The 72,089-nt window shown below is 41.8% G+C and overlaps 3 protein-coding genes across 3 annotated transcripts; 2 read left to right on the top strand and 1 right to left on the bottom strand.

Moving 5' to 3' along the window:
- Positions 1-12,239: 12,239 nt before the first annotated feature.
- On the top strand, positions 12,240-26,142 carry LOC137255416 (sodium- and chloride-dependent glycine transporter 2-like). The gene is made up of 13 exons (XM_067792859.1): positions 12,240-12,462; positions 12,802-12,933; positions 14,064-14,331; positions 15,772-15,904; positions 16,565-16,699; positions 17,975-18,078; positions 19,254-19,378; positions 20,816-20,928; positions 22,121-22,252; positions 23,085-23,184; positions 25,097-25,197; positions 25,374-25,547; positions 26,017-26,142. Exons 1-13 carry the CDS (start codon positions 12,261-12,263, stop codon positions 26,140-26,142), a joined length of 1,845 nt encoding a protein of 614 aa, XP_067648960.1. The 5' UTR covers positions 12,240-12,260.
- A 7,519-nt stretch (positions 26,143-33,661) lies between these two features.
- LOC137255415 (sodium- and chloride-dependent glycine transporter 1-like) lies at positions 33,662-45,883 on the top strand. Its single transcript, XM_067792858.1, has 14 exons — positions 33,662-33,797; positions 34,759-34,959; positions 36,231-36,362; positions 38,265-38,535; positions 38,933-39,065; positions 39,574-39,708; positions 40,231-40,334; positions 40,808-40,932; positions 41,632-41,744; positions 42,068-42,199; positions 43,586-43,685; positions 44,059-44,159; positions 44,940-45,113; positions 45,749-45,883. Exons 1-14 carry the CDS (start codon positions 33,662-33,664, stop codon positions 45,881-45,883), a joined length of 1,992 nt encoding a protein of 663 aa, XP_067648959.1.
- A 4,466-nt stretch (positions 45,884-50,349) lies between these two features.
- Positions 50,350-66,053, bottom strand: LOC137256367 (uncharacterized). Its single transcript, XM_067794198.1, has 14 exons — positions 65,915-66,053; positions 65,407-65,573; positions 65,158-65,263; positions 64,674-64,759; positions 64,011-64,172; positions 62,411-62,504; positions 61,196-61,274; positions 59,974-60,098; positions 59,094-59,332; positions 58,776-58,833; positions 54,335-54,549; positions 53,348-53,435; positions 52,579-52,693; positions 50,350-50,566 (listed from the first exon to the last, which is right to left on the bottom strand). The coding sequence occupies exons 1-14, from the start codon at positions 66,051-66,053 to the stop codon at positions 50,350-50,352; spliced, it is 1,890 nt and encodes a 629-aa protein (XP_067650299.1).
- Between the last annotated feature and the right edge of the window lie 6,036 nt (positions 66,054-72,089).

Genomic DNA, 72,089 nt, shown 5'->3' with positions numbered 1-72,089 from the left:
ATCAGAACTCGACGTCCTCTACGTGGAATGGCACTGGCCTAGGAACATCGTCGATGTAGGTTACAGTGAGCAAGGACTGTACGTCCATGGCTGGTACGAAATTGGCAGCGAGTGGTTTTCACAGACGAAAATCGGTTCACCATGTTCCATGATGATGGCCGGGTGCGAGTATTCCGTCGAAGGGGAGAAAGACCAGCACCGAACTGCGTCTAACGTAGGTAGCACTTGTGGGATCACCTGAATCGTCAAGAGAAAATACGACCACGATGCCCCAGTGAACCGACAGGAACTTGCAGACGCTCTCTGAATCGTCAGGTGAAAATACGACCACGACTCCCAGTGAACCGACAGGAACTTGCAGACGCTTTCTGAATCGTCAGGTGAAAATACGACCACGACTCCCCAGTGAACCGACAGGAACTTGCAGACGCTTTCTGAATCGTCAAGTGAAAATACGACCACGACCCCCCCAATGAACCGACAGGAACTTGCAGACGCTTTCTGAATCGTCAGGTGAAAATACGACCACGACTCCCAGTGAACCGACAGGAACCTGCAGACGCTCTCTGAATCGTCAAGTGAAAATACGACCACGACTCCCAGTGAACCGACAGGAACTTGCAGACGCTTTCTGAATCGTCAGGTGAAAATACGGCCACGACCCCCCAGTGAACCGACAGGAACTTGCAGACGCTTTCTGAATCGTCAGGTGAAAATACGGCCACGACTCCCAGTGAACCGACAGGAACTTGCAGACGCTTTCTGAATCGTCAGGTGAAAATACGACCACGACTCCCCAGTGAACCGACAGGAACTTGCAGACGCTTTCTGAATCGTCAAGTGAAAATACGACCACGACTCCCAGTGAACCGACAAGAACTTGCAGGCGCTTTCTGAATCGTCAGGTGAAAATACGACCACGACTCCCAGTGAACCGACAGGAACTTGCAGACGCTTTCTGAATCGTCAAGTGAAAATACGACCACGACCCCCTAGTGAACCGACAGGAACTTGCAGACGCTTTCTGAATCGTCAGGTGAAAATACGACCACGACTCCCAGTGAACCGACAAGAACCTGCAGACGCTCTCTGAATCGTCAGGTGAAAATACGACCACGACTCCCAGTGAACCGACAGGAACTTGCAGACGCTTTCTGAATCGTCAGGTGAAAATACGGCCACGACCCCCCAGTGAACCGACAGGAACTTGCAGACGCTTTCTGAATCGTCAGGTGAAAATACGGCCACGACTCCCAGTGAACCGACAGGAACTTGCAGACGCTTTCTGAATCGTCAAGTGAAAATACGGCCACGACCCCCCAGTGAACCGACAGGAACTTGCAGACGCTTTCTGAATCGTCAGGTGAAAATACGACCACGACTCCCAGTGAACCGACAGGAACTTGCAGACGCTTTCTGAATCGTCAAGTGAAAATACGACCACGACTCCCAGTGAACCGACAGGAACTTGCAGACGCTTTCTGAATCGTCAAGTGAAAATACGACCATGACTCCCAGTGAACCGACAGGAACTTGCAGGCGCTTTCTGAATCGTCAGGTGAAAATACGACCACGACTCCCAGTGAACCGACAGGAACCTGCAGACGCTCTCTGAATCGTCAGGTGAAAATACGACCACGACTCCCAGTGAACCGACAGGAACTTGCAGACGCTTTGTGAATCGTCAAGTGAAAATACGACCACGACTCCCAGTGAACCGACAGGAACTTGCAGACGCTTTCTGAATCGTCAAGTTAAAAAATACAACCACGACTCCCAGTGAACCGACAGGAACTTGCAGACGCTCTCTGAATCGTCAGGTGAAAATACGACCACGACTCCCAGTGAACCGACAGGAACTTGCAGACGCTTTCTGAATCGTCAGGTGAAAATACGGCCACGACCCCCCAGTGAACCGACAGGAACTTGCAGACGCTTTCTGAATCGTCAGGTGAAAATACGACCACGACTCCCAGTGAACCGACAGGACCTTGCAGACGCTTTCTGAATCGTCAGGTGAAAATACAACCACGACTCCCAGTGAACCGACAGGAACTTGCAGACGCTTTCTGAATCGTCAAGTGAAAATACGACCATCACTCCCAGTGAACCGACAGGAACTTGCAGGCGCTTTCTGAATCGTCAGGTGAAAATACGACCACGACTCCCAGTCAACCGACAGGAACTTGCAGACGCTTTCTGAATCGTCAAGTGAAAATACGACCACGACCCCCTAGTGAACCGACAGGAACTTGCAGACGCTTTCTGAATCGTCAGGTGAAAATACGACCACGACTCCCAGTGAACCGACAGGAACCTGCAGACGCTCTCTGAATCGTCAGGTGAAAATACGACCACGACTCCCAGTGAACCGACAGGAACTTGCAGACGCTTTCTGAATCGTCAGGTGAAAATACGGCCACGACCCCCCAGTGAACCGACAGGAACTTGCAGACGCTTTCTGAATCGTCAGGTGAAAATACGGCCACGACTCCCAGTGAACCGACAGGAACTTGCAGACGCTTTCTGAATCGTCAGGTGAAAATACGACCACGACTCCCCAGTGAACCGACAGGAACTTGCAGACGCTTTCTGAATCGTCAAGTGAAAATACGACCACGACTCCCAGTGAACCGAGAGGAACCTGCAGACGCTCTCTGAATCGTCAGGTGAAAATACGACCACGACTCCCAGTGAACCGACAGGAACTTGCAGACGCTTTCTGAATCGTCAGGTGAAAATACGGCCACGACCCCCCAGTGAACCCACAGGAACTTGCAGACGCTTTCTGAATCGTCAGGTGAAAATACGGCCACGACTCCCAGTGAACCGACAGGAACTTGCAGACGCTTTCTGAATCATCAGGTGAAAATACGACCACGACTCCCCAGTGAACCGACAGGAACTTGCAGACGCTTTCTGAATCGTCAGGTGAAAATACGACCACGACTCCCAGTGAACCGACAGGAACTTGCAGACGCTTTCTGAATCGTCAAGTGAAAATACGGCCACGACCCCCCAGTGAACCGACAGGAACTTGCAGACGCTTTCTGAATCGTCAGGTGAAAATACGACCACGACTCCCAGTCAACCGACAGGAACTTGCAGACGCTTTGTGAATCGTCAAGTGAAAATACGACCACGACTCCCAGTGAACCGACAGGAACTTGCAGACGCTTTCTGAATCGTCAAGTGAAAATACGACCACGACTCCCAGTGAACCGACAGGAACTTGCAGACGCTCTCTGAATCGTCTGGTGAAAATACGACCACGACTCCCAGTGAACCGACAGGAACTTGCAGACGCTTTCTGAATTGTCAGGTGAAAATACGACCACGACTCCCAGTGAACCGACAGGAACTTGCAGACGCTTTCTGAATCGTCAAGTGAAAATACGACCACGACCCCCCCCAATGAACCGACAGGAACTTGCAGACGCTTTCTGAATCGTCAGGTGAAAATACGACCACGACTCCCAGTGAACCGACAGGAACCTGCAGACGCTCTCTGAATCGTCAGGTGAAAATACGACCACGACTCCCAGTGAACCGACAGGAACTTGCAGACGCTTTGTGAATCGTCAAGTGAAAATACGACCACGACTCCCAGTGAACCGACAGGAACTTGCAGACGCTTTCTGAATCGTCAAGTGAAAATATGACCACGACTCCCAGTGAACCGACAGGAACTTGCAGACGCTCTCTGAATCGTCAGGTGAAAATACGACCACGACTCCCAGTGAACCGACAGGAACCTGCAGACGCTCTCTGAATCGTCAGGTGAAAATACAACCACGACTCCCAGTGAACCGACAGGAACTTGCAGACGCTTTCTGAATCGTCAAGTGAAAATACGACCATGACTCCCAGTGAACCGACAGGAACTTGCAGGCGCTTTCTGAATCGTCAGGTGAAAATACGACCACGACTCCCAGTCAACCGACAGGAACTTGCAGACGCTTTCTGAATCGTCAAGTGAAAATACGACCACGACCCCCTAGTGAACCGACAGGAACTTGCAGACGCTTTCTGAATCGTCAGGTGAAAATACGACCACGACTCCCAGTGAACCGACAGGAACCTGCAGACGCTCTCTGAATCGTCAGGTGAAAATACGACCACGACTCCCAGTGAACCGACAGGAACTTGCAGACGCTTTCTGAATCGTCAGGTGAAAATACGGCCACGACCCCCCAGTGAACCGACAGGAACTTGCAGACGCTTTCTGAATCGTCAGGTGAAAATACGGCCACGACTCCCAGTGAACCGACAGGAACTTGCAGACGCTTTCTGAATCGTCAAGTGAAAATACGACCACGACTCCCAGTGAACCGACAGGAACTTGCAGACGCTTTCTGAATCGTCAAGTGAAAATACGGCCACGACCCCCCAGTGAACCGACAGGAACTTGCAGACGCTTTCTGAATCGTCAGGTGAAAATACGACCACGACTCCCAGTCAACCGACAGGAACTTGCAGACGCTTTGTGAATCGTCAAGTGAAAATACGACCACGACTCCCAGTGAACCGACAGGAACTTGCAGACGCTTTCTGAATCGTCAAGTGAAAATATGACCACGACTCCCAGTGAACCGACAGGAACTTGCAGACGCTCTCTGAATCGTCTGGTGAAAATACGACCACGACTCCCAGTGAACCGACAGGAACTTGCAGACGCTTTCTGAATCGTCAGGTGAAAATACGACCACGACTCCCAGTGAACCGACAGGAACTTGCAGACGCTTTCTGAATCGTCAAGTGAAAATACGACCACGACCCCCCCAATGAACCGACAGGAACTTGCAGACGCTTTCTGAATCGTCAGGTGAAAATACGACCACGACTCCCAGTGAACCGACAGGAACCTGCAGACGCTCTCTGAATCGTCAGGTGAAAATACGACCACGACTCCCAGTGAACCGACAGGAACTTGCAGACGCTCTCTGAATCGTCAGGTGAAAATACGGCCACGACCCCCCAGTGAACCGACAGGAACTTGCAGACGCTTTCTGAATCGTCAGGTGAAAATACGACCACGACTCCCAGTGAACCGACAGGAACTTGCAGACGCTTTCTGAATCGTCAGGTGAAAATACGACCACGACTCCCACTGAACCGACAGGAACTTGCAGACGCTTTCTGAATCGTCAAGTGAAAATACGGCCACGACTCCCCCAGTGAACCGACAGGAACTTGCAGACGCTTTCTGAATCGTCAGGTGAAAATACGACCACGACTCCCAGTGAACCGACAGGAACTTGCAGACGCTTTCTGAATCGTCAAGTGAAAATACGACCACGACTCCCAGTGAACCGACAGGAACTTGCAGACGCTTTCTGAATCGTCAAGTGAAAATACGGCCACGACCCCCCAGTGAACCGACAGGAACTTGCAGACGCTTTGTGAATCGTCAGGTGAAAATACGACCACGACTCCCAGTGAACCGACAGGAACTTGCAGACGCTTTCTGAATCGTCAGGTGAAAATACGACCACGACTCCCAGTGAACCGACAGGACCTTGCAGACGCTTTCTGAATCGTCAGGTGAAAATACAACCACGACTCCCAGTGAACCGACAGGAACTTGCAGACGCTTTCTGAATCGTCAAGTGAAAATACGACCACGACTCCCAGTGAACCGACAGGAACTTGCAGACGCTTTCTGAATCGTCAGGTGAAAATACGACCACGACTCCCAGTGAACCGACAGGAACTTGCAGACGCTTTGTGAATCGTCAAGTGAAAATACGACCACGACTCCCAGTGAACCGACAGGAACTTGCAGACGCTTTGTGAATCGTCAAGTGAAAATACGACCACGACTCCCAGTGAACCGACAGGAACTTGCAGACGCTTTCTGAATCGTCAAGTGAAAATACGACCACGACTCCCAGTGAACCGACAGGAACTTGCAGACGCTCTCTGAATCGTCAGGTGAAAATACGACCACGACTCCCAGTGAACCGACAGGAACCTGCAGACGCTCTCTGAATCGTCAGGTGAAAATACGACCACGACTCCCAGTGAACCGACAGGAACTTGCAGACGCTTTCTGAATCGTGAGGTGAAAATACGGCCACGACCCCCCAGTGAACCGACAGGAACTTGCAGACGCTTTCTGAATCGTCAGGTGAAAATACGACCACGACTCCCAGTCAACCGACAGGACCTTGCAGACGCTTTCTGAATCGTCAGGTGAAAATACAACCACGACTCCCAGTGAACCGACAGGAACTTGCAGACGCTTTCTGAATCGTCAAGTGAAAATACGACCATGACTCCCAGTGAACCGACAGGAACTTGCAGGTGCTTTCTGAATCGTCAGGTGAAAATACGACCACGACTCCCAGTCAACCGACAGGAACTTGCAGACGCTTTCTGAATCGTCAAGTGAAAATACGACCACGACCCCTAGTGAACCGACAGGAACTTGCAGACGCTTTCTGAATCGTCAGGTGAAAATACGACCACGACTCCCAGTGAACCGACAGGAACCTGCAGACGCTCTCTGAATCGTCAGGTGAAAATACGACCACGACTCCCAGTGAACCGACAGGAACTTGCAGACGCTTTCTGAATCGTCAGGTGAAAATACGGCCACGACCCCCCAGTGAACCGACAGGAACTTGCAGACGCTTTCTGAATCGTCAGGTGAAAATACGGCCACGACTCCCAGTGAACCGACAGGAACTTGCAGACGCTTTCTGAATCGTCAGGTGAAAATACGACCACGACTCCCCAGTGAACCGACAGGAACTTGCAGACGCTTTCTGAATCGTCAAGTGAAAATACGACCACGACTCCCAGTGAACCGACAGGAACTTGCAGACGCTTTCTGAATCGTCAAGTGAAAATACGGCCACGACCCCCCAGTGAACCGACAGGAACTTGCAGACGCTTTCTGAATCGTCAGGTGAAAATACGACCACGACTCCCAGTCAACCGACAGGAACTTGCAGACGCTTTGTGAATCGTCAAGTGAAAATACGACCACGACTCCCAGTGAACCGACAGGAACTTGCAGACGCTTTCTGAATCGTCAAGTGAAAATACGACCACGACTCCCAGTGAACCGACAGGAACTTGCAGACGCTCTCTGAATCGTCTGGTGAAAATACGACCACGACTCCCAGTCAACCGACAGGAACTTGCAGACGCTTTCTGAATCGTCAGGTGAAAATACGACCACGACTCCCAGTGAACCGACAGGAACTTGCAGACGCTTTCTGAATCGTCAAGTGAAAATACGACCACGACCCCCCCAATGAACCGACAGGAACTTGCAGACGCTTTCTGAATCGTCAGGTGAAAATACGACCACGACTCCCAGTGAACCGACAGGAACCTGCAGACGCTCTCTGAATCGTCAGGTGAAAATACGACCACGACTCCCAGTGAACCGACAGGAACTTGCAGACGCTTTCTGAATCGTCAGGTGAAAATACGGCCACGACCCCCCAGTGAACCGACAGGAACTTGCAGACGCTTTCTGAATCGTCAGGTGAAAATACGACCACGACTCCCAGTGAACCGACAGGAACTTGCAGACGCTTTCTGAATCGTCAGGTGAAAATACGACCACGACTCCCACTGAACCGACAGGAACTTGCAGACGCTTTCTGAATCGTCAAGTGAAAATACGGCCACGACTCCCCCAGTGAACCGACAGGAACTTGCAGACGCTTTCTGAATCGTCAAGTGAAAATACGACCACGACTCCCAGTGAACCGACAGGAACTTGCAGACGCTTTCTGAATCGTCAAGTGAAAATACGACCACGACTCCCAGTGAACCGACAGGAACTTGCAGACGCTTTCTGAATCGTCAAGTGAAAATACGACCACGACCCCCCAGTGAACCGACAGGAACTTGCAGACGCTTTGTGAATCGTCAGGTGAAAATACGACCACGACTCCCAGTGAACCGACAGGAACTTGCAGACGCTTTCTGAATCGTCAGGTGAAAATACGACCACGACTCCCAGTGAACCGACAGGACCTTGCAGACGCTTTCTGAATCGTCAGGTGAAAATACAACCACGACTCCCAGTGAACCGACAGGAACTTGCAGACGCTTTCTGAATCGTCAAGTGAAAATACGACCACGACTCCCAGTGAACCGACAGGAACTTGCAGACGCTTTGTGAATCGTCAAGTGAAAATACGGCCACGACCCCCTAGTGAACCGACAGGAACTTGCAGACGCTTTCTGAATCGTCAGGTGAAAATATGACCACGACCCCCAGTGAACCGACAGGAACTTGCAGACGTTTTCAGGAACGAGTTGAAAAGGATTCCGAATGATGTCATTTCGTCGACTGGCATCAATGAGGCTGCGAGTCTGGGCGCTTGTTGCTGATGGATGTGGTCACACTCGTTACTAAGGATGTATATGGGTGACCAGAGACTTGAAATGACTGAGCCATTCCATGACCGACTCATGTTGTACTTGTAAACTGTGCTATTCCTACCTCAGTCCATCAGATGACACGTCATCTGTGATGGGTTTCTCATAGACGCTGCTGGTGCATTGTCTCAAATTCTGGCTTCATTAAATATACTCTTACTGTAAAACACTGTATGTTTTCCTTTGAGTTTATCGATCATTAATAAGATTGTTCACATTCTTTTGTCCACTAGTTTACGTACATTGTAATTGAGCCGGATGATATGTTTGACTGCTATCCAAGTAACTGGTGCGTTGTGGTGCAAGGTTTGATTCCTGCATCTGGCGCCACTCTTTATCAGTGTTACGTTAATTGGATGTACAATTTATTGCATAATTCCATTGAAAACACACAACACACTGATTATTCCTGCATCTGGCGCCTGGCCATAACAGTTGCCTCAAATGGATGTGCAATTTATTGTTTCCTTCCACTGAAAACACACAACACACTGATTATTCCTCCCGTGGCACCTGTTTATATCAGTGTTAAGTTTATTGGATGTACAATTTATTGTCTTTTTCCACTGATTACACACAACACACTTGACAACGCTGTTTCAGATAAATACATCATGAATGTAAAACCATCTTTTTTTCCTTCTGAAGTATGCTCATATGTATGTATTGCAATATATCTATACTTTTGTTGCATTAATGTAATCGGGTTTTCGTTACAAATAAAGAAAGTGAATATGACATTTCTACACCAACTGCCGATTCTAAAGCAGCCTGTTCAGCTTCCGAAACTATTCAGTAGTCAGGCACAAGAGCAGGCACGATCAGTGACATTCGTGAGTCCGGAGCGCCGTGAGTTCACTAACATATATCACTGTGTGCGTGAATATAGTTTTACGCCACTCTCAGCAACATCCGTTATCACGCAGGGACAGGAGGAATTTGCTTTACATATTCCTGAGAAAAATATTACTAGCTGCTACTTCTTTGTCCCACTATGTAGCACCATGTTATTATCAGCCATGGGGTACATGTTTTTTAATATGCATGTATAAGCATAAAAAGAAGTGCATACGTGTATTTTTATTAATTTAATCTGCTAAATATTCAGTGAGAAAACACGTGTATTTATATATATGCCAGCGTCATTAAGTAAACTCCGCCAGTAGTGTTACTGTCTAGTCAATAATACATTGTGTGGTCAGCAGCGTCTCTGACTATAATGACTATATAGTCAGTTTGTTGACTTAATTATAGTTTCATGTTTCCACTTACTGCATAGGTCAGCAGTCTTACTGTCTACAACATTTCCAAAATATTTCGATTTAAATAGATTATATTTCCATTGATGGACTAAGAGTGAAATACAAATGAAAAAAAGGTTAAAAGTTTGTACCGACATTCAATGTCACAATGAACAACGTACAGGTTATTAACTGATAGGGGAATCGGGTATCACTGCTTACTGCTGACGAGTCAGTCTGTGATCGTCAGCTGTGAGCTGACTGTGCAAGCCAGCAGATTGTAAAATTGTAAAATGCAGAGTTTGTTTTTCAGTTGTTTTTTAAGTTCCTATTGAAAAGATGTCTGCAACTGAGAGAAAAATTACACATATTTTGACAAAGCATTATGAAGGAAATTCAAGAAGATTGTTTAACCGGGACCAGTGCAACAAAACCATTGAAGAACTTAAGAGCGCGGTATCCCCAGTCACAGGTAAGTGTAGAACGATGACCTGATGACGTGCAGAATGCCCGGATGGATGAGAACAGAAGCACAAGAAGGTCTGTATGTCTATACTTTGTACAGCTTCGAAAGAATTCTTCCGAATTGAGATGTCAGAGAAACTGCACAAGTCGTTGTCATAATTCCACTTCATGGTCCAATAACTAATCACCATTTATCCTCTCTTCAAGCTGTCATGTAACATGAATATGTAATCAAAATGTTCGTCATTGTATATGAGATGAGACAATAAATTTCAACTTTTTAATGTGTATTCTCATTATTTATGTATTAGGGAGTAATGCTACTGCCTACTATAAATTTCAGGCAGTATCCTTATTGACTCAGTCAATAAGCTTACTGCCTAACCTTAGACATCAATTTTCGTATTGACTGGGCAGTAAAGCCACTTATGGAGATTCCTTATTGACGCTAAAAGACATACCTCTTTAATCTGTATTTTCCTCAGTTTCTCGTCCCACTGATGACCTTGTCTTCCCTCTAACTAGTGTACTTCCTGCACTACTTATCAGACAATATATCACATAGGGATTCAATGGATTCAATGGTACTTAAAAAAAGGTCCGAAAAAGAAAAGATAAAAATGCTCTTTCTTTAGAGGATATGAATCCTACTGATCAATAAGAAAGCTCAAAATGTATGAAGTCAACCTTAGCGGACATGTTGTAAATACAGTGGACGTGCGGTATCAAAGGCACAATCGTCAAATATGTGGTTCATGCTATTCGTTCACAGTTTTTTTTTAAATTTGTGCATTTTTAATGATTTGATGACAATTGTAAGTCACGATATGGCTGCAAATACTACTCCTGTGTCAAGTCAGCATTCAAATTTGTTCATCTTCCTTTAATGCTTGCTCTTTGACCTGCTTAATGAATGTAAATTTGTCGCTCAAAGTTGGCTCATATTTCCAAGCACGCATGCAATAGAAAAATACTGAACCTTCGTGTGTTGCATACCCAATGCCATGGGCGTAGACAGGCTTGTGAAGTGCGAGTTCTTTCCGCAGGAGAATAGACTTAGTGTCGTGGCAGGGGAAAGACCTGGGACTTGACAGCTTAATGTTGCAACAGAGGTAAATAGCACAAAAAGATGTCCATTGTGTTTTTCTTTTACGATGCTCCTGGTCAAACACCTGGGTGACTATATTTGTAGGTATGTGTGTGACCTTTTACTGACCCCATGACGCTGATATCGATCAATCGAGAAGTAGGACTTCATTTCAGATGTTATAGACCCACATGACATCACATTATTAAGTGGGTTTCCAGCTGACCTAATGGACAGGCCCATCCTTATAAGTTCATGACACTCTTTAGTGCCGCCAAGTTATAAGTCATGTGATCATAGAATTGTACCTAAAACCTTAGACTAACATATTGACCAATAGTCTGCTTGCAGTGAAAACGTACCGACAAATTTCACTTTAAATATAAAAAGTAAATGAAATAAACAAAAATTAAGATTGCGAATCCTCATAATTTCACCTTGCCAATTCAGCATTTAAATATCAGAATTTTGTTCAACTGAGGATTAAAGTTGTTTAACAAACAATCATAGATATTCATTGGTTTGTATTACAAAGGGGTGATATAATTTCATATACACATCTAAAATTAGATATACCTTCTTCTTTAGACTTAGAGTAAGTGAGTTTCAGTTTGTAGTCACATCGGCAATATTTCAGTCATGTCGTGACAAAAACAGGTTTCAGTTTTATAATAAATATAAGAAAAATTATGAAACAATGTCAACAAAGTAAAATAAAACAACTAGACCATCACAGGTTGCATTTGAAAACTACCACTTAAATCAAAAACATAAGTATAGATGACAATGCAAAACGAAAACAGGCTACAGACTGCCGAAACATTACCATGGTACATTACCATACTAAAGACCACGGAACACTGATCATGACCAAGAATTTGTGTCAGAGTGAAGGTGGTTAAATCGATATTTTACAGACACTCTTTAATTAGCATTGCTACTCATCATCTGCATGAGTTTTACATGAAAATCAGGCTAAAAGGTGAGCAGGATATCGCTGTTATATAAAAGCACGCTTTCACACGTTTTACTAGATGGCTAGGCCTAGAAATGAGGAAACAATGGGCCCTTGCAATGATCCTGATATCATCGACGTCTACGAGATGACTGAGGTTAAATCTGAAAACGATGGTTGCAGTATAAATCAGCTCCAAAGAGTGAAGTGGAATTCCCGTCTGGGTTATCTTCTTTCGTTGGTTGGATGTTGTGTAGGATTTGGAAATTTGTGGAGGTTCCCATACATCTGCAACAGGAACGGTGGAGGTAAGCCCAATGAGTTTGTCCCTTTCTTTGTTTAACGATATCTCTGCAGCATGACCGAGGCCCCGTGACTATTTGAGTCCAGAAAATCCAAATCAGATGATGTATGCAGTGACTGATAAGATGCGCATCATACCATGACATGCAGAATCCAAATTTGACATACTGACCACCTGATACCGTCAGATGAAGCCAACGACATAATTGATTTGCATGACAAGTAAGGGGCCAATTCCAACTCAGATCCTTAAATGGAAGACGTCAGATGAATTTTGGTACAAATTGACTACGTGGTCTTATGAAAATTCTCGACACTAATTAATCCATCTGTTTCTTCAACAGGAGCTTTCCTCCTGCCGTTCTTACTCTGCCTCTTTGTGGTTGGATTCCCAATGTTCTTCTTGGAGGCAGCCCTCTCTCAGTTTTCAGGAATGGCAACTCCTCGTGTGTGGAGTTTTTGTCCTATATTGAAAGGTTGGCACATCCAGATCTCGAAACACATCCATACAACCAGCAGTCTAAAGATGAACGTACCTTCTATTTTTGTGTGTGAAGCAATTTAATAGTTAATAGATGAATATGACACGGGAATCTTAAATCTGAAAACAACCTTCCTCTGAAGTAACCCTCAGGGGTATAATTTTTAAAAATACTCACTGGATCTGATTTTCTCCATTACTATGTAGTTGGTATTCAACGAAGGATAGAAAGTCTTCATTACCTATGAGGTGATCGAGAGATGATCGCCTGGGGTTGATAAGAAGGTCTTGCATTCAATAGTCATCTAATCCATGGTATATTTTGAGAAGATATTACCTGCCTTATGTTTGGGGCTCATAGTCCCTCTTCATCATAATTATGGTTCTGTAATTATTTTTCTACTGATTTTATGACGTTTGTTTTTCCATGTAAATCTGAAATAGGGCGATTCGATTTCCTTGATTAGTTTATCTGTTGGGTCTGGCATGAATGGTTGAGTTTTATAATACAGTATTTCTTCGTAATGGAGCAATGACACGTAATGCGTTTTAGTTTGCCATTTAATTTCGACTATTTCCAATAGGTTGTGTGTAAAGGTGATGCCTAAAAGGGTGAAAGTTTTCTTTTCCAAGTCTAGCTTCCATTGTTTACATAATACTGCGTCTGTTGAACGTCGTGAGCCTGTCCAATATAGTTGTGTCTTACTCCTCTTTATTTTAAAACCTGGTGTGCTTGTACGCAGTAGAAAGTCTTACTGGAATTTTCAGTGAACAGGGTTTGATATGCTTGCATAAACAATATAGTTGTGTCTTACTCCTCTTTATTTTAAGGCCTGGTGTGCTTGTACGCAGTAGAAAGTCTTACTGGAATTTTCAGTGAACACGGTTTGATATGCTTGCATAAACAATTCCTTACATCTCTTACTGCCTTACGATATGGTTGAAATATTGCCGATGTGACGTTAAATAGTAACTCACTCACTTACTGCTTGAAATTATAACTGGGTATTATTGGAACAATGATTACAAAATTTACAAAGTAGCTATATTATACTACGTTTAGTATTTGCAAACAGGGATGAAAGATGAATGCCATGACTGGATGTTATTATGATTTATATTTAGGCGTTGGCATCGGAACTCTTTTGACGTGCACTGTCTTCGTCCCAAACTACAATATCCTCCTGGCGTGGCCCATCTATTACATGGTGAAGTCCTGTTCCAGTGTTCTTCCATGGGCAACTTGTGGCAACAGCTGGAACACAGATCTGTGTGTGGAATCTGTGAAGATGAGCACCTTCAACAGGACACTTCAGGGCAATGCATCCAGCACTGAGGGAGAGATGTGGAAGAACGACACACTGGCTCACACAGCTGCTGAAGAGTTTTGGCAGTATGGTGACGTTTCGTAGATAACACGTAGTTTCAGTAAGATAATGTTTGAAAATGTAAATAAAAGTAACAAGTTCTTTCCACGTGCATAAAAATATGACATGCACTGTTGTCAAAAGATAAATTTTGAGAATGTAATGAGTGACTGAGTTAGTGAGTTTAGTTTTACACCGCACTCAGAAATATTCCAGCTATGTAGCGGCGGTCTGTAAGTTATCGAGTCTGGACCAGACTATCCAGTGATCTACAGCAGGAGCATCAATCTGCGAAATGGGGAACCGATGGCACGTGCCGACCAAGTCAGCGAGTCTGACCACCCGATGTCTTTTGTGGCAAACATGTAAATGAAAGCCACAAACCCGTTTCCACATCCGTAAAGATACAATGCACGGAGTGGCGATTAGATAATGTTTGAAAATGTAAATAAAAGCCACAAACCCCTTTTTCACATCCACACTGAAAGCTTTACTCAGGACGTGGATAGTGTAACCTTAAAGCTTGGCCGAACAATTTGTGAGGAAGAGGCTAGATGTATGATGCTCGTCCACATCTTGGTGATCAAAGTATGCCTTATTGTGCCTCAGGTTTTGTGAAATGTACACACCAAAGAATTGATTCGTTGGAATATCACTCGACTTGGAGGGGACGTTGATGTTCAAAAGTTTAAGTCATCCCTTTAGGCATACAGAGGGGGGTCTTTTTGTCATAGTGTGCCTTTATGCTCATTTCGAAAAATGAAACACTTGAAGCTGTCTCACTTGTATCCCTTATTCCGACGTTAGATGATTACAGTTCGCAGAAATATCTCTATGGATAATATGAAAACAGCACTCAAAGCTGACAATAAACTTCTTGGTCAGATTACCAAGTTGTTTTTTATTTTGACAACCTGCTCACAGAATCTCATGCATAGAAATAAACCCACAAGGAGGGGAGCCCAGCTGGTGGTCAAGGGGATACTTCACATCTAAGTGGTTTACCACCAAATCCTAATTAGATTTTGGACAGTGTACTTTAGCTATATGATATTATTAGGAATTTTCGGCAGCATAAGTAGACGTATTTTCGGTACCATATGCGATGAGGCAATTAGATGACATCCCAAAATAGCCACTGTTTGTGAATGATCGAGACGGAACCAGACAATCCCGTGACCAACAGCCTGAATATCAATCCAGGCAACTGAGACACGATGAAAAGTGTCAACCAAGGCAGTGAGCCTGACCACCCGATCCCGTTAGTCACCACTAAGGACAGTCTGGGTTACTGAAGATCAGTTCTAACTCGGATGTTTTCAGGTCTCCCCAGTTTGTCACTGATGTCTGGCCATGTTTCTGTCTTTGGTTATTCTTTGACAAGGCCGTGTGATCTTCTCAGGTCCCTGCGACACTAACATGTAAGCAAAACACTTGAAATGTAAAGACCAACACTTCTGTTGCAGGTACAACGCGCTAGGCATCTCCAGTGGCTTGGAGGAGGTGGGCTCGGTACAGTGGCACATGGTCGGCTGTCTCTTTGCTTCCTACATCATTGTCTGTCTCTGCATGGTGTCTGGAATAAAGTCAATAGAGAAAGTAGGTGTAATCTGGTTCTGTTTGCCTAGACGGATGCTTTTTGCAGATATGTGGACGCTCATGCTTTCCACCTTCGCGTGTGTGAGTGTTTGATGATATTTGTTGTGGCCATTAATCATATTTCTATCATTTATGTTTTTGCTGAAAATGTTAATTAATTGCAATTGCTGAAGATGTAGAAAGAACTGGACTTGGAGGAAAGTATTCTAAAAAGTGATGTACTAGGTGTACTAGTGTATGAAAACGATGTCTTTTATGTCCTTCAAAATCCGTTATAGGCATGCCATTTCACCTTGCAGTCACAGACACAGATGTGAAGTTAGCATGTGTGTCTAAATCTATAGACAATACAACATATAGCAAACTACAGAACTGAAGGTAAATCAAAATACCAGGGACCTTAGGGACTTACGGAACGTTTGTTCCCGGCATTTATCCAACAAGGATTTATACCATCACTTTACTCGTGGTGCTAATTATTTATAGGAGTGGTTGTATATAGGCTTTATTATGGCAGTAAATCGGATTGAATATGACAGTGAATGGGCTTGCTTGTGACACCATATAGACCTGCCTGAGTCAATTCCTTGGTCTCCACAACGTATGACATGTAACGCTGCTAAGGTGAGATTTGGATACTGAACGATTACTTCTTCAAAGGTTGTGTATGTGACAGCAGTAGTTCCATATATTCTTCTGGTCACCATCTTCGTACGTGTGCTGATGCTGCCAGGAGCTGGCGCTGGTCTGCTCTACTACCTGACACCAGACTTCAGTCGACTCCTCCACGCCCAGGTGTGTTCAGTCATTAGTTGTAATGATTACGAATGAGATATGACAAACGTGAGTGGGGTGCTGTGTCAAAAAAATGTACTTAATAAGTGGGTTATTGTTCGCTATATACAGCTGAATCTGCCGAATTCAGGCTCACTGTGTAATCCGGTCTACCCTACAATACTGACTACTATCTCGATAATATATAATTAAGGCATGCGGTATATGTTGAACTCTCTCAGTTACGAATTACACACTAAAATATCTGTCAGCTGCTGGCTAAAATTACATTCCCGACCAGGAACTAGCTATGAGAACAATGCCGACAATGAACTTGCTATGAGAACAATGCTTTGTAATCTGGAAGTAACTTACTAAAACATTGGCAACGACAATGAACTTGCTATGAGAACAATGCTTTGTAATCTGGAAGTAGCTTACTAAAACATAAGCCCCGACAATGAACTTGCAATGAGAACAATGCTTTGTATTCTTGAATTAGCTTACTAAAACATTGTCCTACAATCAACTAGGAATGGGAAAAATGATTTGTACTCTTGAAGTAGCTTACCAAAACATTGTCCTACAATCAACTTGGAATGAGAAAAATGATTTGTAATCGGTCGCAGCTGAGTAAAATATCCGTCCCGACAATCAACTCGCAATGAGAACAACGCTTTGTAATCCGGACATAACTGACTAAAATAACAGTTTGTAGAATAACCATCTCTGTTCTGTCATGTTAGCACACCTTTTCTAATGAAAGTATAACTAATATATAGAGTACAAATAAGAAAACACAAACGAACGATTCAAGTTTTTGGTTGTCCTTAAAAGAGGGAGGTAACGCATCGTTTCAGTGAACACGGTAATAGACAAAAGTTTTCTAATCCGGACTTCTTGATGAGTGCGTCCCAGGCCAGTCCGTAATAGACAGATCCCACAGTATACGTTTTTTGTGCATGACGTTCAGTTTGTGAGTGAGATATTTGCTTTGAATAGAAGTCCGACTGGTCAACAAGACTTTGGAGGAGAGGCGCATTTGATGCAGATCTTCAAAGCGTCCTAGATGCCGTGGGGTAGCCCAGTGGTTAAAGCGTCAGCTCGTCACGTCGATTGCTCCAAAGGGTACAATGTGTGAATCCCGTTTTTTGGTGCTCCTCCACGTTATTGCTCGAATATTGCTCAAAGCGACGAAAAACTAAACTCACTCACTTCACTTCAGTGAATCTTAACAGAAACGGTTCTTACGATTACAACTGTAGCAGTTCGCATTGTCTGTTCCATGTTCAACAGGTATGGGTTGAGGCTTGTATCCAGGTGATGTTCTCCCTGGCAGTGGGTTGGGGGATGATAGGCACTGCTTCCAGCTACAGTCAATTCCACGAGCCCTGCCTCAGGTATATCCTAATATTATTCTGAACGAATCTCAGATTTGTTGCTGGGCATGTACATTATCCGCAAAGAACCCGTGAAGATCCTGGTTAGAAATGATCTTCAGTAACCCATGCTTGTCTTAAGAAGCGACTAACGGGATCGGGTGGTCAGGCTGGCTGACTTGGCTGACACATGTTACCGGTTCCCACTTTTGTTGATCAATGCTGATGCTGTTGGTCAGCGTGTTGTCTGGTCCAGACCCGATTATTTACCGACAGGTAGCTGTAATATTGCTGGAACTAAACTAACGTGCTCTCTCATGGTCAAATAGAGCGTATGTAAAGGTTCCTGACACCATGTCCATGTCAAAACCTCAAGAAGCCTGACAATTAAAATGAATCAAAAAATGAAACAAATGGAAGATCAGGACAGCCTATCAAAGAATCCCCATGCCGAAAATGATAGTTCCACGAACCCTGTCTTAGGGAGATCTTAATAGTGCTGTGAGGAAATCTCGATTCGTAAGCGCATCCCTATTGTCGATGGTACGGATCACGGACCCATGAGTAGGTTAGTCAAACATTCACCTGGTAAAACCAAAGTGAATATGGTACAAGTTAAAATAAGGAATTGCACCGGACATAATGGACATAATAGCAAACCAATTTGCTTGAGGTTGACAGATGTTATGTAGGAAAATAACACATAAAAAATATCATGAGGTGATGCTCACTATATTATTTTACAAACCCTCGTCAGTATAACACCGTAAACGTGATAACGCCTGTATCATCACAGGCAAACTGTAGCGCAAATGTGGTTGCGTAATGGGGGTGAAGAACGGTCTGATGTGAACCACGAGTGGCGCTTAAAAGGTCGAATAAAACATATTTCACGTGAGTAAGTATTAAGCATGGCGTTGGAAATCTGAGAGCACAACCTAGGGAGGAATTTGGAATGTACCTTTGATGGTGGCGATATTTTATTTTGACATGAAAAATGTTTTTTGAACCGAAGCGAGGGAAGTGCGTTGCCATCCTTTGCTCGCTTCGCTCGCATATGTGAAGACTGGTCATATTGTCTACGCTGCGCAACCCCACTTGCGCTACAGTTTGCCTGTGGCATCATATCGTGACATATTATAAATTATGTGGTCAAAAAACCTCTCCTTATATATCCCGAACACAATATGTATCAGAGACGCTATCATCGTGACTGCAGTATCAGAGGGAACAAGCATCTTCGCTGGATTTGTGATATTCGCCACCCTTGGTGTCATGTCGGAGAAAACTGGTGTTCCAATTTCAAGAGTGGTATCCAGTGGTAAGGCTTCTGAAGGATTTGTGCGAGCATACAAACACAATTTGACTGAACTCATGACTAGTCTTCATGGACGACAGTGATAGGTCTCCTGGTACACGTTCCATCGGTGAATTCCTACGTCAAGAGTCGGAAACAATTCTACATCAATCGCTACATATACATGTAGTCCGTTTGGTAGTCTAGCTCGAAAACTAATAAACATAACATACTCAAAGAAACGCTGATCACAATCAGAACAGCACACCAACTCTGTGAGATTTTTTGCAGAATACTTTCCTTAAAATAAAAAAAGTTGTTTGACAAACTATCATTAAATATTGACACAATTCACTATTTGTTACGAGGGATGAGTGCAGTGAAAGGGACAGCCAGGTGTGCGAGAAAGCATGGAGACAGCACAGCGACTTTCTCGGCATTTGTGCACTTGTTTTCGAACACCTGACTTTTTTAAAAAGTCTGCAATAGCCTACCAGAGTTGGTATGATGTTTTGATTATGATCAGCGTTTCATCGGATATGTTATGTATATTACTTTTCGAGTTTCATTTCATCGGTCCGCTTTTGAGCCAAACGTTGTATACTTGATTGTTCCTTGAATGTGAATGTATCCATATACTCATTGTGACACACTATCACGCCGCGCTCCTCTAATATCAACATTGGATTTCTTTTATTTAATACTAAATATCATCCCATAGCGAAGTTACCATATGCTTTATTCCAGTAAAATACCTATTACGATTACAAAATGAAATTAAAACGTTCGAACTAATTGATGCAACGTTGCATTAAATCAAGTCTCGCGAACTTTATTTCAAGTGCAAACATAGACGTATTTCCCCAGGAAGGCTCTTTACGAATATCCTATAACGCAATTTGTGACTGAGGCTAGTTTGGCAAACACTGATAACACAGAGTACGATCGTTTTCGATGTATGGAGCAATCCTTTACATTCCATATATGGCAAGTATTATCTGTCTCGAAGCTGTTCGACTCGAAATTTCAATTATCGATTTCAGTCATGAGGGATATTATGTCTTTTATACCAATAAGAAGCTAAAGTGAGTGCACAAGACCCAATATGTACGTTAAGCACCGAAAGATTGTCGAAAAAGCACGACATTGTGCCTTTTAATTAATGTTTAGATTAGTTCGTTCGCTATGGTAACATACTGATTCTGTGAAAGATACGGGGTGTTGCGATAAATTTTTCCATGTCTATATACTGACATCCGGTTCTGCCCTCTACTTATGATCGCAATATCCCATTCAAATTTACAAGGAAACGTTTCATTGTTGTTATGTTTTCAAATTTAGGGAGACTTTAACAAAACACATTTTCTTTGTGCAGTTAGTATATTTATACTCTCCTCAAGAACGTCTGAACATATCTCAGCTGAAAAATTAGAGCTGTAATGAATTTTCAATACTTGGTAGGTCCAGGATTGGCCTTTGTTGTCTATCCGGAAGCTTTATTCCAACTTCCAATGCCACAAGTCTGGTCATTCCTATTCTTCCTGGTGTTATTTACAGCTGGACTTGATTCACAGGTAAGACTGCACGCTCTGCACGCACTGCACTCACAGTTAAGGCTGCACGCACTGCACTCACAGGTAAGACTGCACGCACTGCACGCACAGGTAAGACTGCACGCACTGCGCGCACAGGTAAGACTGCACGCACTGCACTCACAGGTAAGACTGCACGCACTGCACTCACTGCACTCACAGGTAAGACTGCACGCACTGCACGCACAGGTAAGACTGCATGCACAGGTAAGACTGCACGCACAGGTAAGACTGCATGCACTGCACGCACAGGTAAGACTGCACGCACTGCACGCACAGGTAAGACGACTTCAAAACCATCGTATCACCTAAAGAAAACACATATTTTTAATAATGTCGGCATCCAATTTAGTGTATTTGTGAGTGAGTTTAGTTTTATGCCGCCTTCAGCTATATTTCAGCTATATGGCGGCGGTTTGTAAATGATAGAGTCTGGACCAGACAATCCAGTGATCAACAGCATGAGCGTTGAATTACGCAATTAGGAACCGAAAACACGTGTCAACCAAGTCAGCGGACCTGACCACCCGATCCCGTTACGACAAGTCTGGGTTTCTGAAGATCAAATATAACCCTGGTCTTCCCGGGGCAATATGGTTTGTGGATGTGGACTGACAAACTGTCTGTGAATGAGGTATCGGAAATATATGCATTGATTTTGTCAAAATACAAAATATTAAAGAAAAAAGTTCTGATCATAGCCGACTCATTTTGCAACGGCATCTTGGAAAAGACTAAGACTCACTTTCTCTGACAAAATGGCAGAATTAGGGGTAACTTGAAAATGATAACACGCACCACCAACCAAGATAGACTATCATCCTACTGTATCCCTAATACACGGAACTAGCAATATTCAAGCAATATCACGAACGGGGCATCGAACCCGTGCCTTTGGCGTGACGAGTGAAACACTAACCACAGGGCTACCCCACCGCGCCCGAGTAGTAGGGAGAGAGGCTTACTAAACTTACTTCAAGTTCATATTTCCACCATGAGATCGATTCGGAAAATATGATACCTTATTAAATGAACGAATGAAAAGAAATATATTACTATTTATTTCAGATAACCGATGTTACATAGAATAGTATTCAACATAACGCTTTCTTAATTTTGTGTATGAAAAATTTCGACACATATGCTCATGCTCATCAAGTGATTTGTTTTTCAGTTTATGAATATTGAGGTCCTTACAACAGCCATGGTAGACAAATATCCGGCCACTTTAACCGCAAGACGCCATCTTGTGACAGCAGGTGTCTGCGTGATGAGCTTCTTACTTGGGATTATATTGTGCACAGAGGCAAGGACACACGACATTGGAACTATCTCAGACGAAATGCAGACGAAATGCAGACGAAAGATACTCCAAACAATATAACGAGATGGGAATAGCGCAACTGTCAGCACTGGAACGGACGAAAACTACGAGTTTAAAGATTTTAATCGATTATACAAAAACGCACTCACCCACTTAAACAAAACGATAAAATAATGATAACCGGAAATATCATCGATAGGAAGAAAATACCAGCAATTATCGATATGAAAAGTGTGTGATTGATAATATCGTACATTAACGTTTGTGATAGAAAGAAGTTTTAATATTCCACACAACACACAAATTTAAGACTTTTTCAAGGTCTGCTTCCAAATGAAGTTGAGAGTACTGTTTTGTTAATATTCCACGCAAACGCATGACATATATCCATTTCTTACAGTCTCCGCTGTTTTGCACGTCTCCGATATTTATCGATATTAATATTTCGTTAACGATTATCATTCTCTGGGATTTATGTCACTCACGCTTTCTCAAGTTTTTGTATCCGATATTTATCGATAATCGGGTGAGTGAGTTTAGTTGTACGCCGCTTTTTAGCAATATTTCAGCAATATCACGGCGGGGGACACCAGAAAATGGGCTTCACACATTGTACCCATGTGGGGAATCGAACCCGTGTCTTCGGCGTGACAAGCGAAAGCTGTAACCATTAGGCTACCCCACCGCCCCTTTATCGATAATCGATCGATATTTAGTTAACAATTATCGATCTCTATTATTTATATCGACACCGAGCTCTAGTTCAATTATATTTTCAGTTAGATAAAAGGGCCCCAAATTCATGCATTTGCAGGGAGGCCCCTACATATACCAACTGCTGGACTGGTATTTAGGCGCCTTATCCGTGATGCTATTTTGTACATTGGAATGTCTGGCTGTTGTCTGGATTTATGGTAAGGCTGGATGAAACGTCAATGTGTTCTACTTTGAACTATATATTTAGCAAATGTTGGACCCCTGAGAATCAGAGTTAGCATTTGTCACTAGCATCCCATGCTTGTCGTAAAAGGCTACTAACGGGATCGCCGATTTGTTTGACACATGTCATCTTATCCCAGTTCAGAAAATCGATGTTCTTGTTATTGATCACTGAATTGTGTAGTCCAGATTGGATTATAACAGACCGCCGCCATATAGCTGGAACGTTGTGAATGAGGCGTTAAGCAACAAACAAACAAAACACTTGATTGTACGTTCTTGTTTCAAATCCATCAGTTTGTACTTCTTATAGAATTGGTTATCCAAAATGTAATATTTATTACCTGTGGCCACTTTCTCTGACACATTATGTGTTCATAGCATAAATTGCAGCCATGACACCCGCATCAATTTCCACCTGTTGGTGGTGACGAATGGGTTCGATTTCCAGATTAGACTCCATCCAGGAGCACTAGAATGTGTCCGTTATTAAGCAAGTGTAATCCAAAATTTGACATTTGCTATTTTGACCACTCTCCAGAAGCCATTTTGCATTATTCACTGTCGCGTCTTATTTTGAGAACAATATTTTTCATGGTCATGCCTATACAATTATGATTAATTGACACACATAGCATATTGCTACCTCACGTTTAGCCTAAAAAGAAGTGTTGGTTTTTGCTTTCAAAATAATCTTGATTTGTGTTTAAATATGTAAATGTTGCGATCAAAATAATGTAGATTTTTATGTAAATATTTAAATGTTGCGTTGAAAATAATCTGGATGTTTATTTAAATATTTAAATGCTGTGTTCAACATAATAGTATTACGGATATTTATTAAAATATCAGCAAAGCATAAGCCACATTGTTATTTCACAGTAAATATATATTTCTTTGATGTATCATCAATATCACCCGCAACAGTGTTCCGTTCCTATTTGATTCCTGCTTTTTAACTCCACCACGACATTCTTAAAACATACTTTTTCCCTATCTATAACGGCTACTGAGAAAATCTGTTCACATTAGGGATAAAATGCACTACGTCAAAACTATGTCATAACTATGTAAAGAATAGTAACACAGTTTCCGTTTCGAACTCCTTCAAGGAATTTGTGACCAGAAAATACGTAAAAGCTTTTGAGAAAAATCTGTCCCCATCATCGCGGGCCAAATATGTCCCTCCGTGGCGGGGGATAACAACACGAAATACAACTCTATCGTCTACACCTCGCTGGTATAGACTGCAGATCGGACAGGTAGTTTAAACGTGGCGACTGAAGAACAGAGAATTCACGAGAATGGTTTCAGCCAATGACAACAGATGTCCCATTCTAATTTGACTCTTTTGCCCTACAAATTAGAGATATTGGCTGCTTTAGGTTAGATGTTTTAAATATTGTACAGTATTTGGCAGTCATGCCGAAATTAATTACTTTATATTTTTCTCATCTGAGCTGAACAACGTTTCAGTCCATTATTTTGCTTCAGGCATTATTTTTTTTCCATCAAATTGATTCCACAAACCATATTGATGCAGATTCTGGTTCTGCTCTGCCGAACTCAGAAATGCGTCAGATGAACAAATACATTTCTCATACTTTTGCCAAATCCAAACTTAAATCGCATTTTCAGAGAGTCTCTGTTTTCTCAGAACGTACGTTCGTTTACTCTATTTTAACCTTGGTAGGAATTTTCTCTGTTTTATGAAACAACTGACAGATCATTAGTTCATGAGACTTACAACATTTCAGCTGCAGATTCGTACGTCGATCCGCTTATATGTATCCATGCAGTTTCTAAGAATATGAAGTATTGATAGTATTATCACCTTAAGTAGGTAGTACTATCCCATGTGGTTAATAATTTGTGGTACTACGAAAGGTTTGGAGCAGTTCAGCAAAGACATTGAGATGATGATAGGGAAACCCCTGCAAATCCCTTTCAAGATCCTCTGGGCCTTTGTCCTCCCTGCTGTGCTTCTGGTAAGTGATTCTGGGGTAGATCTACATTCTGCAGGTTGGTACATTTTAACACTGACATTGACATGTCAAGGGTTTACTCTTCATAATAAAGCGGCAACATTCACCGGAATGCACATTATATGAGGAATCCATTATAATCATCCATTGTCCTTTTTCAACCTCCATGGCTGTTTCAGACCGTACTCCTGCTGTCCCTACTACGATATGAACCACCTTCCTATGGCAAGTACACGTTTCCAGGTTATGCTAGTGTCATTGGTTGGTTCGTTGCGTCCGCTCCACTTATTCCTCTTCCGATCTATGCCATCAAAGCAGTGAGGAAGCACCTGGTGTCCCACACACTCAAAGAGGTACCTGCCAGCGTTCATGGTTACTGTCATTGTTAGTTTTCGGTTCGGTTGAGCCATATTGCATGCAAACATGTTCAGGATGTCTTTGGGGATATCTGAGACTAAGTATTGCAATAAAAATTGAATGAATGACACAAGAATAGAATACACGGATAACACAGAGTGTGTCCATGTATACTATTGCATGCAAACATTTTTAGGATCTCTTTAGGGAAATCTGAGACTAACTATTGCAATAAAACTTTGATGAATGACGGAAAAATAACATACACGGATAACACAAAGTGTGTCCATATATCAGGAGATGTAGGATTTTCCAGAATAATATAAAGGAACTAAAAATTGTTTGTCACGCTACAGCCACTGTTGACCAAGTATTGCTGTCTTGCTCAACGTGAGAACTGGACACACAATCCGGATTCATTGTCTGTGTAAAGTCAAATAATAAAGTGAAACATTTACATTTCAGAGTATCAAACTGGCCTCGAGGCCAGAGGAGGCGTGGTGTCCAGGTGACCCACTCCACCTAAAGGAATATCGAGACAGTTCAAAGAATACTAAGTATTCAGTGAGAGAAGAGCTTACATCTGCGTAAGCGAAGGCACCTGTAGCGAAGCAACAACATCAGACCCATCAGACGGAGCGAGTGTATGAACAATACAACATGACGGTACTTTTGCAGTTGTGTCGTCTTCTCGACGAGACTTGGAATAAGGAGCATTTATCACCATAATATCAGAACCTTGAACTGTCACGTAAAAGCTCACATTTACACAAGACAAACCCCAATTATGGAAGAACCAGAATCAGAATCGGAGACGTACTGACTTTCTTCAACACTTTGTTTCAAATGGTTCACTATTCGTTTCAGGCATTTTTGTGTAGTTCTTTTAAAGCAGATGTATTTGTAATGAATGTGTCACTTGAATGCTTTGTCCATGTGAAGTCTTCTGTCAACTGTTTTGTCTAATGTGTAATGCTACAAGAACATTATTCATTGACAATGTATCATCAATTGGAGACCAAACCTGCGTTCAGACAATTTTTATCGGCATTACATCACATATGTATTATATTTAAAAAAATACCAGTGTGTAATTCCGCCAGATGTTAGCATATGACAAATACAAAACATTGCATGTTATTTGGCAATGTAATTTCTAATAAACTAAAGGATACAAGGGTTACCTTGTACATAAAACACGTTCACCTGTACACATACTATATAGTGAGTGAGTGAGTTAATATTTATCGTCACATTGGCAATATTTCAGCCATATCGTGCCGAGAACATGTTTGATACTGAAATGAATTATGTATATACATAAAAATACTGTCGTCAAAGGACAGTAAAACAACTAGATCATCACAGTTACAATTAAAACTAGAGTGGAAAGTTAAAACTAGTAGCACTATCTAGTAGTACTAGTAACAATATGATATAAGGGCCATACATCACAAACAACTCAAGGTATATCACCTAACTTGGTACCATGGTCACATACTATATTGTGATTCTTTTAACTGAACGTTTAGAACAACTTTGTACAACGTCATGATAAGCATATAATTTCATTAGTAAACATGATAGATGTGAATCTTCATCGTGAACATGCGCCATCTTTAAAGCTGGCAACATTTTCATAAGCGACAAATTACTACTGGACATGTTATTACCAGTATGTGGATGTCATGAGCGAAGATGTTGACATCGAGCATAAAATCACCCACCTCTTGAGTTCCTCTAGACCAACATACGAACCCAAAAGCTCCTTGTTCTTGAAGCCTGGACAAATCATTGGGCAAGTGGTGTGGTAAGAATCGTTCGGATAAAACACACAGAGAATGAAAAATGGCGAATATATGAGTATAACTGCATGAGTACTATCATAAATATTTAGTATTTGGATAATTTGTAACTTAAAGAGACAAAAACGATTTCCATATTTTAGTATATCTCGTACTGGTGGTGAAATCCAACTATAGTATATGTTCATGGTTTTCGAGCTACTATGAAAGAGACACGACATCAGTTGTTGATGGACAACAATCTTCGCAACTGCTTATACGATGACATGTGTCAACCAAGTTAGTGCCCCTGACCACCCAATCTACAATGACTACAATGACAGATTGGTAGTTGGACTTCAAATCACAGAAGGCTTTGAAGTATCTTTCATTGAGCATTGCCATCTCTCAACAAGGTATGATGTTGGTGATGACCTTTGTGCGTCCGTCTGAAAATTTTTTACTTGTCCAATCTATTTCCATGGTTCTGTGGTTTGCGTGGTTTTCCAATCTGTGCATAACAAACAAAATCGGGCCAGTTGAGTCCAATTTTTTAGGAAACCTTCAGCAATAAAATATCCATTAAAGTATTTCCTAATACATTTCATCTAATTGCCCTTTATTAGACTTAAAGTGTTCCTTTTGGTGTCTTGATTTGCACAATTCAATGCTTCTCTTTAATCTATTTGTTTAACTACAATATTATACAAATGGCAACATTTCAGATTATTCAAAGAGAAAGCCATGCATAAGTCTTGTTGCATCTTGTACTCTGCCATGTCAGTACTGTTTTAATTAAATGATTAATTAGCTTCAGCTCACTTAAAATATTAAATATAAGCTAACTGTTCTTGAATGAAATACTTTCGTCTGCTTTATCACAATTGAAGCAGTGCTGTTATCTAATTTTGAAATAATTCGTCATCGTATGTCGTAAAGTTGCATCTGGTGCTTAACTATGTCTGTATTATGGTATTTAAATAATGATGGAAAACATTTATTTATTTATTTATTTATTTATTTATTTATTTATTTATTTATTTATTTATTGAAACTTATTGAATGTGCGCATTTCTACATAGTAAATATCGTCAGTTCGTTTGCATTAACGTATTCAGCTTTGTTTTTAAACAAGTAGAGAATACGTGTGTAATTTCTGTGTCTACCTGTGCCGATTCCACAACACTCAAGTCCTTTTGACTTTCGTCTCCGTCCAAGAGTCTAAAACAGAAGAAGTCAGGTTTCAGTGACATTCGTGAGTCCCGAAAGTCGTGAATGCATTAACACATTTTCACGGACTGATTGACTGTCAGTCATAAACTACGTGTTTCAATGCACGTTTTCGGCAATTCCATGTATCTGCGCGGTCATTTGGTAATTCCAAGATGGATTTCTTTTGAAGTACATATTCCTACGCTTTAGAAATCATCTCGTGACGATATGTGTATTCTTAGTCAAGATTGAATTTGTCAACAGGTGATGGAGGTCCATGAGTGTATAACTGAGCCTACTTTCTGCTCTGATTTATCAAGAACGTCTGTGTACTCTGGGTTCTAATATAATTAGGATGCCAATAAAGGACGATGTCGCATTGGCCAGTGGCACCAATATTACATGTATATGATTCTGAAATTTCTAGAATTCGCTCACGTTTCATTTTGACTTTGTTTGTTCCTTTACACATGATAGGTATTCAGTGAGTCAATATATTCCAGGGCTTTCTGAACAGTCTTGGCCTCAGCAGTGAATAAGTAATCTGAAACTATATTTTGATACAGTAATTGAGACTCCGGACATTCTTTGATTCATCAGTGAAGATACAGCAGTGAGAATCATATAATTACATATTGTTCAGGGACCTGAATGATTAACTTCTATGTGAACGAAGAGCGATATTATGTAATGTCTTTGGCTATATACTGCCAAAAGTCCTGAAAGCGCCAAGAAGGAGCAAGTCTTGTTGATGTCTTGAAATAATTGTTTGTTCGTGACATCAACAAAACGTTCCCACTATTGATGGAACCGTAATTACATTCTAAACCTTCTGGTGATCAGTAAAATGGATAGATGGTTATCTGATCCTACCCGGGTGTATTTTAAGAAGATTTACGTAACTCCTTGCAATTAAACTAAACTTAAAGTATCATTGTCATTATACAGATGGGAAAGAACTGATGCGCCAAGTTGTACATTTAAAGAGGCGACTAACGGGATCGGGTGGTCAGACTCGCTGACTGGGTTGACACACGTCATCGGTTCCCAATTACACAGATCGATGCTGACGCTGTTGATCACTTGTTTGTCTGGTCCAGACTCCATTATTTACAGACCTCCTCCATGTAACTGGAATATTGCTAAGTGCGGTGGAAAACTTAACTCACTCACTACTGTTTGATTGCTGGATAAATGGCAACACATCGGGTAGAGAAACGTCCTACCTGAATCTTCGAGCTCTCTTGTTTTGAGCTCGAAGTAGATCTCCACACACACACACACACACACACACACACACACACACACACACACACACACACACACACACACACACACACACACACACACACACACACACACACACACACACACACACACACACACACACACACACACACACACACACACACACACACACACACACACACACACACACACACACACACACACACACACACACACACACACACACACACACACACACACACACACCATCAACGTATCGACTTCAAACGTCGGTTCACCTGTTCATCTGTAAACATGAGCCCGATCGTCATTAATGTACAGGTAACATATACTCTCGTCGGTGAACACCACACTTCACTAATCTGCCAACGGTGAAGTCCCCCACACAAGTGTCAGTCGTAGACGTCGGTTTTGAAGAGTCAGATGCCCTCCTCAGTACGGTCGTCGTGCTGGCAAACCATATTCTCTTAGTCCCTGGTACACTGAATGTCCACTGATAAGGCTGCATTAAGAAATTAAATGTTTCATTGGCATATTTTTTTCAGAAGTGACGAGGACGATAGGACTTTCCTTTTTAATTTTTGATAGAAAAAAGTGATGAGGGAGGAACACATTTTTTCTCTCAAAAATGCAGCTTGGGAAGTTTAGCACGTGTTAATGAGTGTTATTCAGTCACACTCGTCCTTACAGACATTTATTCTTATAGTAGACATTCGACCCAGATGTGAATTTTACGTTTAGCTATTTCCATGGAAACATAAGTTCGGCTGTGACTATGACCGATGACGAGGATGTCATCTTGTCCTGAGCAGATCTTCGAAACTGTACATGCTAGCTTCTTCAAACTTTGTACATATGTCAAGCATGATCCCTAGCTGTGCCTTTTAGGGATTAGACCCAGATATGAATTTTGGTTTGTTTCGCTGTTGCTTTGAGGATGTTATCTTATACGGAGCAGATCTCCTCAACTATACAAGCCAGCTTCATAAAACTTTGTACACATATGAAATATGATCTCTAGGTGTGCCTTTTGCGGATGAGACCCATAATGAATTTTATTCTTTAGTCGTTTCCATGGAAACATTTTATTTCTTAGCGGTTTCCGTGGAAACATTACTTGACAAGGGTTTGAGGATGTCCGGAGCAGATCTCCCAAACTTTAGCTTTATCAAACTTGGTGCATGTGTTCGTCATGTTCCCCAGGATCCCTAGATGTGCCTTTTGGCGGTTACATCAGTGTGTGAATTTTATTTGTTACGGTTTCCATGACAACAAGTTTGACTTTGAAAATCCATTCACTATTTCTTCACCAAATCTGTCACATAAATAAGTCTAGTCGTATAGTGGTGCCTTTTGGTAGGTTTGTATTTATAAATTTAAAAAATGCGTTTCTATGGCAACAATTTCGACCTCGACCGAATTTGGTGATAGCGTCCTATTCCGCAGCAGAACTGTAAATACTTTTCCTTGCCATTTGCACATCTAAACACTGACACACTGTAATCATAATTAGTAGACATATTAATGAGGAGTATTTTGCGGTTGCGGTGGAAATTGATGACTTTGTATTCTTTTTTTATTCTTAATAATTGGTCAGTCGTAAAGTTGCATCTGGGGCTTAGCTATTGAATATGATAATTAAATGATTATCATGTGCATGTGTTTGTATGGTGCTATAGTTCCATTTGGTTGCATTAATGTATTCAGCATTTTTAAGTATACCGTGTATATACATTTGACGTCTACGTGAGAAGTGCCAATTTCAAAATACTCAATTCCTGTCGACTGCCAACTCATCAACAACCCTTCATCTGCCATTCAACAATCTAGAGCAGACGCAGGCACGTTTAAGGCACAATCGTGGGTCCGGAAATTCGTGAGTCTTTGACATAGTTTGAGAGGAAATGTTTCAAGTTACTGATGTCACAGTATCGAACAAAGTTTAGGACACTGTTTGGTGAAACATAAGTTACACACTTCAATATACGTTTTCGACAATTCATTGCACTTGTGATGTCATTTACTGATGTCAAAACACATTTCTTGAGGTACCTATTCCTGCCTGCAATGGTCATCGTGGTTAGCTTCAGAAAACAATTCTAAATCGTGACTGATTTCTCAACAGACTGATGGAGAACATGAATGTGTGCGACTGAGCCTGCAATAGGCCGATATTGTTCGTATTGGTCAAAAATATCGCAAACAAGTTGTTTCAGACTGACACTTGAAGTTCCTGTTGGCATGGTGATGTTTCGATGCACATGATGAAGTGTTTACATAACTTTGGGCTCTGAATACATTCCAAGGTTTTCTTAACTGCCTTGGCAGAGGTAAATATGCTTCTAAAAGTCAGGTATTCAAGGAAAATCTATTTTGGGAACCCGTAATGCAGGCACAGGCCATCCTTATATTTATCATTGAAAATCGAGCATTGAGAATCTTACAATTAGATTTTATTTGGAGATAGCCATGTTAAATTATTAACGTGCTTGTGGCAGATGTTTTAGCGATATGTTGTCATGGAAGATTTGAAATAAGTTTACAATTTGAATGTCAGCAGTCCTGCGGGCTCAAAAACGCACAGGCGCGTGATGTCCATAATGAGTTATGTGTTAAAATGGAGAAGTATCTGATGAAAATATTGTCCCTCAGTAGCCTGGGATTTCGCTACAAGAAATATTACAATCATCTGTAAATAACAATCCATCAGTTGATTCTTTTTTCTCTTTTCACAGACTTCTATCTTGATATTAAAGGCCCAAAATCGTAGATTTGAAACTGTCCTTTAACTATTGTGATATAAAATTAAGCAAACGGCCTCTTGGACCAAACTCCTTATGATTAAACTGCCCTAATTCCATCTGACATCACTGTCATTCTAAGTAAAAATCTGAGGCGACCTGTTGAGTACAGTGCACTCTGTTTACTTTGGATTGGCTTTGGACTGACTAAAACGTCTGAATAAGATATTTATTACAGTTTTATTAGATGCTACACGTACTAAATTTATGTACTTTCTGAAGCGAAACTGAATACAGTGGAAGCTGTCTAAACCGGCACTTATTGGGACTGAAAAAATCATCTGTTTTAGGCAATGTGTCGGTTTGTTGAGATGATGGTAATGTACAAGCCATGGATGAAGCTGAGCTTCTATACCGGTCGAATCGGACAGATGCCGGTTTTGACAGTTTCCACTGCATTTGTAATACAAGCGTGCAACGAAGGATAAGAGGAAAATATGAAACAAATATCATCATGAATGTCAATTTATATGCAACATTATACTTGAATGGGTTTCGGGTTTGTAAGTGTCAAAAACCTGGGATTCGTGACACTCGATTAAAGTCAGAGTAAAAATAAAGCTATCGGCTTCTTGCTGTATTTTCACAAAGATAAAAACTCTCATTGACACACAAACTGTTTAAAATACTACTATTGTGACTATGCATTTCAAAAGTAAAAATATAAATGCATTTTAAAACCAACACATAAACCTAAAATCATTAATGATACAACACATACAAGAAGCCACACATTGTCAGCATTTCACCAAGGCTGCGTCTTGCATTTACCGAAGTAGTCAGAACAGCCGTTGGCGATTGTGCTGTGTGCATGTGTATATATATTCACAAAACATAGTCATCAAACATTTCCAAACAATTCATTATTTTCTTTAGAACACCATTGAATGATAACTGACCTGGGCCCACATGCACAAAGCGATCTTAGCGCTACGACTATCTTAAGCCTAGAATGGGAGTTACAATCATTGTAGCGCTAAGATCGCATTGTGCAAATGGACCATGGTTAAAAACATTAACTTTACACTGAAATAGTGATCGATTATAGACACGTCACCCATCACCATGGATCTCCACGGACTCCGCACTGCTCTAGTGGAGGAATGGAATGCGATTCTGTTTTCTTTCTTTATGAACATGACAAGGAGCACGAGAACAAGGGGCACCTGTCTTGGGCATCTGTCTTGGACGCGCGGAGAGGGTACACAAGATACTGAATGACCGAGTGTTTCATGTTTATCATTTTCATTTCGGATGGTTGGTCTGTACTGATGGTTCCCTGAACTGCTTGAACCTTTTTGTCTGTATGTCACAAGGTATGGCGTTTGTCAATACATTATAATGACACTGTTAGTTGTATTATTTCTGACGAACCTTTCTTTACATGAGCTGTAAATCATTTAACCCTTTATTAATGAAGCCGATTATATTTCAATGCATTTATCGCCCAAGGGTCTAAAATGATCTCTGAATAAATATTGCAATGAATATAAATATAAAGCTATAGAGAGTGAGTTGCATTTGTCATGGACATATGTATGTGCATAAAAGCTAGATTTTGAAATGATTGAAATGGATTATGAAAAGACGAGTTATTCGTAAAACATTTGTTATGGTACGTGCATCTGTTGTCAATGTTATGTTAATTAAATGACAAGACAAATGTAAAACGATACTTTCTGCATCCCTGGCATAGACGTTCATGGCCATGTTTCAAACCAGTAACCGGAAACAAATCGTGGACATTAGTGAGTACGAAAAACATTGTCATCAGGGATGTGGAGATCAGACTCAGAACTGGGCCTCCCTCACAAAGCACTAAGGTGATCGAAAGTCACTAAGATAACCTTAGTGCAGTGTTATAGAATGAGAATTAAGGTTCACCTTAGTAAAGGCTGCTTCGTGAAAGGGACACTTGGACCCAGTTTGTTATGATTAATACTCCACTTACTAACTATGGAACAATGAGCAGCAGTTCAATATAAAGATGTGAGTGATGTCTGAGAATGTAAAATGCTCATGATATTGATCACTGGATTGTCTGTTCCAAACCGATATTTATAGACCGCCCAATATTGCCGGAGTATTGCTCAGTGTAGTGTTAAACAGTCAACAAAATGGGCAAGAATTTGTTCCATATGTGAGTTTTGTCATTGTTACAGGTTCAACAATGTTCCCAAAGCAGACAAAAGGTACCGATCCAGCAAACTCTGCTAGTGAGATGGCTGAAGAAGTACTCACTGAGGCATCTGATAGACCTAGATGGAATTCGCGGCTTGAATACATTTTATCTTTACTTGGATATTGTGTTGGATTAGGGAACTTGTGGAGATTCCCCTACATTTGTAACAGAAATGGAGGAGGTAAAACATCAATGTCTTTTGTAAGAATTCTTCGTTGCTCTAAACTTTGGATACCAATATCTCTCTATTGTTTGTAGGAATTCACTAGCGCTGAAGTCTTTTCATACCAGTGTCTCTAATTCGTTGCCGCTGAAAATAGTCGATACCAGTATGTCTCTATTGTTTGTAAGAATCATTTGTCGCTGAAAACGTTCGATACCAACATGTCTCTATGTTTTTTTAAGAATTCTTTTGCATACCCATCTCTCTTTCATATATAAGAATTCTTTGTCGCTGAAATGTGTGGATACCAATATTGTGTGTGAAATTCTTTGTCACTGAAAGGTTTAGACTCCAAGAATGCAAGAATTCTTCAAGTACGGTACGTCCCTATAACAAGTAGTGGTTCAATTAGGATAGTTTTGCAAGATGTGTTAAAGTGTCAGGTGACTGGCCTGAAAACTGCTTACATAACTAACACATATTACCAAGAAAAAACGAAGAAGATATCAATAAATGTATTCATATTCAAAATAGACTGTTTGTATGCTTCTTCATGCCGCATAAGAGAATATATTTGGTGGTTTAATGTAGGATTATCATTATCAGTACAAGTCTCAGCTACGCTGGGCAGGGCGTGTCGTCAGAATGGAGGGTCAAGTTTCCTTGATGCGAAATCTGGCGTCACCGACCAGGCTGTCCCCTCCTTCACAGGGCCCTCTGACAGGACTTGTGTTTAAACAAGACTCATCAGAAGATGACAAATCCCCCAGGCCCCCAGTATTTGAATGGACAAATTATCTGACAGTTACTCAAAGTACAACTTGAACAATCCGAATTGTTTCCATGGAAACCAGGAAAAGTATACATTCTCCAAATAGTAAAATTCACCATTTTCTGATTGATATATCAACCAGGTTTTGATGAAAAATACTGAGTGGTTTTCGAATTGTACTCTGGAAACGAAGCCCTTTTGAGACTAGTTTTCAATTCGTTTCCATAGAAACTATGAAAAATAAACGCCAAACATCTGGCTTATATATTTAAGTTTTGTTGAAATACATGTATATAGAACGGTTTTCGAGATGTAATCCGGAGACAAGGCTCACCGATCCCTTTTGAGACTAAGTCCAAAACTGTCCCTGTAGTGGACGTGGACCACACACTTCACAGACATCGCTCTCGAAACAAGGCCGTGTTTGATCCTGTACTAAACACTGACTCATTTGTATCATCGTTATTATCATAATATATTAAGTCAATATAATCCATCATTCTCCTTGTGCCTGCAGGTGCCTTCCTCCTGCCCTTTGCACTTTGCGTCATGATCTTTGGGTTTCCTCTCTTCTTCCTTGAGGTCTCCCTTTCGCAGTTCTCCGGAAGAGGAAATCCCCGTGTGTGGAGTTTCTGCCCCATGTTCAAAGGTGTGTGAATACACATGTGCATAAAATACACTTATCATCATTTGTCATTTTTTTTAAATATAGAAGGACAAAGCTCTGTCTACATTCACGCTTGTGGAGACATGAAGTCACTGCCAAAGAACATATTTTTATCGGTATCAAATACTGATGGCACCAAATGTGAGCACACAGGTGAGCGTATCCCCACAGATACACGTACTCTTGAAATGAAGTCAAATACCTTTGGAAAGAAAAACGTGAAAGATGATGGCGCCATATGGTGTTTCTAAACTGCAATAACGCCTGCAGTAAGTGTCTCCTATAAGGTAACCCGTGTTCAAGAATGGGTTAGAACCGGCCATCTGATACCGCATAGAGTGGACGTTAATATCTGCACGGTGATTCCTTGAAAAGTCTCAAATGTCTCAGTGAACGGCATTCAGTGATAACAGACGCCAACATAGGCTTGGTTATCGACAGTGGTCAGCAGATCAGGCTGGAAAGATGGAACAGTTAAAATCAAACCATACCCATCAACATCCGGATTCGAACTGGTCTTCAGCAAACCATGCTTGTCGTTAGAGGCGGCTAACGGGATCGGGTGGTCAGACTCGCTGACTTGGTTGACACATGTCATCGGTTCTCAATTGCGCAGATCGATTCTCATATTGTTGGTCACTGGATTGTCTGGTCCAGACTCGATTATATACAGACCGCCGCCATATGGCTGGAATATTGCTGAGTGCAGTGTAAAACTAAACTCACTCACTCACTCACTCACTCACTGTTAAGTTCAATTCAAATGTCTATAAAATTACAATGACAAAAATACTTTCATCTGGACGTTGTGTCAATATAGACTGTACACATAATACCTACAAGGAAAAAAGCTTTTGCTGTCTGACGTTGCTATCTGATGTCATTTCCGGTCCGTGCAGATCCGGATTATATATCTGTATGGTTGACGTGATTGATACGTGGCACCGTATTTCCACGATGATTCCTTGAAAAAAGTCAAACGTCTCAGTGAACGGCATTCAGTGATAAGAGACGCCAACATAGGCTTGGCTGTGGACAGTGGTCAGCAGATCAGGCTGGAAAGATGAAACAGTTAAAATCAAACCATACCCATCTACATCCGGATTCGAACTGGTCTTCAGCAAACCATGCTTGTCGTTAGAGGCGGCTAACAGGATCGGGTGGCTAGTATGGTTGACATGATTGATACGTGGCACCGTATCTCAACTGCCTGGATCCATGCTCATAATTGCTGATTTTTCTGTTCTGGTCCAGCTGAGATATTGCTATATTGGTTAAACAACCAGCCAAACAGCCAACCAAATCAAAGCCCTTTATGGAATTTAGAGATGTGTAATTCTACCAAGGCCACGTGAAATGCTCAAATTTGATTCGCTAATCAGTAAAACTAGACGATATCAATTGTGGATTGAAAATGCGTCTTGATTTCACGGCCGTTTCACTCCGCACGTATACAACACAGCCGCATTAATTCAGTTTGACCACCAACGTGGCTAATATGAACAAAACAGACATGACTGGAATAAAAACATAATAAAACATTCATATGATTTTACCATCATAATTATTAGGGAATTTCACAATCATATTACCGCCTACCATCAAAATATTCAAACTTAATTATAATACACAGCCGCAAACATAAACAATATCTAACATAAATATCAGAAATCCTTGCAAAAGTACAAGTATACAACATGTGCCGCAATTGATCATTTGAAATCTTACGTTACGCGTTAGAGACTATCAATTCGGTCTTATATTCTTCTAATTTACTAAAATTGTCCGTTTCTCTTCTAAATAATAGCAAGAACGTTTCCTTACATGCTTAGTGTAGCTACGATTGTAAGCACGTTTGTTTACAGTTCTGTTGTTGCCATACAGGTGTCGGGGTGGGATCCATGCTACTGTATCCAGTCTTCTTGCCCTACTACAGTATTCTTCTGGCATTGTCCTTCTACTACATGGTGCAGTCTTGCTCCAGTGTCCTGCCATGGACGACATGCAGCAACAGTTGGAACAGCGGAATGTGTATTGAAGATGTCAAGACTTCCAGTAACCTGACACCTGCAGTCGATGTGGCTAACACCAGCACCGTCGCGGATGCCTGGCAAAACGTCACCCTCTCTCACACAGCTGCTGAGGAGTTCTGGCAGTAAGATTTTTTTTTTCAAGGATAAACTCATCAATATTCTAGCTGTTTGTCTCAGAAGATGAGTCTGGACCAGACAATTGGCGGTAAGATTGTTTTCTTTTTCAAGGATAAACTCATCAATATTCTAGCTGTTTGTCTCAGAAATTGAACCTGGACCGGGCAATCACGTGTGATAAAAACATAAGCGTGTGGGACACATGACATCGTATCCTAATTGCGTAGATTGATGCTCATAATATTGATCACTGGATTGTCTGTCCAGACGCGATTATTTACTGTCAGCCGCCACACAGATGTAATATTGCTGAGTGTGGCCTAAAGCTAAATTCACCCGCTCACTCTCCATTAGAAAAGATCATCCATAAAAGGTACGGTCATTGATTATACTCTTTTGCAGGTACAGCGTGCTGAATATATCCAGTGGTTTGGAGGAGGTTGGTTCCGTCCAGTGGCATTTAGTTGGCTGTCTCTTTGCCGCGTATGTTCTGATGTTCCTGTGTATGATAGGCGGAATCAAGTCTGTGGGTAAGGTAACTGTCGTGCATAGTATCTGTATCTCTCTATCATGGTGTTAACCACAGACTTCAGAGACGATACACATCGTAACAAGGGATGGTATTGATTTACAACTTCTTTAATATTTACAACACGACGTTTCTTGACTACCCCGAATACTTGTGCTTTCATTTTCACTTGGACATAACACAAATTCCGGTACTTTCTCAAGTAAACAACTGACTAGCGCTTCATATTGTTATGACAGGTGCCACCAACCAGGCAGGATACAACACCTTGTAATGCGTACAAAGCGATAATCCCAAATGCGCACGCCAATGCTCATGATATTGATCACTAGATTGTCTGGTCCATTCTCGATTATTTACAGACCGCCGCCATATAGCTGGAATATTGTTGAATGAGGCGTAAAACTAAACTCAGTCACTGTATCCAGGGAAGCAGGATACAACACCTTGTAATGCATATAATGCCAATTTCACTCTTACAGCTGTAATATGAATGGTTAATCTTTCCCCAAAGGCTGTATATGTGACGGCTCTGTTGCCTTACATTCTTCTGGTAACCATCTTCATTCGGATGCTGATGTTGCCAGGAGCTGGAGCTGGTTTAATGCATTTCGTCACTCCCGACTTCAGTGAACTTCTACATGCACAGGTATGGGCGACATATACTAAATACATTTACATAATAGTAGATAAAAATTATTTAAAAACTCAAAGCATTATCACGAATATATAGATAGATAGATAGATATAGATATAGAGAGAGATATATAGATATAGACATAGATATATAGAGAGAGATATATATAGATATATATAGATATATGAAATATTCTATATTCAAAATGTTATATGAATGAATTAAATGTTAAAACGTCTTTTTGTCTTTAAGGGGTGTGATAAAATGCAATGTAAATAAAGCGTAAATGGGTTTTTTTCACAAATGGTTATGTGGTTTAATTAAATGCAAATCAGTCATCAACAAATGGCTACGTGGTTAAATTTTAAATTAAAAGTGAAAAGTTTCCACAAACAGTCATGTGATCAATGAAATATAAGTGTTTATTCCACAAAGTTTACACTCTCTATCATAGGGTTGGGTTCTGAATGTTATTCCAATTATTGGTTAAACCAAAGGACATGTCCCATTGCATATACAATTATATATCAATAGGTGTGGATTGAAGCATTACTCCAGGTGATGTATGAATTGGCGCTTGGTTGGGGTGCTATTGGTGCCGCTTCAAGCTACAACAAGTTCCATGAGTCATGCCTAACGTAAGTCTAGTTTTCGTGAAATGTGTTTGGTTGCTTCACCATTATGTATTGTACACAAAGAGTAATTTCATTTTTACTGGCGTTTGTGCCTAAAGTAGTCTTGACTATATTACTGGTCTCCTAAAGCATCATTTCGTCTTCTGGCCATCTATACAAGTGAAGACGGCACCATTTCTATGAAAGTTTGCTTCAATGGTACCTGCTGTCTCTCTGATCAGTTTAAAGGAGAGTGATGAGCCTTGACATTCAATAAAAAATATATCTGCTTGTTGTTTAACGCTGCACTGGGCAATAATCCCGTTATATGTAAATAATCGAGTAATATTCAGCATGAGCAATTGGGAGCCAATAACATGTATCAACCAAGTAAGCGAGCCTGACACCCGATCCCGTTTGTCACGACAAGCCTGGGTTGCTGAAGACCAATTCTATCCCGGCTCTTCAAGTGTAACTTTAACATCAATATCTCACAGAGACGCCATCATAGTGTGTGCAGTATCAGAGGGAACAAGCATCTTTGCGGGATTTGTGACATTTGCGACCCTTGGTGTCATGTCGGAGAAAACTGGCGTTCCAGTATCGGAAGTAGTTTCCAGTGGTAAATATATCAAGTAATCTACATCCTGCTCGATGTTGAACACAATGACTACAGATGGTGACCTGACTTCAGCTGCAGTGAAACTGAAGTCATTATCCCATTCTAAGAATAAATCCAGGTTTACACATGATTTTTGCTCAAAAGGTTGGACAAGTCCTCAGTGGTTTCTAAATATACAGACCCGTGAAGTTCCCGGGTAGAATAGGCCTTCCGCAACTCATGCTTGCCATAAAAGGTGACTATGCTTGTCGTAAGAGGCGACTAACGGGATCGGGTGGTCAGACTAGCTGACTTGGTTGACACATGTCATCGGTTCCCATTTGGGCAGATCGATGCTCATGTTGTTGATTGTCTGGTCCAGACTCGACCCAGTTAGTCGCCTCTCACGACAAACATAATCGCCTTTCATGGCAAGCATGGGTTGCTGAAGCCTATACTATCCCGGATATTCACGGGTCCCAAAGCATTAAAGATATCTGAAGGTAGGGGACATGCATTAATTATAATAGTTACTCACATACAACAGATTCACAATGAACTCTTAAAAACACTAACTACGCCCACCTTCAAACACATTAATTCAAATTCAACTATTGTGACTGGTTGATGCCTAAATACCCAGACCAATGGATTTATGTAGCTATCTTAAAGAATCAAAAAATATTTTCAGTGAGAGTACATTTTGTTTCCTTACTACAGGAACAGGGTTAGGATTCGTGCTGTATCCAGAAGCACTTGTGCACCTCCCGTTTCCCCAAGTGTGGTCGTTTATATTCTTCTTGATGATGCTTACAATTGGTCTTGATTCTCAGGTGAGATGTATATGTTTGTAAATTCTATATCATCTTTTAACAACTAGTTTGCCTTTACCTGACTTCAGACAGACAACCGTGATACACAGACAACCGTGATATCTGTGGGATATTTCTTACTGTTTGCAATCAGCCAAAAGAGGAAAGAATTATGAAATGTAAATGAAATCAAAGCAAGCAAGAATTTTACACTTAAGAAAACGTGTTGTTTATTGGAAATGGAGTAGAGGATGATTTCAGGACAACCATATCCACATTGTGTAGAAGTTGCATGACATTTTAAACGTTTGTTACGAAGCAACTTCCTTTTTTTTTCTTTTCAGTTTTTGAATGTGGAGGCAATTGTAACCGCTTTGGTAGACCGGCTTCCTGCCACATTGTCCAGGAGGCGACGGATTGTTACCGCTGCTGTATGTGTCGTATCCTTTCTGGTTGGAATCATATATTGCACACAGGTACTATTTGAACTTTTACTATGAAGAATTATGTTTTTATCACCAGAAGTAACATGCACAATACGTAACCCAGTTTGACGTTACTCTTGTTCGTATGTCTAGGCACGTCTACACACAGTAACAGCTCTTACGATAACGAAAACCTTTCAGAAATAGCGTCAGCCATTTTCAATTGAGATGTAAATGTGCACTATGTACATGTTGCTGTGTAGTTTTGCGGTCACAAGGCGGAATATCTTAAAGGTCACATGCAACCAAAAACCAAAAAAGCAAACATAATTAAAACACATTTATCACTTATTCATGGCATATAATATACAGTGCTGCTTTTAAAAACACAAATAAACAAAATTATAAGCGTACAATCGCGATTCAAAAGTGCAATATTTTGTACTTGGGCTTACTTCCCCCGAAACTGAGCCCTCGGGAGACCGAACCCAGTCATAGCGGGTGCATCTGCACTCAAGTGTAACGACGGCTTTCGATTGGCTCTTTCATCTGCTGATATGCTGAGGGTTCATTGTGTGTACAGAAAGATGATCTGTTTGATTGGCATTTTGGAAGTATGGCGAGTCACAAGAAAGTAAGATATATAGGTGTGAATAAACCAGACACTGAGCTTTCTCTGAGACAGAGACTGCTTACCACAATCAACAAGTTTTTTACGTAACGAGTAGATTATTTACTTGTTTGTGTACACAACCAAGATTAGACTACTGCTCACGACCTCAGACTCTGGGCATGCATACTGTTTCAAGCTCCGCGACCCTATTCACTTCACAGCTGCTGAAACCAGTTTTCCCCCCAGCACTGGGGGGAATTTAGTGAAACGTTTGAACTCCGATTTCGCGGGCTTTTCTTTCATCGCGTTCTTTTTCAACTTTACAGGTTGAATTGGCATTTTTTTATGATTTGTTTCGGTAAGTGCCTACCGAAAGGTACCAGAATCTGCAAAGTTGTGTTTTACGTTGCATGTGACCTTTAACTCAGAGTGATATAGTACACTTGTCTCAAAATGTGTTATTCTTATAAAACAACAACGGAGGTATGATTCTATTGTGCAAGCACATGTATCATAAAGATCAGCTTTTTGTTTGAATTGGTAAAGATCCAAAGTGTTCCCATGGAAACAGAATTCATTAACTAATTGAAAACATTTACATATTTGACAAGGTAGTACATAGTTGCGCATGTGTTCATTGCATATGTATAGATCAATGTAAACGTGCTTATTAGCTAATTTATAAATTAAAATATGCTCCAAGGGCCACATAGTGATCAATGAGAATGTTTGCAAACTGTTCAGAAGGTATGAGTGGGAACGTCCAACATCTCCCTTCACTTTATTAGTCTGGTAATCCGAATACTAACATGCGTCCCTTCCAGGGTGGACAATACCTGCTGCAGCTGGTTGATTGGTATATAGGGGCGTTCTATGTCTTTGTGTTCTGTACCGTGGAGTGTGTGTCCATCGTGTGGATCTATGGTGAGGCCTCTTGTCAGCTGTAATTCAGTACTAGGCACAAAAACCTGTGAAGATCAGGGATAGAATTCATCTTCAGCACCCGTTGCCTGTGGTCTTAAGTAATCCATGCTTGTCGTAAGATAGGACTGACGGGAAAGAAAGAAGAGACAGATAGTAGAGATAATTATCATTATTATCTATGATACTTCAATGAATCAGAAAGGCAGAATATAAAAAATAGTCTGACATATCATGTAACATATAAATATATAATAAAAGCTTGACATATCATGTTTCTCTATCATTTCAAGGACATTTGAAGCGTTCTTTAAATAATACATTTCAAATGGTTAATCTAAACAATTGGCCAGCTTATTTCTTTTCTTGCCTTCAGGAGTGAATCAAATCAGCAAAGACGTTGAGATGATGACTGGGAGACATCTACCTGTTTATATAAAGATCATGTGGGGTTTTGTCATCCCAGGGATACTTTCAGTATGTGATGTTCTTTTGAACTTTTGACAGTGTGTGAGCAACACAAGTGGTCCAGCATATGTCATCTCTCTTATAGTCGAAAAGATGCTCTCCACAATGTTTCAAGAATGTGAAGATGATGGTTAGAATTCAATATCCCATGCTTGTCGTAAGAGGCGACAAACAGGATCAGCTGGTCAGACTCGCTGACTTGGTGAAACGGTGTCATCGTATCGCAATTGATTTTGATCACTGAACTGTCTGGTCCAGACTCGATTATTTACAGACCGGGGCCACGTACCCGGTATATTGTTGAGTTAAATAACAAACAAACCAACAAAGCATATTGAAGATACTGTGGCCTACGGTAGTATATATTGCCAGCTCTTTCGTACAACATAGCCTGTTACCAAGTAATATACTAGTATGCCTCTCAAATTAGTGTTTTCTCATTAAGCCTTACCCATTTGTAAGACACACCTAAATACGGATCTCACACAATGCCGTCATTTCTAAGAGGCATATACCATCATGGGCGGGTCAAAAGGTGGATGCAGGGGTGCGCATCCAACTTTCGTCCTGAAACTTTGTTAAATGACCATTGAAACTCTGGTGAAAATGAAGTGTGCACCATCCTCTTCTCAATAGTGTCACACACACACAAACACAAACACAAACACACACACACACAAACACACACACACACACACACACACACACACACATTCTCAAAAAGCTGTATCCGCTCCTGCACCATCATATCATGCAGCGAGAATAACCAGCCCAATTTCTTCTCTTCAGATTGTTTTCGTGCTTACCCTATTATGGTACCAGCCCCCGACCTATGGCAAGTACTCCTACCCAAGCTACGCCTCTACTGTGGGATGGTTCATCGCGGCAGTTGCTCTTATTCCAGTGCCCTTTTATATGATACAGGCTGTGAGGAAGCACATAACCGCTCACACATTCACAAAGGTACTCTTATAGACGTACATTGTCTTCTAAATCTTGCAGATAGTTCGACATTCGCAGATACGTGTTGAACGATCAGCAAATTCTGTCGAATCTGTAGACAAGTCTGGTAGGCAACTTCAAAGCCATGTTACTGTATGATACAATACTTCGTTACCACGATTATTGAAGGCAAGTACTGGAACGGTTCTTGAGAAGCATACTGGAACGTTCTTTAGACAAACAAATTTGGACACGGCTCCGAAAGTGAATTGTGACATTCAGGATCATCAACGGCAATTTGCAATTGTGTCAGTCATAGCTTGCTTTTGGTGCAATGTACCCACTATGAAATATCAAGGGATGACAGTAAATCAAAACTTAGAGGGTTGTTCCCAGTGTTCATTTTCGAGATATTGATTATCGAAAAAGTCTTGCTTTATAATAGAGATGATCGTATACCCCTTCCATGAGTGATTAGCCAATACAAACCATTAATTTCAATGTGTCATGTTCAAAGGGGGTTGGAATCCATGAAACACACCTCCTCTAACCACGCTCACCCACGCACACACACACACGCACGCACTAGATCCGCCAAAACCGTTGGTCTGCCATATTAGTAATACCATGTTTATTTGAGTCTTGTGTACTTACAGAGTGTGAAACTGGCTCTGAAACCTGACGATGAGTGGTGTCCCTCCGATCCTCTCTACAGGGAGGAGTACAGAAGAAACTTGGTGGAATCAAAGAGTTCATTGAGGGATAACATAAAGAATGTGTTTCGAAAATGAAGTGTAGGGAAACAGAACAGATAAACCTCAAATTCAGAAGAGTCACGTGAAAGTGAAAGTATACATTTGATGCTTTGGAATTAAACAATACTTCACAAATATAGACGTATCGTGTCCTACTTGCCCGGCATAAGGAATGGTAAAAGACATGATGTTAACAATTCACATTCTCTTACGTCACACATAGATGATGCTTCTGGCTGAGCACTCTACTCGGGGACTGAAATTAAGTTGTTGTTTTTTCCAAGCGTGCCTCGTGGGCACCGTTATGATAATGTAAGTGTACCATTTCATTTCCAGGTGTGCCATAAATTCATGGTCTATTAAACTGAACTTCAAATCATTATGTGACTTAAAGTGAATGTAAAAGTTGTAATATTCACTAATAAATCATGAGTAATAAAACAATTGTTGGTATGTATTTTTGTTTGTTTACTGACCTCTTACTTCGAAAAGTGATTGATCATTAGCTGGCTGCCTGACGTGTATATTTATCATTAGTCATTGTTCAAAATATCACGTTAAACCATGAAAAGCCAATATGGTGAAAACATACTTTAATGCACTTTCGAAAACATCAAATGTGCCACAAAGGTACGCTGGTAAGAATTTAACTGTGCCATTTCAATTTTAGATGTGCCGTCAGTGTGTTGGCATTAATAATTTCGATCCCTGCTATTATCATACTATCCCAAAGAATAGACGCAGGATAGAGGCGATGAGTATTGTTAAAGAATTATCAAGTATCCTACGTCTTTAATCAATCGTCAAAATACGTAAGATGATAAGATGATTTTACATAATTGCACAAGTAAAAAAGCCATGTTTTTTACCTGGAAATGTTGATTTTGATGAGATTTCTTACAAGGATTAGAAAGGCATCGCCACAACGCAACAGGAATCACCTTGAAATTGAAATTGTGCACCAAAGGCATTCACCGTCTGGCAAAGAAAATCAAGATTACTTTTAGAAATTGGAATTCGTTTTGAAGGAATGTCAACGTCAAATCGCTACGTCACTTCTTGACAGTGCGTCACTTCTCGCCATTGAAAGAATGCATGCTGGAGATTACCAATCTTCTGTTGTCATGCGTTTGAATGTTAGTCTGAGCAAGATGTCATGGCTTGCAAGCAAATACCTACAACAAATGACCGTCCTGTACAGACAGATCAAGAGTTACCACTCACCTCAAGATCGTTACATCCGACGATCGTACCGCAACGGGTAAGAGAGCACAGCAGCCAGAGGATATCTGGTCAAACAGTACGGAACAGGTTGAAAGAGACTGGAAACACGACGTCGGGGTCGTGCTACGTCGTGACTATCGCACTCAACGTTTCCGTTATCTAATAGTGTCCACTTGGTTGCATAGACATTTCTTTCTTGAAAATACAACAGGTTTCTTGTCTATGCGTTTCTTTTTGGATAGTGCCCCGCTTACAAGCGAGTAACATTTCTATGAACCCTGCCGGGAATGTCGAACTCATTTGGTACATCATGGTAGCAATTCCTTATCCCGAATAACATTAAATCAGGTATGGCGTGCGGAAATTACCGATGTTTTGCGTTTGCAAATCGATGGAAGGTGATTACTCTAGATCTGTTTGAAATATGAATCGATAACTACAAAAAAGATTTGTACCCGTGCGGGCACAGGGAACATAAACAATCATCGAAGGTACGTTAACCCATGCCCCCCTCCTAACTAGTGAACAACTTGCATTGTTTTACCTCAAACATAAATTCTTTTTCTGATTGGCTAAGCGCTGTTTTATTTGTTTCACTTACAGGCGACGTGCATTTCAATGTACACCGCTGCCACTGGGAACTCATTCGATACTTCGTGGTAACCTCTTTATTCCGAATAACATTGAATCACGCATGGTGCGCGTAAATTATGCAACTCTATGTAAGGTAGATAACTCTACATATTTTGCTTGCGTTGTGGGATAGCCAGGATGGAAACGGCATGTTATAAATATTCTCATTATTATTAATACAACTGTGTAACATTTCAGTATACGATAACCTATACCAACCACCGAATTTATCCTGTCCCGTAATGCTAAGCGATATACAAGCAATCTATTTGACTATTACCATATTTTACGGATAACTTCTTCATGGTTGATGATATGCATTAGTGAAACACAGCTAATCACGCTTGGAACCAAAACAGTCCACAAAAACAGCACTCACCAGATGAAACGGAACATGCAAACACCATGGAGTTTCAAACAGAAATTTTAACACATCTTGTAATATTACCCTACTGGTTATAATCATGTACTGTGCGTCTTCTACTACAGCATGTTATAGCGGTACCGTACTTGCATTAAACTCTTCCAAAAAGTAGGAGATTTTCATATTTTATTTTATTTATTTATTTATTTTATTTTTTTTATATTTTCGATAAAGAATATTTAGGACATTTATCGGAGTCAGTCAATGTTGATATGATGTTATTGAATGTTTTCAGAGTGCATCGACGTTTGCACTTCCTTACAACCATAGTTGTTTGGAATGTAGTCGCTTTTGAAAAATGATTGGTGTATGGCACGTAAACATGTGTTATGCATGATGAGTGTCAAAATTAATGTTCTATGTGATTTATCGACCTTCTTGAATTCTTGAAAAAACGTCAACATCAAGAAGGGGACCCCATGCACGTGCGTTAGGCTTTTGCGTTGTGCACGTGCATGTCATGCGTTCTGTTTTGTGGTGGTAATAGAGGGTGGTTCGTTCATACGATGACTGCCCTTGAAATGTTAGTTAACGTTTACACTTCCTATCCAAACTGAAAGTTCATAATCCTCTATTTTCTTATTTTTTCAAAGAATATATTACTTCTTGTACGAGGGCTGGTCAAAACGCTCTAGGCCTACAGAACTTCTAGTATGCTTCAAGGCCCTGTTGCTTTCGAACTAGTTGATCTATTTGAGTAAAATAACTGGAAATGCTGATGAAGAACACGTCCAACAACACTCCTAAGATTAGATGGTGTCACCAGTACCCTTATTCTTGAAGCGTTCGTAGCCCTAAGAATTCTTAACTTTGATCGTAGCCAATGGGCTTAAGAAGTTGGCAGCGCTACGAACGTTTCGAGAATAGCTAGCCAGTCTAGAAGTTATGCAGCCTAGGACCTTTTGACCAGCCCTCGTAATAGGCGTGTTACGGGCATTATTCGTTTGCCCTCCATGCACACCAGCTAGCTCAGCTTCACATGCATAATTTCTGATATTCGTTTTCGATGTATGAAGCACGATATGCATGATGTATGTGGTCTCACATTCGGCGACTGTTTACGTTCCATATATGGCAAGTGTTCTGTGTTTGGAGCTGTTCACCTCCAAGTTTCAGTTGTCGATTTCAGGGAAGTCGTAAGGGAAAATAAGTATCTTACTGCACCATTAGGAAGCTGAATATATAGAAAGACCACAAATATTGAGAAATTTAGGAATATGTTGAACTGGGTGTTTTGTATAAACAACCTTGACCAGCTATCAAGAGTTTGGTTTCATTCAAGAGAGTTAACTCCGTTCATCCCTTTTCATTAGTTTGTGAAGAGGCAATTAGAACTGAGCTGCATGCAATGGGTTGGCAGAAACGTCGAGGAAGTCCATCACCGATCATGAAACCTGAACAAAAGGAGTGCTTTTTGAACTGATGCTTACAGCATGGAAATTTTAACTGGGACAATGCGATTTTCTCAGATGAAAGTTCTGTGTCCCTGTTTCCTAATGCAATGAAATTCTGGACCAAATAAACTGAAAAACAGTCCGAAATGTAACGTGCGGGATGGCATATCTGTGTTCGGGGCAACGCCCCCGGGGTATTTGAGGGGAATAAGAACAGTGATCTGTACACATATTCTCGAGGTACATTTACTTTCATCTTCTCATGTGTTGTATGGAATTTATCGGCTTTTCCAGCGTGCCAACGACCCAAAAGATCGTTCAAAGCATTCACCGGCCTGCTTTTGGAACAAAAATATGGCATTATTAGATTGACCAAGCTATAGCCCTGACCTAAATCCAATAGAAAATGTTTGGGGACCTATGAAGAAAAGTGTCAAAAATAAAACTCTGACAAATATTGCTGAAATTAAAAAACAAGTGGCCCGATATTGAGACAGCACGGACCACGACATTCTAACTTCTTTGATTAGTAGTATGCCCAGTCGCATTGAAGCCTGTATTGTGGCCCAAGGTGACGTGACAAAATACTAATTGTTCACCTGTTTTTGAATCTGGAGTTCTGCTAATATTCACATTTATTACGTGTGCAATGAGTAACAAAGTATGAAATTCACAATCTGTCAATTCGCAGTAATTTCTGGTCGTACGATAATACAGACCAAAATATTGTCGAAAATGTGTTACATTGTGCCTTTAAGACATAGTATGATTTATACCATCACGAGACTTGTACACATGTACAAGATTCGCGATAGTCGGTATAGGGCCTACCATGCAGCGGGCTTTCTGTAAAACCTCAAGGCAAGGTACCACAGGAGCCTCACAATAAACATTACACATACAAGCACTGACACATACGCCCACACGGGCCAGTCGATCTTGTTCATCTTCAGTATGGCTTCCGCCGGAAACTGGGTTGAAGTTGTGTTAGAAGCGAGATCCACGACTCCACACATCGTTACCAGACTTCCAGTCTCTGAACACCTAACAACGATAGGAGAAAGTGGCTTTGGATAAATTCATTAAATGTTGAATATCATTCTGGCCCCCTACAGTTACAGATACAGTCAAACAATTACATTTCCATTGCTTTAAGAGTGTGTTTAGTAGGTCTGGTACAGGTAACTCGGATACCCGGGACGGGCAGGAAATGAATTGGACCCGGTTACCAGTCTCAATATCAGGACCTGTTGTGATCGCGTGACTATCAAACAGTGCCATATATTATTATTCCATGTTTGAATGGTTGCAATGTCTTTGGAAATTTTAGCCACCGAGCTGAAGAACATATCGCTATTTCTTTCAAATTTGATGTCAGGAAATAACATAACGGGTACCCGTAAGATAGAGTAATAGGGATTGGGGTAACCGGGTGGAAATTTTTGACCTCCCCCAGCCTTAGTTTAGCTTTGGCTTCAAGTATGAAACCCTGAAATCCTGAAATACAGCCTGGGCATATGTCCTCTACTACCACACGTAAAATGGACATTGAAAGTATATTGCAGTTACATACTGGTTATAGTGACCCAGAGTCGACCAGTCCTTGTTCCATCCGCCAGGCGTTAGGCAGCGTAATAACATGTACCATTGCAACGTTTTTTTAGCGACTTTGGGTTGGGCCCAGCGACCTTCTGCACTCTTGGCAGACACTAGACCACGGAGACTGTCCTGACTCAAGGCACTTCTCTTGTCCCAATCCGTCACCTTCCAGAGTGCAGAGGCGTTGGGTTAGCCTAGTGGCTCAAGCGTTGGCTCGTCACGCCGAAGACCTGGGTTCGATCCCCACATGGGTGCAACGTGTGACGGCCATTTCTGGTGTCCCGTTATATTGCTGGGATACTGCTAAAAGCGGCGTAAAATTACATTCACTGACCCACTCATTGAACGATGACATGCAATCAGGACAAACTGAGTTTGCCTTTTCGTCGCTTTTAGCAATATTCCAGCACCAGAAATACGCGTCACATATCGTACCCTCGTGGGGATTCGAAACGGGTCCTCGGTGTGACGAGTGAACACTTTAACCACTGGGCTACCTCATCGTCCCATCATTCAATGGAGAATGGGTCATTCTCATAAATGTCAGAAAAAATTGGCCCTTTCTGTTACAGGTCATTGGCTAACTCCCTCTGCAAGCAGCTTGTGTTCTGCTGTCTATTTTGTTGACAGTTACGTAGACAGATTCTTTTTTACAAATGCATATAATCGGTGATTTACAATGCGATTGGGTTGTCTGACAAAACATCCACTTGCAAAGTTTGAGATCGATTGGATCATTGGATGAAGAGTTATTTAAAAGAAAAAACGGTATAAAAGTAGACCCGCGGTAGTTTGGCTTTGGTTCGGTATACCGTAATGCAATCCAAGCATTCGGTATTCTGTTTTCGTACAGTCATTTTACTCTTTTAAAAACTTTTAAAGAAAGCGAGTCGTTTTGAAATTATTCTCATTCAATCAGTCTTTTCAGTTTTTTCCCCTCTCTCTGTTCAAACATGACCGCTTCCGTGGTGTAGAGGCTAGAGCGTCCGTCCGGAGAATGGAAGGTTGCGGGTTCGATACCAGGTCGTGTCATATCAAAAGACATTAAAATGTGGTACGTGTTAGTCCCTGCTTTGTACTTAGTGTTAAAGGGTAGAGCACTACATAACCAGCTTAAGTCTGGGCTAGTGCAATCACACACACACACACACACACACACACACACACACACACACACAAACGTCGTAATATGAGCAAAATATTCTTAAGTACAACGTTAAACCCTGTTTCATCTCACCTTCATCCAAATACACACACACCTCAAAATATAACAGATCATGAATAACCGATGGGTATGTGTTTATAAATTCCCTACAAAAAATAATTCCATTAATGTTTTTATTAAACTTTTTACATACAGTACAAGACTCAATCTTTTCAATATTACTGCTTAAGACTGTTATTCTTGAAACTTTTAAATGTCAGTTTTTGATATGAGTAATATTTCAAGAACTTACTTTATAGGTTGAGCGTCTGAGAACTCGAGAGCGATGAAGGACTGCAGGCCATAGTAGAAGAAGGAGGCATATTTTCCCCACTGCAGCCACGAAGGGGGAGTGTTGAACGCACCGCCTGACACAGAGAGAACCACAATACCTCACCACTCTCAACTCAGCATCCTTGTCCAGGGAGCGTTCTACTTCCGCGCATTGTCATTAGACTGGCTTAGATTTAAGTAGATGTTGTAGTAACGTGCTTAATATGAGCGCTAATGCCACACCACATGGCCATGCCCAAAGCGCTTCCCGAGCATAGTAAGACTATGTACAAGGATGGAGATATTGACAGATATTATTGAGTTAGCTATGTAAATTTTCAGTATTATTAGTGGTAGTAACATCGGAAAAGGTGTATCTTGAGGCGTGCTTGGAAAGACGATGACCACACACTCAGCAGGAGGGGATTCCAAAGAGTGTCTATTGTTTTAGCTGGTTTTAGCAATATTTCAACAATATCACGGTGATGGACGCCAGAAATGGGTGTCACACATTCTACGCATGAGGGGAATCGAACCCGGGTCTTCCCCGTGATGATCGAACGCTTTATCCACTAGTCTACCCCACTAAAGGTGGCGTAAAGCCATACACCCTCACACACTCACTCCTGCAATGCTCAGAAACAGGTGTGCGGGTGTGCATGTGTGCGTGTGCGTGTGCGTGTGCGTGTGCGTGTGCGTGTGCGTGTGCGCGTGCGCGTGCGCGTGCGCGTGTGCGTGTGCGTATGTACCGATCAGCATCATGGACAGCAACCCAAGGGACATCACGGAGACGGTCCACGGCGGGTTTAACATCGTGCCAAGGAACAGACCGATACTCTGCAAATTGCAAGTTGAGAAACGTACAAATACTATACAGTTGTGAATGGCATATGTTAAAGAGTGGTTGTGTGAATCTACTTTTACGCCCCACTCAGCAATATTCCAACTATATGAGTGGTTGAGTGTGGTTATGGATGTCAGCAATTGCATCAGGTGATGAAGGAGTAGGAATGTACACGCGATGCAGAAGTTGACGTCCATCTATACACACTGCATCCATAAACACTGTAAATGAGGGGCGGTGGGTAGCCTAGCAGCTAAAGCTTTCGTTACGGCGAAGACCCGGTACCCACATGGGTACAATGTGTGAAGGTGTAAAACAATACTCACTCAATCACTCACTCGCTCACTTCTGAATGCCGAATGTTATTAGGGATGCGAATGGGTTTTACGCCGCTTTCAGCAATATTCCAGCCAGGAACACCAAAAATGAGCTTCACACATTGTACCCATGTGCGGAATCGAACATGGTTCTTCAGTGTGACGAGCGAACGATTGAACAACTAGGCTAACCCACCACTAAGATTCTAAACGTGTTGTAGTCTAATGGTCATGAAAAGTGCTATAGGACCTGTAGCTTTTGAGTGGATCAACAACACTGGGTTTGGATAATCTTAAGCTGAATGAGTTTAACCACTGTTTATTGTTCACCGCTGAACTTAGCACTATTCCAGTGATATGGCGGTTGTCTGTAAATAATCGAGTCTGGACCAGAAAATCCGGTGTTCATCAACACGAACGTTGATCGACTCAACTAGGATATGATGACATATGTAAACCAAGTCAACGTGCCGGACCACCCGTTCTCGTTAGTCGCCTCTTACGACAGGCACGGTTAACTTCACGGGTCGTATTTTATGAGAGTTTGATTGCTGAAGTGTATACAAAGTGGTTACCTGTGCTGCATAGACATCTGCCACGACGACGCCGACAGATTTGACGAAGGCGGTGGCGCTGTTCAGGTTGGCGACCCAGTACATGACGGCCATGTACACACAAGGCTGGACTATTGCAAGGGGGAACTCGCTCATACTCTTGGCCAGACAGTAGGCGCTCACTCTGTACAAACCATGCACTCTCTCCCTCGTCACCACCTTTAGCTCCTTGGGGACTTGGATACAACAGAGGATTATTGGTTGGGCTATTGACTCCGCTTCTAGCAATATTTTAGGAACATCACATCAGAAATGGTCCTCACACGTTTTCTCCACGTGGGGAAACGAACCTGGGTCTTAGGCGTGATGAGAAAACGCTTTAACCATTTGGCTACCCCAGTATCCTGTTCCCTGTTTTGGGTTGGGTTTTTGTTTGTTTGTTTGTTTGTTTGTTTCGTTTTGTTGTTTTCTTTCTTTTTTCCATTTGGGTTGGTTTGTTTGGGTTTTTTGTTTTCTTTCGTTTGTTTGCTTTTTTCATGTTTAATGCATTTTGGTAAACCCACGAACATCGTAACAGTACTGGTAAACACAGCACCTTACATACTCACAGGTAAACAAAGCATCATACATACTCACAGGTAAACAAAGCATCTTACATACTCACAGGTAAACAAAGCATCTTACATACTCACAGGTAAACACAGCACTTTACATACTCACAGGTAAACACAGAATCTTACATATTCACAGGTAAACACAACACCTCACATACGCACAGGAAAACACAACACCTCACATACTCACAGGTAAACACAGCACCTTACATATTCACAGGTAAACACAGCACCTTACATATTCACAGGTAAACACATCACCTCACATACTCAGGGGTAAAAACAGCACCTCACATACTCACAGGTAAACACAGCACCTCAAACACTCACAGGTAAACACAGCACCTCACATACTCACAGGTAAACACAACACCTCACATACTCACAGGTAAACACAGCACTTTACATACTCACAGGTAAACACAGCACCTCACATACTCACAGGTAAACAAAGCACCTCACATACTCACAGGTAAACACAGCACCTCACATACTCACAGGTAAACACAGCACCTTACATACTCACAGGTAAACACAGCACCTCACATACTCACAGGTAAACACAGCACCTCACATACTCACAGGTAAACACAACAACTCACATACTCACAGGTAAACACAGCACCTCACATACTCACAGGTAAACACAACACCTCACATACTCACAGGTAAACAAAGCATCTTACATACTCACAGGTAAACAAAGCATCTTACATATTCACAGGTAAACACAGAACCTTACATATTCACAGGTAAACACAGCACCTTACATACTCACAGGTAAACACAGCACCTCAAATACTCACAGGTAAACACAGCACCTCACATACTCACAGGTAAACACAGCACCTCACATACTCACAGGTAAACACAACACCTCACATACTCACAGGTAAACAAAGCATCTTACATACTCACAGGTAAACAAAGCATCTTACATATTCACAGGTAAACACAGCACCTTACATATTCACAGGTAAACACAGCACCTTACATACTCACAGGTAAACAGCACCTCACATACTCACAGGTAAACACAGCACCTTACATATTCACAGGTAAACACAGCACCTCACATACTCACAGGTAAACACAGCACCTCACATACTCACAGGTAAACAAAGCATCTTACATATTCACAGGTAAACACAGCACCATACATATTCACAGGTAAACACAGCACCTCACATACTCACAGGTAAACACAGCACCTCACATACTCACAGGTAAACACAGCACCTTACATATTCACAGGTAAACACAGCACCTTACATACTCACAGGTAAACACAGCACCCCACATACTCACAGGTAAACACAGCACCTTACATATTCACAGGTAAACACAGCACCATACATATTCACAGGTAAACACAGCACCTCACATACTCACAGGTAAACACAGCACCTCACATACTCACAGGTAAACAAAGCATCTTACATATTCACAGGTAAACACAGCACCATACATATTCACAGGTAAACACAGCACCTCACATACTCACAGGTAAACACAGCACCTCACATACTCACAGGTAAACAAAGCACCTCACATACTCACAGGTAAACACAGCACTTTACATACTCACAGGTAAACACAGCACCTCACATACTCACAGGTAAACACAGCACTTTACATACTCACAGGTAAACACAGCACCTCACATACTCACAGGTAAACACAGCACCTCACATACTCACAGGTAAACACAGCACTTTACATACTTACAGGTAAACACAGCACCTCACATACTCACAGGTAAACACAGCACTTTACATACTCACAGGTAAACACAGCACTTTACATACTCACAGGTAAACACAGCACCTCACATACTCACAGGTAAACACAACACCTCACATACTCACAGGTAAACACATCACCTTACATATTCACAGGTAAACACAGCACCTTACATATTCACAGGTAAACACAGCACCTCACATACTCACAGGTAAACACAGCACCTCACATACTCACAGGTAAACACAGCACCTCAAATAGTCACAGGTAAAACCCACCTCACATACTCACAGGTAAACACAACACCTCACATACTCACAGGTATACACAGCACTTTACATACTCACAGGTAAACACAGCACCTCACATACTCACAGGTAACCAAAGCACCTCACATACTCACAGGTAAACACAGCACCTCACATACTCACAGGTAAACACAGCACCTCACATACTCACAGGTAAACACAGCACTTTACATACTCACAGGTAAACACAGCACCTCACATACTCACAGGTAAACACAGCACCTCACATACTCACAGGTAAACACAACACCTCACATACTCACAGGTAAACAAAGCATCTTACATATTCACAGGTAAACACAGCACCATACATATTCACAGGTAAACATAGCACCTTACATATTCACAGGTAAACACAGCACCTTACATACTCACAGGTAAACAGCACCTCACATACTCACAGGTAAACACAGCACCTTACATATTCACAGGTAAACACAGCACCTCACATACTCACAGGTAAACACAGCACCTCACATACTCACAGGTAAACACAACACCTCACATACTCACAGGTAAACAAAGCATCTTACATACTCACAGGTAAACACAGCACCTTACATATTCACAGGTAAACACAGCACCTTACATATTCACAGGTAAACACAGCACCTTACATACTCACAGGTAAACAGCACCTCACATACTCACAGGTAAACACAGCACCTTACATATTCACAGGTAAACACAGCACCTCACATACTCACAGGTAAACACAGCACCTCACATACTCACAGGTAAACAAAGCATCTTACATATTCACAGGTAAACACAGCACCATACATATTCACAGGTAAACACAGCACCTCATATACTCACAGGTAAACACAGCACCTCACATACTCACAGGTAAACACAGCACCTTACATATTCACAGGTAAACACAGCACCTTACATACTCACAGGTAAACACAGCACCCCACATACTCACAGGTAAACACAGCACCTTACATATTCACAGGTAAACACAGCACCTTACATATTCACGGGTAAACACAGCACCTCACATACTCACAGGTAAACACAGCACCTCACATACTCACAGGTAAACAAAGCATCTTACATATTCACAGGTAAACACAGCACCATACATATTCACAGGTAAACAAAGCACCTCACATACTCACAGGTAAACACAGCACCTCACATACTCACAGGTAAACAAAGCACCTCACATACTCACAGGTAAACACAGCACTTTACATACTCACAGGTAAACAAAGCACCTCACATACTCACAGGTAAACACAGCACTTTACATACTCACAGGTAAACACAGCACCTCACATACTCACAGGTAAACACAGCACCTCACATACTCACAGGTAAACACAGCACTTTACATACTTACAGGTAAACACAGCACCTCACATACTCACAGGTAAACACAGCACTTTACATACTCACAGGTAAACACAGCACTTTACATACTCACAGGTAAACACAGCACTTTACATACTCACAGGTAAACACAGCACCTCACATACTCACAGGTAAACACAACACCTCACATACTCACAGGTAAACACATCACCTTACATATTCACAGGTAAACACAGCACCTTACATATTCACAGGTAAACACAGCACCTCACATACTCACAGGTAAACACAGCACCTCACATACTCACAGGTAAACACAGCACCTCAAATAGTCACAGGTAAAACCCACCTCACATACTCACAGGTAAACACAGCACCTTACATATTCACAGGTAAACACAGCACTTTACATACTCACAGGTAAACACAGCACTTTACATACTCACAGGTAAACGCAGCACCTCACATACTCACAGGTAAACACAGCATCGAGGAGTGCAAAAAAGGCCCACTGGACGGTCGTGAAGAAAAACTGAAAACAGATAGTAAGAAAATTACTTCATACAGAAGCCCTAGCGGTTTTGCTGAAGTCAGACTCGCTGAGTTATTCAATCATAATGATGCTCATTATATTAGCCACATGATATGGTTTGTCGGGGCATTAAATCTTTATCATACCACCGTCGTAATATTGAAATGTATCTGAGGGCGACGTTAAACCACAAACAAACTGTACTTTACTGGTATTTAACAATAATGCGTAAATATATTCCATATAATATGTTCAGTCACCAGTCCCATTCTGTCCATGACCTTGCCCTCTGTCCTCTCTGGTCGCCACCATATAAGGACACACACGACCAGGATGTACGTGTTTTGGAGGATGCTGATTGGATTTAAAATCCGGCGCCGCGCATTCCGGAAGTTGCGTGACGTCAGCGTAGACAGTTGAATCAAAAATGACATCCGATCTGCCTGTGTCCAGTGTTGCTTTGCTTCTTCGGATGGTTTTGATTTTATCATGAGTGATACTGTATCTGAAAAAAATATATATAATTATCTGGTAAATAAATACGTGTTTTACAATCATTCAATAGAATTTGTAGATGATGCCCCGTATAAGGGAATAACTAGAGGTTAACAAAAATGAGCATCCGTAGATGTTCCATAATACATGTAGACACGGGGTTTTCAAGTAATGGGCGGCGCCTTAGGTCGCAGATCAGAGTTACCTCCCATGGCTATTCGAGAAACAATATTAGAAATTTAAACATTGCTAGCATGTACATGACATGCCTGCAGTGTCTTCCTACAATATTGGGTTTAAACTCCCGAATTACAACAGCTATTTCACACCTTCCTGCATGAAAATGACGCGCCGTTTCTGAATGCTCAAAGCAGCGAAAACCCTAACGTATCTCACGCACTCACTCAATAATCAATCACACCTCGAGTCACTCAATCAATCAATGACACCCCGAGTCACTTATACACTCAATCACAACCTGAGTCACGCAGTCAGTCAATCAATCAATCTCAACCCGAGTCACTCAGTCACATCCAGAGTCACCCAAGCACACTTCGAGTCACTCACTCAATCATACCCCAACTCACCCAATCACACCCCGACTCACTCACTCATTCACTCACTCACTCACTTACTCATTTATACCTTCATCAACCACTGCATCGTTATCCCAAGCGTGGAAGTTCTTCAAGCGAGTCCTGGCCTCTCCGACGGTTAGGTAAGGTTTGCGACAGTCCCAGCGGTTGTACGTTGCGTCGCCAGGCCGGTTCCTGTAAACGAGATGAGTCGACGTCAAGCGTTAACCACGACCTTGGGTTTGATAAGGTCAAATTGTCTTCCGCAACTATTTTCAAGCTGGTCCCTCCGGGCCATGGGTTGATGTACCCTCGAGTGGAAGGGCTCCCTCGCGACCAGTGAGGAATCCAACCAGGGTCTTGGCGTGACGAGCGAACGCTTTATCCCTAATACATACTGAGGATTATCTAACGTTAACATCATTAAGGCACACATTGGGAAACGTCCTTGACGCAACAGAATGAGTTTCTGAAGTCAGCAAAACATTGACATTGAAACAGCTTTTCGACTCCTGCTTCTCAACGGGTAGCACAATGGGTAAAGCGTTCTCTCCTCTCGGCGAAGATCCTGGTGACATTGTCATTAACTGTTCGCCCCTGTCTGGTACTCGCCATGAATTGGTACAAGAAGGACTGGTCGGTATAATGTTTCTGACTGGGATATTCATACTTAACTGCGGCATGGTGAGACAGCTTTATCAAACCAGCTTGGCTGGTACAAGCAGCCACATATACACGTATGCACGTCGTCATATGAGGGAAAATTCTTGCAACCTTAATCCCCATTTCACCTCACTTAAACCCATGCTCCCGTAGTTTCAGCACCGTGGTACATTTAAGACCTTAATACGTACCACGTTGGTCTTTTCTCCACATACAGCTGAAACGCCATGAAATACCCAGCATATTGTTCTTATCACCATTAACCCAACTCACCAACTCACTATATATACCGGTTTGCATGTCGATGCATGTACCAACTGGCTGATCAATGGGTTTGGAATGAGTGAGTGAGTTTAGTTTTACGCCCCACTCACCAATATTCCACCTATATGGCGGCTGTCTGTAAATAATCGAGTCTGGACCAGACCAGACAATCCATTGATCAACAACATGAGCATCGATCTGCGTAATTGGGAACCGATGGCATGTGTCAAACAAGTCCGCAAGCTTGACCACCCGATCCCGTTAGTCGCCTACTACGATAAGCATAGTCGCCTTTTATGGCAATCGATATGGTGTTATGGTACTTCCTATACTGTATGATTGTCCATCTAACAGGGACAACTTACCCCCATTGCCAACTTTCCTTCATCAATGCTTTGAGGTGACTGGTATCGTCATAATGGTCATCACTGGTAAGGAGCTCTACTGAAAGATAAGTAATGATGTGTCCAGTGTGAAAAATAGTTTCAAAATGTAGCTAGCCTGTCGAGCCAGCCGTGTCTGAAAGTTACTAGCCCACAAAATAATTCACTGGCCCGATATTTGAATGTGGAAGCTAAGCAAAGGATTGCGAAAATGGTTGAGAATAAGATCTTATCGATATGATAAGGATTTCATATTAAGCTGCTATTATGATGAGTGAACGAGTGAGTGAGTGGGGGAGTTTAGTTTCACGTCACTCTCAGCAATATTCCAGCTGTATGGAAGCGGTCTGTGAATAATCGAGTCGGGACCAGACAATCTAGTGACCATCCAGTGACCCGATCCCGTTGGTCGCCTCTTACGACAAGCATAGTAACACTGTGCCCTTGAGGGGAATCAAACCCGGGTCTTCTACATGACGAAAGAAGAAGTCTTGCATTTTTCAGGCGCGTAGCAAGATTTTTTCGGGGTTTTTTTTTTGTTTGTTTGTTTTTGGGGGTTTTTTTTGTTTTTGTTTTTTGCCGAGAGGCTTTCAAACTGTATATTTAGACAGTATTGAGGGTTTGTGCAAACCTTCATAGCAAAAATCATGTGTAAACACTAGGGGCTTTTTATTATGGTAGCTTTTTTAAAGATAACATATGTATTTTCTCTCTCTTTTCAAATGCACAATCACCTTAAATCATTAATGACATGGGTCTAGATTTTCGAAACGCTCTTAGAGCAGAGACAGTGCTAGCTAAAATTAATCGATGTATACGCATGGAATCTGACAGAAATTCGACCCTTGAAGATCCGGGTGAGAGTTGACTTTCAGCAGTTCATGCTTTGTCATAAGAGGCGACTAACGGGATCGGGTGGTCAGGCCAGCTGACTTGGTTGACACGTGTCATCGCGCCCCAGTTACGTAAATGGATGCTCACGTTGTTGGTCACTGGATTGTGTGATCCAGACTCGATTATTTACAGGCCGGAATGTAATATTGTGAGTTTGGCCTAATACTAAATTCATTCACGCACTCTCAATCGTGAAATATCATCCGTAAAAGATGGGTCGTTGATTATAATCTTTTACAACGTGATGAATATTTCCGGTGGTTTAGGGGACGGTGCAGCAGCACATGAAACATTCTCACTCACACATGAAGTCAGACATGTTTGTGTTGACTGGATGTGTAATGTTGGCTACGTGTAGTATCTCAGTCAACCTGGACGTCTCCCCAGAATACACCATCTGCAATCAGAGCATCATTATATTACTACACGATGTTTCACGTTATCATGTTCACACAGAGACCTTAGTCAAGCTCTACCTGACATTTCACAACTGAATGAGATCCGATCTTCACGCTTTGGAGCATGGACATGATTGGACAGACGTCATGTGCATCAAACGGATCATCCTCCACAGAACCTGGTCCAGTAGGAAGGTGCTTTACACGAGGAATGGCCTAAACTGTCCCTTCAGAGGATCAGGTAGCTGAGAGGGCGTATGGGGAGGATAAATTCAAATTTATTTATTTATTTATTTATTTATTTATTTATTTATTTATTTATTTATTTATTTATTTATTTATTTATTTATTTATTTATTTATTTATTTATTAAAATCGAGGATTCAAAGCATTTTGTCGGTCTTATTTAAGTCCAGGGATCGTACAGGTCGGAATATTCATGTTTTTTCTCGTGGTCGTCAGTTTTGTGTATTGTGTTGAAAACTTCTCAATGCAAAATGCAGGGGGTGCATATTAAAGTTCTTTGCTAATAGTTCTCGTGTGAAGTTCTCAGTTCATCATTATGACATCGTTGTACTGTAATCATATCAAAGAGATTAATACGGATTAAAGGTAGGTTGGCGAGGTGGAACATAGTTTGGAAGAAGACGGGTGACGAGGTTACACGTGTGGGAGGACGGGTAGGTGAGATGACGCATGGGTGGGAGAACGGGATGATGAGGTGGCTTGGGACACCAGAAATGGGCTTTTTTACACTGCACCCTTGAGGGGAATCAAACCCGGGTCTTCTACATGAATTTTAATCATTAAGCTATCCCTCTGTCCCAGGTCTTGCAATTTTCAGGCGCGTAGCAAACATTTTTCGTGGGTGGGACGAGGTGACACGTGGGTGGGAAGAAGGGCTGACGACGTGACACGTGCGTGGGATGACGAGGTGACACGTGGGTTGGAAGACGGGTTGACGAGGTGACACATGGGTGGGATGACGAGGTGACACGTGGGTGGGAAGGATGTTTGACAAGGTGACACGTGGGTGGGAAGGCTGTTTGATGAGGTGACACGTGGGTGGGAAGAAGGGTTGACAATGTGACACGTGGGTGGGAAGGATGTTTGACAAGGTGACACGTGGGTGGGAAGGCTGTTTGACAAGGTGACACGTGGGTGGGAAAAGGGCTGACGACGTGACACGTGGGTGGGAAGAAGGGTTGACGAGGTGACACATGGATGGGATGACGAGGTGACACGTGGGTGGGAAGGATGTTTGACAAGGTGACACGTGGGTGGGAGGATGGGTTGACGAGGTGACACGTGGATGGAAAAAAGGGTTGACGAGGTGACACATGGGTGAGGAGACGGGTTGGCGAGGTTAAACATGCTTTGTTCGAAGGAACCAATGGATATACAGGTTGTCCACGAAATTGCTACCAAGAACTAATGACTGGATATGATGTCTGATGGGCAAACAGACAAATGTTTCCAAATCCCATAAGACGATGACGTCTTACCTCGCCACCATGCAGAAAGATGACTTTAGAGCTCATCTGGTATATCGCACTGCTGACACTTTCGGGTGCTATGACAACTGTCTTGTCCAAGCTTTCTGCTAAATATTTCAGATTTCTCATAAGACGTAAAGATTCCGCAAAACTTAGGCCAGCAAAAGGCTCCTGAAACGTCAATATATTTTGAAAGTCGTAACAAAACTGAGGGTTCACGCTTTCAACATATACAAGTGTCATATTGTTCTTGAAGTTGGACGAACATGAATCCATGTCACATTTTATGGATACCAGCTTCTGCGTATGCTGTATACGACGATACAGAGCTAATCCCAGATGCTTCAGCATGTAAATCACCTGAAATAGCCCTCACACATCGTTTAAGAACATACAGAAGTACCTATCCAGAAAAACGTGTCGTGTATTCGAATTCCATGTTGCTACATGGGATAATATTCTAATACTGAAATAAAGTACTCATCAAGTATATGCAACAAAAGGTTTTTCGGACACACTTGAACACTTGATAAAATACCACATCTCATATAGTCAAACATTTACTTCATGCACAAAATATCAACGAATGTAAAAGCATACGATTGTCTTTGACATTTTTTTTGACAATGAGAATGGATATTGGGAAGAGGAACCGGATAATCTTGAGCTTACATCAACCAGAAGGACAGACGGGTCGGTCAACATCTCACACGCCAAGCTGAGGCGTCTTTTTACCATTGGCGATGTAAACTGCGCTTCTGTGGACAGAACAGTACTAAAGTTATATAAGAGAGGCGTTTTGCTTGTTGTTCTAAGACACGGGTTCCATTCCCCACATGGGTACAATGTGTGAAGCCCATTTTCTGGTGTACCTCGCCGTGATATTGCTGGAATATTGCTAAAAGCGGCGTAAAACTAAACTCACTCACGCAGTTGGAATACGATGGCATGTGTCATCCTAGTCAGCGAGTCTGACCATCCGATCACCTGTCACCTCTTACGGCAAGCACTCCTAAAGACTAATTCTAACCCGGAACTTCACGGGTCTATTTAGACGTGCATATGCACCTAATTGGGATTACCATATGCAGTTAATGAAGGAATATTCCTTGAAAGAAAACCATTCGTTCCATTCGACAGTTTCGTTACCATTTACCCAAGACAACGTATGGCCTCAATCCAAAGAACTCAATGACTTTGTCAGCTCTCTCGTCCCTTTCAGACAGCGTCATCAACGACGGTAAACGCAGGGACGCGTCATACTGAAAACATATACATCATTATTGCGACTGTTTTTCCTTTGTTAAGGAAACTCAAATGGTGGTTATACTACTGGCATCCATATGTGGCAATCCTGTATCATATGTGACCTGTTTTACGATTTCCTTTCTCTGTTCCAACCTACCTGCACATTCTCCTTAACTGTCAACAATGGAAGAAAGATGTCGTCTGCTCCAACTATGGCGACTTCCTGTTGTCTGCTTCCTAGTGGGTTTCCTCCGAGGTGGACTTGACCGGAAGTGGTGGGTACTCTGCCCCCCAAGGCATACACCAAGGATGTCTTTCCACAACCTGGTTTAAGAAAACTTTTTTTTTCAAAATTAAAATGTTTTGGTTGTCAGTCATAATTTTAATTCATGATCATGATGCATGGTTCCAATATTATTGGTACTGCAAAACAAACAATTAAAATGTTACGTTGATCTCATAAGAGCAGAGGAAGCCATTTTGTGATTTTGTGTTTATTATCTATAGATTTATAATTAACATAATACTATGCATTCGACCTCTAAAATAATCAGTAAATTTCTGATATCTTTGCCCAGGATAATCGTACAAGTCTTCCACGCGCAAGGGAACATCATCATAAACTCATTACATTGAGTGTTTGATGACGTTACATTGAGCAATACCTTCAGGACCAAGAACCGCCAATATCTCCCCTGGCTTCACACGTCCATTAACGTGTTTTAGTGGACGGTCTTCGCCTCTGTTGACAGAGAGTCCCCGGAACACCAGGTCTCTGTTATAAGGCTGATGTCGTGAGAACATGACGTCCCTATTCAATAACCCTCCTCAGTGTAAACGTCTTTCCTAAGCACGACATCCACCCCTTGCCATTCGATCTGTTGACTATGTGGAGGAAAATGTTAATGAGAGTCTGACATTCTCCAGTGGCACCCGGTACACCCGTAAAGTATTGTAGAAGACTTGGTAACGCTGAATTTTGTATGACTCTACGACGATAAAGTAAGATTGAACGGCCAGCAAAATCGTACAAATTTCTGCGTTACCAAGCCTTCTACAACTTTGTACACGCCATCTTTGGCGAAAGTTCACATTCACAAAACTGCTGTTTATAACAACATTTGAGATGAGAGTCATGCGCTTACCCCATATTCATACGAAAACAATTCTGGAATTTCCTTTACTCAGCAGCATTAATCTAGGCGTTTCTAGCAGCTTCTATATTACTTTTGTCTTTCTGTCAATATACCACACTACACTGTGGGGCAGCACTGCAATATACCGAATCTTAACAGAAACACTGTGGGCGAGTTTAGTTTTATGCCGCATTCAGCAATATTCCTGCTATATGGTGGCGGTCTGTGGATCCAGTCTGGACCAGACAACCCAGTGATCAACAGCATGAGCATCGATCTACGCAACTGGGATACGATGAAACGTGTCAACTAAATAAGGGAGCCTGATCACTAGATCCCAATAGTCGCCCCTTTCGACAAGTATGGGTTACCAAAGATTATTTCTAATCCGGATTTTCATAGTCACTGTGATGTAAACACAACACTGTATTGCTATGTACAACACCATACAGGCCATTAAGAATGATGAAGGGTTAGGCACACACTACACAGTGACAGTGAATGAATATATTTTTAGGCAACCATTTGCATTATTCCAGCAATGAGCTTCACAAGTTGTAGCCATGTTGGGAATCGAACCCGAGTTTTTGGCGAACGCTTTAACCACTAGGTTACCCCACCCATCCTGATAGTTTGAAACCCGCTCGATCCCTACAATAAGCAGTCGGGAGTTAAAGTCTGTTCGTGCCCGGCCCAACCGTTAACGCCTTCAGTTTGGTGTCACGAAAACCTGCTGATCTGAAGGATATCAGTTAGAGTGAGTGAGTGAGTGAGTGAGTGAGCGGGTTTAGTTTTACTCCGCACTCAGCAATAATCCAGCCGTATGGCGGTGGACTGTAAAAGATCGAATCTTGACCAGGCAATCCAGTGATCAACAACATGAGCATCTACGTATCTGCGCAAATGGGAACCGATGACGTGTGTCAAACAAGTCTGCGAGCCTGACCACCCGATCCTGTTAGTCGCCTCTTACGACAAGCACAGTTACCTTTTATGGCGAGCATGGGTTTGCTGAAGGCCTATTCCACCCGGACCCTCACAGGTCGATATCGGTTAGAAGGTTAAAAGGGTTGCAGTGTGTATTTGTGTGAGACCACAAGCAAATTGTAGCGCAAATGGGGCAGCGCAGCATAGAGAATATGACAAGTCTTCTTGTGTGCGACCGAAGCGAGCAAAGGTTTGCTCGCTTCGCTCACATATAAGAAGACCGGTCATTTTCTCTATGCTGCGCAATCCATTCGTCTTACAGTTTGACAGTGGTGAGACTTACGCGTGTGCTATCACAGATAAACTTTTGCACATGATTCATTACAAAACGCGATTTATTGCACGTATAATGCTCCAGGCGACTTGTCTATATGCGTCCTAGATAATTTGTCTAGACAGGTTTATTCGAAGTGGATACAACAGGAGGAAATCACGTCCTGATATTGGGGACTCAATCACTGTAAGCCGCCCTCGTTGTACTTGTATTTCGTTTTGTATTAAAACTTAATTGCTGATATTCGCTGTCCCCACTAGCCCGTGGCTAGGAAAACTCCAGTCGGGCCAGTAAATTTCCCCTGTCACTGGCCCGACTAGTTAGTGAATTTTCATCGGTTCATTTTGTAAATGTATCACTCTCTGCGGCTTGACAAGTTATATAATACACTTTTAAATCATGCAAGATTGTGGCCTTATAAATTATGGCATTTTACTTTTTGTAAGCTTTTTGTAAGCTTAATTTAAATTTGCATTTAACTTTTGACTAATTAGTTATTTTGTGGGCTAATAACAAGGTAGCAGCATTTGGAAACTGACTGGACTGTTTCAGCACATGTATATGAAGTAGTGTGTAGAAAACTGCGCTTACGTGGAAGAAAAATTATGACGATAGGACATAATAATCGTTTTTACACAATCCATATACAAAACATAGAGTTTTAGATATGCAGTGTGAAAGGCATATTTATAATGCAATAAAAATCAATTCAACGCACCAAGTTCAAAATATATCCAAGGAAAAGAAAGAACTGATTGGTCTTCAGCAAACCCAAGCTTGTCGCAACAGGTGACTAACGGGATCGGTTTATCAGATTCGCCGACTTGATTGACACATGTCACCACCCTTTGATGCATGCTAAGACCACATTTTAAATACTGTTATATGATATCTGGTATCTGGTCATAAATATATATGCTAATGGTGTCAATCACTGGACTGTCTGGTTGCAAATAGAAACATATATCAATTACATCCCCGTTAGAAGGAACATTAAATATCACGTTTTACTTCATGTGTAAAATTTGAAAAGCTCAGAGTGTCACAGCAGCAATCAAAACGAGCTTTCACATTTAATAGACTCCATTTAACTCAGGAATGTACAAACGTATCTATACACACCCTTAAAGTGCATAACCCACCAACGATAATGGTCACAAATTCTGAGACTGATTTACTATGCCTACTGAAATTAATTTAGTGTATACAGTTATTATTTTCATATTTGTAGACCCGTGAAGGTCCCGGGGTAGAACAGACTTTCAGCAACCCATGATTGCCATAAAGGCGATTATGCTTGTCGTACGTAAGAGGCGACTAACGGGATCGGGTGGTCAGGCTTGCAGACTTGGTTGACACATGGCATCGGTTCCCAATTGCGCAGATCGATGCTCATGTTGTTGATCACTGGATTGTCTGGTCCAGACTCGATTATTTACAGACCGCCGCCATATGGCTGGAATATTGCTGAGCGCTGAGTGCGGAGTAAAACTAAACTCACTCACTCACATTTAATAGCTAGGAACGATAGTTTATGTAAGTTGTTAAGATGTTCGCCCGTCAAGTCTAACACCCAGCTTCCATTCCTGTCGTGGGTACAATAGCCCCGCTCTGGTGCCTCACATACCCTGTGGGTATACGTAACTCAGTCATATACAAGGATAAAGGGAATCGAACGCAATATTCGAGCGAACACTGTGACTGTAAAACCTTCACTGTCCCTGTCGCCATGTACTGATCTAGAAGGTTTTATTTGACGATAATTCAGAGGCGATCAAAGAAATATAGTCTACCTATCAACAGTTTAGACTCACTAGAGTAAATGTAGCCACTTACTTCAGTCAGCTGATCTAAAACAGATTTTGCAAAATATTCCATTGTGTTTTAAGCTACTGTTTACACGTGAACTGATCTGTAGTAGAACAAATTCGAGACGTTGAAAACATTGTCATGAGTTCAATAACATAGTAGAAATTGTTGGTCTTGTAACCTAACTTTACACCAAAACACAGCTCACTTGCTCATGGTTTTCGGCAGTTTGATGCATGTTCCTCGTGGAGTTCATCAGTAAAAGATTTGCAGTTGGTTCACCCAGGTTAATGGTGAAATACATCTTCTATATACTCATTCATGCGCACATAAAATTATAGTGAGTGCTTTAAGCTTGTCTATACTTTTGATGGGTAGTATAAATACAAACATTATATCATATATCAAGCAGTAGCGATGACCAACGGCAATGTACATATTCGAAAGTTTTAACTAAAACTGACCTTCGAGTGTGGTCGATTTCCAGAGAAACCTTCGAGCAAAGAGTGCTGAGTGACTCAAGCCAATATCATCTAACTAGAACAGAAGACATTTCATGCTTGATCGGGGCGTGATGGAAATTTAACCTGGCCCCGGTAATGGATGAGACATACGGCTAAATGTGAAGAGGGTGTGTTTCACAAAGACAGGAAAACCTCTTAAATATTCAAATGACTTTGTGTGTTCGACAAATTTATTCGACGGCTGTCGAGATAGTGTGTTATCAATGGGTTGGAGGTACAACACGATTTTGCCTGTCTGTCGTAAAAGATAAGGTGGCTTATGATATAATCATGTACGCCTGATAAACACGCGATGTAATATTTCTTGGAGATGTACAACACGAGCCATCTGTATTCCCTTCTGTTCGTCTCTGTCAAGAGTTTCTTGGTGGAATGTGGATGGATTTTGTATGTCATTACACTACGAATTCACTATGGACACGCGCCTTTAATAAACTCTCAGTCTGAAAAGAAAATACCCGAATGCATACCTGTGTCGTCACACTCGCTGTTCATACGTGGGACTGAATAAAATAGCCACGTGCTTGATCTGCCTTCAGATGTATGCTGAAGACAGATTTATGATATGATGTGATATGATATAGGATATTTATATAGCGCACATATCCATGCACTACTGCATGCTCAAGGCGCTGGTATTTTTCCCTCGATCACCGGAAGTCACTCTCAACAGCACATCGTATTTCAGTCTCAACTCCCTGGGGAGTATACAACTCTTGCTGCCACTAGGCGCACCGAGTTTAGTGTGGCTCTCTCATCCTAACGGGGTACCCAATTGACAGCTGGGTGGACTGGGACACATAGTCACATCACTTTGTCCAAGTTTACTGCACGTTGCTGTACCCGCAACTAGGTGTATGCACGTGTTCATGTATTCAGCATTTGGTCATATCACACGGATTCGTTGGTTCTTTTAAGTGAACAGGGTTGTGTACTATACACTAGGGGTTGTGACAACACTGAAAGAGTCTGCACACAAAGTTGACTCCAAGGTTTTTACACCCGGTCACAGGTGGGCTCGATCCTGAAACCTCAACCTCGCTGGATCACTAGCCTGGCGCCTTAGCCAGCTTGCCCACCATGCCCCGTCTTTAGTCTTTATGCTGTCTTGAGCAGACGGACAGCTGCTTGTTTAGAATAAAGTTTTGGTCTTTTGTATCTGAGGAAAACCGTATGGAAGTGCTTATATCTACTCCTCAGTTGTATTTTACAATAATTTTACAGTGAGTTTAGTTTTACGTCGCACTCAGTAATATTCCAGTTATATAGCGATGGTATGTAAATGATCGAGTCTGGACCAGACAATCCAGTGATCAAGCGCATAAGCATCGATCTACACAATTGGGAACCGATGACATGTGTCAACCAAGTCATCGGGCCCGACCACGCGAATCCGAAAGTTGACTCTTCCGACAATCCTGGATTACTGAAGGTCAATGCTAACCCGGCTCTTCACGGGTTATATTTTAATAGGGTTTCATTCAGGGATAGTTCTAGTGTTAATATATTAAGTGTTCCGGTGTTAATATATTGGCAGTGGGTGTAGTCATTTAAACATTCTTGCATTTGCATTATCAAAGTCAATAACAGAAACATGCCTAGTATGTGCTCAAATACCTACACTCCAGGTAGGAGTCAAGGTTTACACCTTAACATGTCCTCATGCATGTATCTCTAAGTGTGACTGTTGGGGAGGTCATCCCTGGGTTTTGTTTCTCTTGAATCTATTTGATATAATTTGCAAGATTCTACATTGGGGAGAGTAAGAGAGGTAATGTACAGATCACAGTTTTCAGGGTAACCACTCGCGCTGAGAAATATGACCATGTCATCTGCATATTCGAGCATCTTTTTGTCCTGACTGCTGATAGCACACAGAATTTAGTTCAGGATTCTAACTCACTGCCTGTCCCTGGCAGAGAGAATTCATTTCAAGATTCTTTCTCTGCTATCCTAGGACCTTCACTGACTGTCCCTGGCACAGAGAATCCAGTTCAAGATTCTTTCTCTAGTATCCAAGAATCTTCACTGACTGTCCCTGCCACAGAGAATCCAATTCTCTCACACATAGTATGCGAAAAACGCATTATATCGGCGAGCGCACGTAAAA

Source organism: Haliotis asinina, chromosome 11 (assembly GCF_037392515.1).
Source record: "Haliotis asinina isolate JCU_RB_2024 chromosome 11, JCU_Hal_asi_v2, whole genome shotgun sequence".
Lineage (NCBI taxonomy): Eukaryota > Metazoa > Mollusca > Gastropoda > Lepetellida > Haliotidae > Haliotis > Haliotis asinina.
Note: the sequence above shows the minus strand (reverse complement) of the source record. Positions and strands in the feature narration are given on the sequence as shown.

Excerpts from the sequence above, each read along its gene's own strand:
- LOC137256367 (XM_067794198.1), bottom strand. The coding sequence starts at position 66,053 with ATGTTCTCACGACATCAGCCTTATAACAGAGACCTGGTGTTCCGGGGA. Across the intron at positions 65,264-65,406 it reads CAGTTAAGGAGAATGTGCAG|TATGACGCGTCCCTGCGTTT; the intron begins GTAGGTTGGAAC and ends ATATGTTTTCAG. Across the intron at positions 60,099-61,195 it reads AAGGAAAGTTGGCAATGGGG|GAACCGGCCTGGCGACGCAA; the intron begins GTAAGTTGTCCC and ends TCTCGTTTACAG.
- LOC137255416 (XM_067792859.1), top strand. The coding sequence starts at position 12,261 with ATGGGCCCTTGCAATGATCCTGATATCATCGACGTCTACGAGATGACT. Across the intron at positions 19,379-20,815 it reads TTCAAGAGTGGTATCCAGTG|GTCCAGGATTGGCCTTTGTT; the intron begins GTAAGGCTTCTG and ends AATACTTGGTAG. Across the intron at positions 25,548-26,016 it reads TGTCCCACACACTCAAAGAG|AGTATCAAACTGGCCTCGAG; the intron begins GTACCTGCCAGC and ends TTTACATTTCAG.
- LOC137255415 (XM_067792858.1), top strand. The coding sequence starts at position 33,662 with ATGGATCTCCACGGACTCCGCACTGCTCTAGTGGAGGAATGGAATGCG. Across the intron at positions 39,066-39,573 it reads GAATCAAGTCTGTGGGTAAG|GCTGTATATGTGACGGCTCT; the intron begins GTAACTGTCGTG and ends CTTTCCCCAAAG. Across the intron at positions 40,335-40,807 it reads TTCCATGAGTCATGCCTAAC|AGACGCCATCATAGTGTGTG; the intron begins GTAAGTCTAGTT and ends AATATCTCACAG.